The 70,949-nt window shown below is 52.3% G+C and overlaps 1 protein-coding gene across 9 annotated transcripts; it reads right to left on the bottom strand.

The window, feature by feature from the left end:
• Positions 1 to 12,284: 12,284 nt before the first annotated feature.
• On the bottom strand, positions 12,285 to 40,318 carry LOC122152421 (muscleblind-like protein 1). Of its 9 annotated transcripts, XM_042794822.1 has the most exons (9): positions 40,145 to 40,318; positions 34,915 to 35,115; positions 27,996 to 28,253; positions 27,048 to 27,101; positions 26,060 to 26,213; positions 20,649 to 20,684; positions 19,856 to 19,950; positions 16,663 to 16,737; positions 12,285 to 15,005 (listed from the first exon to the last, which is right to left on the bottom strand). In XM_042794822.1, exons 1-8 carry the CDS (start codon positions 40,211 to 40,213, stop codon positions 16,681 to 16,683), a joined length of 924 nt encoding a protein of 307 aa, XP_042650756.1. In that variant the 5' UTR covers positions 40,214 to 40,318; the 3' UTR covers positions 12,285 to 15,005; positions 16,663 to 16,680. The 9 variants fall into 9 exon arrangements, with proteins under 9 accessions (XP_042650756.1, XP_042650790.1, XP_042650762.1 ...); XM_042794856.1 differs by lacking the exon at positions 19,856 to 19,950; XM_042794828.1 differs by lacking the exon at positions 20,649 to 20,684.
• Between the last annotated feature and the right edge of the window lie 30,631 nt (positions 40,319 to 70,949).

The following is a 70,949-nucleotide window of genomic DNA, read 5'->3' as shown; positions in this document are numbered from 1 at the left end:
AAAAGTGGCCCCTAATGGCTCCTCTTTTATCTGAACTTTTAGTTATTCATACCAGAGCCTTTGTTGACATTTTATAACTTTTTTATTTATAAATGTTCTTCCCTCCCCAGTAGGCTGCTCTGCAGAAACAGATGTTCTGCACACAGCTTTGCAGAGTTATATCTCTTAGGCTAATTTATCTCACTGACCCCAGATACATGCCTGCTTAATAATTAATGACTTTTTTTTTTTTTTTTTTTTTTTTTAATTACTGGAATACTGCACAGATTCCTCTGGTGCACTGAAGAAGGAAACCAGACCTGCGCTCAGCATTTTAATAGGAGTCGACGGAGAAGCGAAGCAGCCCGGGCGCGGGGGCAGAGCAGGTCCCCGGGACGCTCCCCTCTCGCTGGGCTAACCCCCATGGGAAGGTCACGCCTTAGGAGTTTCCAAAGTTTGCCACTTCCCACAGCTCTGGGAACAGTTTTCAGCCGTGGAAAACCGGCGGGCTGCTGAGAGAAGTCACCGGTTCTCAGAGCCACCAAACGCCGTGATTTTCCAGCAGCAGCTTTGGTGGTGCCGGCTGGTGTCCGGTACCTCTGAACACCGTCATGCATCTATTGAAAAGTCAAATATTGCAAGCGAGCCACGCCTGAAAGTGCCTCCCCACCCAGAAAAAATGAGGGCGTTTTCCCTCTCGGAAAGGGCTCTGACACGTACACGGGGCATCGACGCGGGGCTCTGCCCTGGAAAACCCCCATGGCCTTTCGCTGGGCTCTGACAGTTCTGCTGCAAAGACCCATCACAAGTCACTGGGACGACCAGAGCTGGTCCCCCCAAAAAATAAAAATCAGTATTTCTGTTCCCTGGGAAGTTTTGCCACATTTTGAAGTGAGCTGCGAATTTTTTAACATTCGTATTTGCTATTCAGTATTTTGAGTCAAAATATTAATTTTTTCACATTGAATAGTGTTAAAACAAAAAAATGCTAGAGCATGGCAGCGTTTCAAGCTGTTAACAACATTTTACTCTGAAATGTTCCCATAAATAGAGAAGACTAGATAAATTACACCATACAACTTCATAAAACTAACATAAACTCATGAACAAAACTAACAGGAAATGAAACTTCTCACCAAAGCATAATTCTACGCTGCGATTCTGATTTCCAAAGTTTTCCTTGTTTAACCCTGTTTTCGAAAGACCTTTGGAAAAAAAATTTTTTTTTTCTTTGTTTTCCTTTTTAGAAAAAAGATCCGTGCAGTTTTGCAGAGCGAGTTATATGGATTGTTCCCCTCTCTCGGCGCGTTTGCTGCCCTGCTAGTCGCAACCCCCGCCAAGCGTGGCCGAAGTGGGGGTTCAGCCCGGCTCGGTGAGGGCAGCCCCTGCCCCGCAGCGAAAATGCCCCCGGCGCAGCGAGCGGGGTGCCAGCCCCCCCAGCCCCACCCCGGGGGTCCCCTGCCCCCCCCTCCCCTCCATCCTCACCCCAGGGGTCCCCCGGCCCCCCCCAGGTGGCCCCGGGGCAAGGGGCTGGGCGACCCTTTGGGTTGGTTTGATGGGTTTTTTAATGTGAACTTCCCCCCTCGTCTGCAGGCGCAGTAAATCAAGCCGCTGTACTCCTCCGCCCCCAAAAATCCAAACTATGGGCAGGGTAAGTCACCCCCGGCAGCTGGGCCTCGCCGCCCGGCCGGGGAAGCTAATTGTTTAATTAAGAGATAAAGTCGGCTCGCACAGCCTCTGTAACCCAGCGTGTGTCTGACAAGGCGACACTTAATTAAAACAAATCCCCACATGATTTGCAAACATTCTTTTTTTTTTTTTTTTTTTTTTAAATTATGGTGCATTACCCGTCAGAATAGTGTTTCTAACGAATTGTATAATACCATGGCCACCCCCCCAGCTGCTGCTGAAACTCAGGAGTATACATTCATTTTCTTATACTATTTTTTTTTCACCCTGCACAAACATGCAATGACCTGAACCCCTCTGGAGACGCCTGCAGCGGGGCTCGGGCGTTACAAGACTGGCGGTGCCCCCGGGACCTGGTCCAGCACCACTTGTCCCCGCTGTGGCTGGGGGGCTGGGGGGGGGCCGGGGGCTCAGCACCACAGGCTGCACGGGAGAGGGAAAAGCCAGCAGCTCCCCTGGGGCCACGGGTTCAATGTTCTGCGTTTCAGCATGCGAGCTTTGCCTGGAGCAGAGCTGGGGGGGCTGTGGGATCGGGTTTGGTAGGAGGATGCGCTCCCCCCACCAAAATCACCTGTTGGAGCAAGTCTGGGAAGGAGAGAGGTGCGTGCAGCCAACACTGCGACAAATATGTAGGGCGAAACACACGCTCCAGTATGGTTTTATCGCTCATCTGCTTTTTTTTTTTTTTTTTTTTTTTTCTAGAGAGAAGGTGTGAACACAGCCATATTTTAGCCCTAATTAAGCCAGTCCCAACATATGCAGCGACAATGAGTGACCTGCGAGCCGGGGCGGCCCGCTGCCGGCACACGCTGTTCTCCAGGAACAATGACATTAAGGATGGAGTGGGAAGCCACCACGCTTGCACGGAGGCTGAAGCCGTGCGGCACAGACGCTGCACGCCCGGCGGGGAGACAGCTGGGCCTCCTCCGGACTATTAAAAACCGAGGGGATGACTCAGCCTCCCCCCCCCCCAGCCCCGAAGCGAGGCAGGAGCAGCGCGGGGAGGCCAGCCGGCGGAGATGTCCCCCCCAGCCACCCCTGGTCCCCCGGCCCGGGGCGAGGGACGCTGGCCCGCGGGGCTCCCAGCCGCATCCCGGGGTGCTGGCGCCCGCGGCGCGGGGATGCGCTTGGCAGGCAGCGCGCCTCGCCGAAAGGCACCACCGGCTTGGCAAGGGATGCTGCTTTTCCACACAAGAAGAGACACGAAGTTGTTGACACATTTCTTCCTGTTCCCATTCAAAACTACATCGCAAGCAGGGCTGCGAGAAAGTCACGTGCCGGATTTAACAGATTTCTTCCCAGAATGAGTCTTCAGCTCAGAAGGGTAAGACATGAGGGATTAAAAAACTAATACAAAATTCTCTTTGCCTGAGAGGACTGTCACAGCATGCTCGAAATAGGGTGCCAAATTCTTCACTGATTTCTGCCCTGTAGTAGCCTGAACTGATGCCACTTGGAAAGCAAAAGACTTAAGTAGCAGTTTAGTTCATATAACTATTAATATCCACTCTACAGGGAAAAGGGTTTACAAATATATTGCAAGAAAATGTTGTCCATCCGTCACAAGTGGGTACCTTCAAACTGCAGCATTGCAAACCATTGCCTGGGACTGGGGGGGGGAGGGGAAAGGATTGAAAAAAAAAAAAAGGGGGAAGGGATTGGAAACATGTCCCTTCACCGGTCACCCACCCGTCTCGCCAGCGGCAGGCTGGAGGGACACCGACCTGCCCGGCAGCGCTGGGAGGTTCTGAAATGTAAAATGCCACAAAAATCAACCGGGAAGCGGCAAGGCCTACATTTTAGCGCTGAATATGAAATGGCGCAGAAGAGGCATGAGAAAAACCCAGTCAGGTTCTGGCAGTTTCTGACACCGGGTGCTGCACGTGGGACGTCGCTCTGCGCCTGCGCGTTGGGGCATCTCAGGACGTGGGGCCAGCCCCGTCCTGTCCCCGGGGAGCAGCTCACGGGGGGGGCGGGGGGGGGCTCATGGTCCCCAGCTGCAGCGTTCACCCCGGGAGCGATTTGGGGTCAGCAGGACCCCGGGCCGAGGCTCGGGCTGCAGGAAGGGACCACAGGGGAACCAGTCCCAGCCCCGTGAGCTTTGGTGAGCACAGCCCCATCATCCTTCTTGTGAAAAATGAGGGCTTTCGCCGGCATCTGTTGAGCAGGGAGAGAGATGCATGTGTGAACTAGCAGCTGGATTAGGTTTTTGCTGTCCTGAAAGCAAAGAGAAGACTGAATTCCTGAGAAAGAAAACAGATTGGGAAACAGAAGATTGCCCAATTTACCTACTGGTGAGTCAGAAAGCAGCAAACCTGGCATGTTTGCTGTGCGGCAGCGAGCGCTGTGTTTGACTGGAGCACCCGAAGGCAGCCAGTAAGGACCGGGGGGGGGGACACGACACACCAAACCCCTCCCTGTGCTGGCAGAGTGTTTGCACCCGCGCTGGGCTGAGCTGTGCCGCTGCCCAGGGTGCGGAGCTCCGAGGGGGCTGGGCTCAGTTTGGCACCCGTGCTGTGGCAGCGCCGGGCGAGTCGCCCTGGGGGCTGGAGAGCCGGGGGGGGGGCTGCCCCAGGCAGCAGCATCCTCCCCCCCCCCCCCCCCCGCCCCAGTCCCTGAGACACAGCCTGCCCTGGTGACCCTCAGGGACAGGGGTGGTGATGGGGAGAACTGAAACACCCCAGCGTTTTCCTGAGCAGTGCCAGCAGTGATGATAAACAACCGCCCCGAGCTGACAGCGGCCGCTTTGCGACTGTCATCAGTAGGTCTGTTAGCCAGAGCGGGTGTGCAGCAGCCTGCCTCCGGCGACCGGCCCGTGCCCGTGTTTGCCAACCCCTGCTTAGACGAGGCTCCTCCAAAGGAAAATAACCTAAGCAAACTGGAACACGTCGCGCATTAAAGCTCAGTTACTGAGGCAGCATCAGGCGCAGAAGCTCGTCGAACCCGAGACACGAGCCGGAGCCCCGGCAGCGGGCACTCAGCTTGCCCTCGGATTTTTGCGACGTTTAAGGCTGCTCACGGAGAGTCCCCTGGCTCGGGGGGCTCTTCGCAGGCACGGGGGGGCTGGGGGAGGGCTGGGCTCACACTCACCACGCTGGTGCAGGTGGGGAGCAAAGGGCACGGCCCAGCTCTTGGCACCTCTGCGCTACGCGAGCAGCCCCTCTCAGCTCCACCACCCCACCCCGCGATGCCGCTTTCCTGCCCAGCACCCCGGCCCGTCCTGCCCAGCACCCCAGCCCGTCCTGCCCAGCACCCCGGCCCGTCCTGCCCAGCACCCCGGCCCGTCCTGCCCAGCACCCCGGCCCGTCCTGCCCAGCACCCCGGCCCGTCCTGCCCAGCACCCCAGCCCGTCCTGCCCAGCACCCCGGCCCGTCCTGCCCAGCACCCCAGCCCATCCTGCCCAGCACCCCAGCCCATCCTGCCCAGCACCCCGGCCCGTCCTGCCCAGCACCCCAGCCCATCCTGCCCAGCACCCCGGCCCGTCCTGCCCAGCACCCCGGCCCGTCCTGCCCAGCACCCCGGTCCCCACAGCCTGGGGACACACAGCCCCCAGCACGGCCAGAGCCCGCTCCCGCATCGCTCCCCTTACCCACCTTGTTTTTTTTTTTCTTTTTCTCTGCCCTAAATTCCCATGCAGAGCAGAGCATCCCACAGCCCCGCGCACCCCAGGTATGAACACCACCCCCCCCGCCCCCATTTTCCCGCTACGCCGCTGGCCATGAAGCCGCAGGCTGTTAGAGTGGAGGGGACGGCAGAGCCCCCCGCCCAGGACCAGTGGCCTCGCACCGCTGCGGCACCATCTCGGCCTCCAGCAGCCCCAGAACTTTCAGATCAGCCATAAAATATTCTGGCCCCAGCCTTCTTTTGAAGCGTTGGCGGAGCAAACCCCCGTGTCGCTGCGCTCTCGCGTCGCATCCCTGTGCACACCGGCGGCAGAGCTCCGAGCGCTCCCAAGCCGCCGGGATGGGGGTGTCCCCGGCTGTGCCCGGGGGGGCTGCGGGGAGCAAATGGCTGCGAAGCCCACAACGGCTTCTGTGACCCGAAACGCCTCGAACCCCACAGCCACCCCCCTCACTGCGGCACCACCGGCCCCCCCACCCCTTCAGCTTGGGGGGGGTGGGGGGGTGGGGAGGTGTGTGTGTGTCTGACCTGCAACCCCAAGCTGAGTCTGTTCAGGGGGGAAGAGCAGGAGGCTGCACGGGGGAGGGAGGGTATAATTGCACTTTTTGCTCTGCCTGCCCACGGGCTCAGGGACTGCAAACGGGGCCAACAACCCCACGGCAGCAGCTGGTGATTCAGAGCGTCTGGCAAGGGGAGGGCTCAGAGGTGTAGCCTGCCAGACCTGCAAAAAATAATAAAAAAAAAAGCACCATGCCAGAGGCCAGCCCACCAGCAGCCCACGGGTCCGCGTGCGGCTGCGGGAGGGCTCGCGCTCCTTGGGCCGGGACACGCAATCCCTGCAGCTGAAACAGTGTGGAGCTGCTTTGTTTTGTCTTTGCAAGTCCCCAGCTCGGTCACCCGAGGACAGAGCTGTAGATACAGTTAAAACCCCTTTCGTTTTAGGCTATCTCTGTTCAAAACCACTAAGAGGTGCCCACCCTTCCCAAGCATGTGGTAGATACCAGACAACAAACATCTTTTCAGCTTGTTTTGGTAAAGTCCCTAATACACTTATTCTCCCTGACCTACTGAAGTGATAAATTACCTCCTAAACTGCTTGGAGAAAGGCCAGGATTAAGTTGGCGTGCTCAAGCCAAGCTCCAGAATTTTCTTTAAAAATAGCAAAGATCAAAGCGATGCCCTACAAAATCCGCCGGGTTTTAGCTGCAGCTCCGGGGCTTTTCCAGGCGGTGGCCGAGTGGGACGGCTGCAGCGCTGTGTGTGGAGCAAGTGGACATGATAAAGCTTTATGTTATGGACAATATGCGACTGAAAAACATTTAAAAACCCCTCAGCCCCACAGTGCTTTATTTCCCTCTGCTCCATATGAAGCTGAAGTAGGGGAAGGGCAGTTCTCAGCTCTGGGGTCATGGGGACGAATCCTGAATCCTGCCTTCTCTCCCCAAAGAGCACAGCTCGGGGGAAGCTTCACGGGGCCGGGCTGGCTGGTGGCTCTGGCACCCCTGCCCGCCGTGGCACCCACCGTGGCACCCACCGTGGCACCTCCATCAGCCGCTGAGCCAGCACCTTTGGCCGCCAGCACCTTTTATTTTGTGCCCCAGCCAAAGGCTCCAGGCGAGCTGAACTCCAGCTGCGCCGAGAGCACCGGGCTCTTGGAACGGGCTGCCCCGAGCTGCATGCAAAGGTGAGCAGAGATCCTCTAATTACAGACTAAATTGAAACTCCGTTATAGCAGCCCGTAAACCCAAGCACTGGCTGAAGAGGTGGGTCATGCTCAGGCGTACGTCACCATCCTGGTTTTCCACGCTGCGCACAGTAATTTCAAGGTAACCAATAAACCCCCCGATTTTCAAAGTTCCTGCCCCCCCGGCAGAGCTGCAGCCGCCCGGGCAGCGAGTGCACTGGCGGGGAAAACGCCTCGGGGGGTGCGTTTGTGTTTGTGTAACCCCCTCTGCAACACCCGGGGAGATCCGGGGCTTCTGCACACACAACACTTTCTGCTTTTGCTCAGCCGTGGCCCTGGTAGAGCCCAGTGAACCAGTTACAAAGGGGTTCCTGAACCAAAGGGGATTTTGCAAACGAACGCAGCGTCATAGTGATGGAGACGGGTCAAGCCCCGTTCTCTGAGCAGCTTCCACTGCCAGGCGGTTTGTGCCCGAGGTGCTGCTGGCTGCAGCGTACGCCGGGATCTCCTGGCCAACTGATTTTGTGTTACAGATAAGATACACAAAAGGGCAGCACAGACCCAGTGCTTGCACCACACGTCAGAGGTGCGTGTCCTCCAAAGAGCGCGGAGCTGTTTTAGGGAAGGGACACAGTTAAAGTGACTTATATGTGCTATTTGGAGAAATTAATATGGCAATGAAGCTGTAAGTGAAGTTAGAAAGGAGTGCTGGTAGATGCTCAGATACCCCCCGAGCAATTATACAGGGCAAATTAGATTCTTGATAATACCCTCAAGCTCTCTTCCCTAAGTCGCTCCTTTTCACTCTGTATCTGTGCATCTATTTTAGGATGAAATTTTCAATTCAGCACAGATGTTCAGAACTGGGTTCCATGCAGTAACGATCTTTCCACATCATTTTCCCTTTTGCACTAGAAATTACGAACAGAGGAAGGAGCTGGAGCCAGCAGCAGCTGTTGGAGCCTGGGTAAAACCAGACGCTGGGTATCGCCACGGGGCGATGGTGCTGCCTGGGGGGGGACAGCGCGGGGGTGCTGAGTGCTCGGGGTGACCTGGGGCAGGGAACAAAACACAAACCCGCAGCCCCAGGCGGGATAGGTGGGATGCCCCCCCCACCCCCACCCCGCACAGGCTGTACCCCCACTTTCTGACTGGCAGCAGAAATACCTCACGCCGGGTTTTATCCACCGCCAACGAGCACACGCTGGCAAGAGAGCTCGGTGCCGAGCCAGGCTCTTCTTCTTGCTTCTCGTTGGGGATTTCAGCACACCCCACGCTCCCACCGCGGCGGGTCCCGGGAGCCCCCAGAGCCGTTGGCCAGCGCCCAGTGCCGAGCCAGCCCCGCAGCTCAGCCGGTGTTAAACGTGCCTCCACCGAAACAGCCGGCGAGCACCGGGGCGGCTCTGCCGCGGGACGGCGGAGCCGAGGGCGAGACGTGGCGGTGGGAAAGGGACGAGCAAAACCCCTCCAAAACCACCTGGGCTCCGCGCCCCGGCACGGCGCAAAGGCGCGACCCCTGGCAGGCCCATCTTGGTTTGCCAAACGCGCAGACGAACACCGAGAGAGACCCCACGCTCGGGCGAGCGCCAGGAGAAGGTTTGCTCCGGTGCGCGCTGCCGGCGGGGCGCGGAGGCTGGTCTCAGCCTCGGCGAGACACGCAGCGGAGCTCGGCCCGTCGCCGCAGGAGTTTCCCCCGTGACACTGCACCCTACTAACGCAAACAGCGAGACGCTCGGTTCGTTTTGTGTAGGTTTAAGGCTCTTTAAAACCAGCCGCACTTGAGAGGAGGGTAGAAAGCAGCAACTTCCACTACTGACCTTTTCCTGGACCAGAGGTATGGATTTAGAAGAGAAAAACAAGATGTGGGTGGAAAAGGCAATCAGCAGCACTGCTTTACAGAAGGGTTTGGTTTGGTTTCCTTAAACTGCATTTTGCAATGCCCCGTTCCCGTCGCCCCAAGGGGGGCTGACCACGCAGTGCTGTGCCGCCTGCTCTTTGCTCTCAGAAGAGCACAACCTGTCTTCCCCCATCCCGTAATTGTCACTCGTCTCTTGCCACTATTTAATTGATTGCTTCCCTGTCGGTGCCGGGTATTTGCCAATATATGGCACAACAAACTTGCTAAATTCCTGGGATGGGTAAAAGACCCCAAACTGGCCATTTGTTGGTACCGAGGATGCAGATGCGATGAACGCTGCTCAGCTGTACCCCTGGTGCATTTTTGGGGTGCTTAGGAGGAACTGCACTTCCAGCGCGTTCCTGAAACCTCTCTGACTCAATTCCTCCTGTGGTTTATCAGCACAAGGATAATGCACCTTCTCATGCCTTCACTAACCCCCACAAAAACACGGCGCATTGACTTCGTACTTGCTTTCAGCTTGTTCCTTGAATCTATACAAACAAGAGAGACTTTTCTGTGCCCCCGGCACCCCCGGCCCCGGGGGCTGCAGGCGGGGGTCACCCAGCTCAGCTCCTTCACCAGACAGAGCTTTTGCAGAAGCACCACAAAGCACCATCAGGTCCCGATACCCCCACCAGCCATCCCCCCCCCCCCAAACCCTCCCCGGGGCTTCCCCGCACCCCCAGCCAGCAACGCGCGATGAGAAATTCCGGTTAAAGCAGCTGCACGTCAGCTGCTGCGGGGCCTTCCAGCCCTGCCTTTCCAACGGCTCTGCACAGCAATAAGCTGAAAAGCGTTCTGAGAGGGGTCGCCCGAGGGGAGAGCCCCCCCACCTCTGCTGCAGGAGGCCCACCCCCCCCTCGATCCCTCAAAAGCAGCACCACAGGCCCGTTGCCACCCCGCGCTTGAATCACTCGCCCCCATGGCCACCACAGAGGCACAAACCCAGGGGGACCCCCCCCCAGGCCCCAGCGCCGCTCTGCACAGAGACCCAGGAACGAGGCGAGCTGGGCTGGGCCTCGGTGAGGAGACCCCAGCCAGGGCTGGACAAGCACCGGGGCAAGGTCCCCCCCCAGGGCTGGGGCCCTCCCGAGGCTCCGGTGAGCTGCTGCTTCCTGGAGCATCTCCCCCAGGGAGCCCAAACCGTGCCCACCCCAGCCACCAGCAGCAACCAGCTCCCACCTGCACGCCCGGAGGTCACCAACTCCTGCCCGGCTGCCTCCAGCCCTCGCCCCCAGCTGAGCCCCAGCATGCCCATCCCCACCCACCCCCCCGGGGGCTGCTCAGCACCATCACAGCCACCTGCCCAATTCTCCAAACCTGCCTTCCCCGGCAGCTCCGGGGCTGACACCCACCATGGGTCCCCCAGGCCCACGGTACAACTTCAAGAAGGAAATAAGCTTATTTTATTATGCAAAAAGACCCTCAGAATTATTCTGTTTCCTTCCTCCCAATGCCATTCCCTGCTCTCATCACAGATCACACAAACGCAGCTCAAACTCCTTTTTGGGTTTCTGCTCCTCCTTCCCCAAAGCCTGGGCATCCTTCCCTTGTTTCATAACACACCTCAGCTGCAGGCACAGCCGGACCCCATTGAACAAAAATGTTGCATTCTGGTTTTAACCACCGTTATGGCTGTGGTTATCGCTCTCCTACCTGTTACCAGCCCGGCCAGCTCTGGGCCTCCCGCGCTGCTTTGGCAGCTCCTTCCCGTGACTCCCCCCCAGCATCCCGAGCCGTTTTATTTCTCCGGGCTGCAGAGCTGCTGCTCGGCCCCTGCCTGGCCCCTCCGGGGGGGGGGGGGTGGTCCTGGGTGACCCCGATGTCCCGTGGGGCTGGTGACCCCGGGGCAGGGCCACCGAGCAGCCCCCGGCCGCGGGAGCACCGACTGGGAGCAGCCCCGTTAACCACGGGAGCCTCCGTGGCTGCCCTCACCTGCTAGAGAGGAAAACAAAGCCAGGTTATTTTTGCAAACATAGAACACTCGTGCTGCTCGACGCGTTTTTTTTTTTTTTTGTTTTGTTTTGTGTTTTTTTTTTTTTTTTTTTTTTTTTTTTTTTTCGCTTAGCAGCCGAATGCAAGGACAGATTACAATGCTGGTGTCACCACGAGCACGGATGCAAGCGCGGCGCGAAGGGGCTGCGTGTTCAGCCTCGTGTCTCAGCGTGTTCAGCTGAGACACGAGGCGACAACCCCCCCGGGAGGCCCGTGGGGGGGCTCCCGGGCGGCGCCGAGAGCACGGGAGACACCCGAAATCCCTCGGGGAAACGAGCGTTCGGACGCGCTCCCCCTTTCCGAACGAAGCCCGTGACTTTTCGGGCTGATGAGCGGAGCGAGCAGCGGGAGGCGAACGAGTGGAAACGGGGCTCCCTCTAACGTCAGCCGCCGCCCCCGCGCCCCCCCGGGACCGTGTCCCCCCCCCCCCCGGGACCGTGTGTCCCCCCCCCGGGGCCGTATCCCCCCCCCCCCCGGGACCGTGTCCCCCCCCCCACCCCCGGCGCTCACCGGCACCTCGGGAGAGCCGGGGGGAGCAGCAGCTCGGCGTCCCGGCGCCGCCGCGGGGACAAAGCCCGGTACCGGCACACAAGGCTTTTCCCCGCAAAGAAATCCTCTCCCTTCCGTCCAACAAGCGCGCGGATGAAATTCAAAATGCGCGCGGATAAAATTCAAAATGCGCACGGAAGCCAGCGGTGCGACTTGCGACCCGAGATAGAAAAAACGTAGTTAAGAAAGGGAACTTTTATTAGGGCAATTTCACTTTATTTTTTTCCATACAGCAAGGTCAACTAGAGCAGTAATAATAAAATAAGCAGAAAAACAAATTGCAGCCCAGGACAGAGTACATAATTTGGAGCAACTACAAGCAAAAAGTAAGTCTGTGATTACATAATAGTAAAACCAAGCACATCTGTCCTTTCAGCAGATGAAAGTTGCGGGGTTGCAAATAAGTGCAACTTCATTAATTATTCAGTGTGAGTACTGGAGAGATCCGATACAGAAATGGCCTAATCGCTTTTTCTTTCCAGCTCTGGCATGTATCCTGACAAGGCTTCTGGAACGCTTTCCATTAAAACGGTAAAACTTCCCAGGGCTTTTTTTTCACCTGCTAAAAGAACAGGACCACTACAGCAATAAAAAATAATCACATAACAACTACGGCTACGGTGTGCTGTTTGGTTTGCCTGTTCATGATTCAACTCTTTTGTGAAAGTCAGTATTTGTTTTGAAGAATCTTTTTTTGTGAACAATAAACCACTGAAATTGTCAGAAACTGGTTTGAATAGCATATATCTTTAATATATTTTTTGATACTTTAAACATGCAGTAGTTTTTGAATAATGTACGGAATATTTGATCCATGATTTCACCTTGATGGTTTGAAGTACCTGCTTTTTTTTCTTTTTTTTTTCCTTTTTTTTTTTTTTTTTTTTTTTTTTTATTATTATTAATGATTTTCAGGCAGATTTGAACCAGTGGAGCTTTTGTCAGTCATGAGATCTTGGAAGGATGGCATATCTTTCCAGCTGAAAAAATCCTGGCAAACTACAAGCTGTCCACATAAAGCAAAGCAACTTTTTTGAAGGGGTATGGAGTGCTAACTCTGTGCCACTTTTGCAAGCAATTTTGTTCAGCCTGTCATTTTATTAGCCTTAACAAAACTCCTTGTAATTATAGACATTTTTATTCAAAATAAGATCTTACTATTATACAGGTTTCTCTCTTTTTTGACTATATACAGAAGTGCAAAAAGTCAACCTTCTCTCTATACGTTCCCACATGCTAAACTGCAGCATAATCAACCCTCAAGAGTTTGCACACACACACTATAATTCTTGTTACGTAAACTTTGAGTATTTGGATTATCAACAAAAAGTCCCTTGATCTATTGATTATGCAGCTTATTTATAACAAGGCCTGATATTCAGGGATTTCAAAAAATATTTAAACAATATTTTAACATTTGAAATGGATACAGTAGAAAATAAATTTTATTCTAATATCTAGGAACTAGATTTTCTCATAATAACTAATTACAAAACAAAATAAATCATCAAAATATTACTCAATTGTCTGCCAGGATTGTTGCGATAGCAACAACTTAACTTCTTACTTAGCAATGATTATATAATTATAAGATATCCATATAAAAGATCTTTGTTCTTTTAATGAAAACTAGACAAGAACTAACAATGACTGACATTCTTACATTGTAATATTAAATCAGTAAAATATAAATCATTTAGTTAACAATAATACGAATACTCATATGACACTACATGTAAATTCAAAACTGAGTATGTTATGAAGAAAACTACTTTTTTTTTTTGTATTTTGAAAATGTCATCAGTAAACTCTAATAAAACAAAATTCTATAAACTGAAATGGTATTCAACTGGTAATAGAAAATGAAAACAATCTAATAAATGTAAGAAACAAAAACTACACTTTTAACAAGAAAAAAAATAAGTAATATTCTCTAATGTTAAGTAACTACAATAACATGTGAAGTCACCTATACTTTCTTAACACGATTGAAATTACATTGGTATGGGTTTTAACCCGTAATGTAATAATCTAAGGCTTTAATAGATGTACAGTACAATCAGTAAAATCAACACATCATTCTTATACTATAAAGCATCTCTCTCAAGCATAAAAACTCGCAGTAAACTTGGAAGTATGGAGAGTTCTACAACCGAACTCGCGCTTCTTCCACTCCACGCTACGCTACCAGTGACCTGGCCCCCACTTCAGCACTTTGCTGAACAGAGCAAAAATATCCTTTACTAGCTGCAACATCCAAACCACAAAAAGGAATTCCTTTGGATGAATCCATTCTTAAAACTTGAATGCACATCTATTTTTTTTTTTTTTGTTTTTATTTTGTAAAGGCTTTCTAAGGCTATAAGCAGTTAATCTGAACAAAAAAATCACATATAAAACTCACCCAAGTATTTAACCCACCCAATTTCTACGCTAATTAAACATGTCCATTTTTCATATTTTGGTTTGTCATGCATCTGATGTCAGTGCTTCTTTCGTCTTTGTTTAGAGTCACCGTGGAAAGCGTGACTTTGATGAAGTGAAACCCATCTCTGCAAAACATTTATAGTCCTTTCGACTTTCGACAGAGGCTATAAATAGAAGCAAAAGAAGTTCCTCAAACTTTTGTTACTGTGTCTCAGAAATGGCTTTTCCCTTTCATATATCATGTTATACAGTAAAATATGCATAAATATTACACTACAATGCCTTAAAATAGTTTATATATATGTCCAGTAAGGGTTAATTTGTACGGCTAGAGTATCTTTCTTGTGCTGTCTACTGTTACTGTAAGGAATGGTTGGCCATTTCTGAGACAGCTTTGGTTTGAAACAGAATGGTGCCCTTTGACTGATTAGTACTAATAAAGTAAGTGAAAACGTGGTTCTGAAAATAACACTGCAGAAATAATACTCTAATCGGATGTACAGTCTATGGCACTTCATGAGAATCCTTAACAACATGGTACTTAAAGCCATTGATGTGCTTTAAAATATACACAGTTGTGGTTTTGCTTGGCACATTCATCTGTCAGATACCTCTCTTACCACTTCTTACAATCTATTACATTAAAAATATTACTCTTAAACAAAAATTACTGTGCATGCACGCTCTCATCTATAATGGCAATTTTAAATACAAGGTGCACCTTTGTTATTTGTAAACCTTGAAAGAAATAAACTTACTTTAAAAAATTATATCTTGGTCTACAGACGTACCAATACATAATAGATTTATGGTTACATCATCGTCTGTCTTTTCAAGGTGACGTACATGGTTATGTAGGAAATAGACTGCGTATGCATATCCAAATCCATATGCATACTTCTGTGCTAGAAAAGATAGACAATGTTGTAGTTTTTAGACAATAAGATCACCTCAGCACAAATATCAATTAAATGTACAAAGTATATAGGCAACAGTGTGCAGTGGATTTCCAAGTTCTTGTTTCATCTCGTTAACATGCAATGTGTGATGTTTTACTGCTGAGGGAGTTTCCGAGTGTTGCTTGACGGTATATACAGTATGGCTAATGAGCTCGTCCTCTTCTCAACCCAAACACACTGTCCTTTTCTCTTTAGTTATGATCTAGAAAGGAAAGAAGGTCAAGCCTTTTCAACACAGTCATAACTTTTTGGTAGCACCACATCAGCCCAAATTTGACATCTGCAACAGAGGAAGAGAAACCTGCCCCCGAGATCTCCCTGGGGTAACGTCCCCGCCGCGCGGTTCACTTCGGGTGCCCGGAGCAGCTGTGGGTGCCCCCTCCCTGGAAGGGTTCCAGGCCAGGTTGGACGGGGCTGGGAGCCCCCTGGGCTGGGGGAAGGGGGCCCTGCCCGGGGCAGGGGGGGGCACTGGGGGGGGGCGGTTTGAGGTCCCTCCCCACCCAAACCGGTCTGTGATTAAGATTCCCTTTGCGCCCCAATTCTGCAGTGACACAAGCGCGCGATACGCCGGCCTCCTGCCCCTCCCGAGGGATCCGAATCTGGGGGGCAGCTCCCCACAAAGCGCTGCGCGAGCGCGGCCCGGCAGCCCCGGCCCCCCTCCCCTCCCAGGCCCGGCTGCCGCGGCCCCAGGCAAACCCGGGAGCCCAACCAGCATTTGAGAGGCACCTCGGCATCCTTGGGGACCTGGGCCCTCTGTTCCCCAGGTCGTTTTTCTTACTTAGCTGCCCACCCAGCGCAGCTGTTCCTCCGGCCTCGGTTGCCCGTCACCCCTAGAGAGCGATTCCAGCCCACGTCGGGACGGCCACCCCGCTCCCGGCTGAGGGCAGGGGAGGCCTGGTACCAAGGTCGGGCTGCAGACGAGGGGCACCCCACCTGGGTCACCCAGGCAGTTTTATGCTCAGCGGAAAGGAATGACCTTTATTATAAACCCGCTGTGGCCAATCAGTTAAGCCTCACCCTAAGTAATAATTCCATGACGGCCGAGCCATTCAATAAAAATCAGAGCAGGAACGGAGCGCAAGGGAGGGAAAGGGCCACAAGCTGTCCTGGGGGAGGTGACGAGGGGCCGTGCGCGGTCTTAACGGCGACGGGCAATTTCGGGGCAGACTGGGAGCTGCAGTTTACTCACGGGAAGGTACAGGGGAAAAAAAAAAAATCTCTCAAGCTTAGGCACACGCGCCCCGGTCTCAAGCCACGCAGGGTGAAAGGCTGCAGCAGGAAAAGCCGAGGGGCACGGTCTGCAACGGGCACCAACGCTCGGCAGCGTGGCCCGTGCCCGTGCGGGGCCTCCCCTGGCCACAGCACCCGGCCGGGGAACACCGGGCACCGCAGCCACAACCCGTGTCCCGGAGGACCCGGGCGTCAGCCAGGCCGACGGCTCAGCCTGGACCTTCAGAGGTGCCGGCTTCCCAAAACTGGAGATGTAGAATTCGCCCTTTCTAAAGACAGTTGAACGTAACCAACTCCCCCCCAGGCCCGGCCCTTGGCTCGCATCACTGCCGGAGCCATCACCCTTTATAAACGAAACGTAAAACTCTGATTTTAGCCTCTCTCATTTTGCTTTCTGGGTATGTACGAACTGATGGTGACATCTGGTCCAACCCGCTAGCCAAGGTGCTCACTGCCAACTACGGGGTCTCCGCTCAGAGAATGGCACGTCAGCGGGGTCCGCGGCCTCCTCCCCCGCACCTTACTAGCTTTCTTGGGGAAAAACATAAAAACATTCTGTCCCTGAAAAATACAAATTACGCACACGCTGGGGTAAGAAAAACGCAAGCAACAACACATTGGGCACTTACTGTTTGATGACAAAATGTCTACATCTGTGTAACATACTTGTGGCTAGTCAGATGTTCGGCAGATATTATGGGTATCTATAGGTAAAAAATTTAAACAATGAATAACACGTGCAATGAGCCAACCCAGAGACACAGCATTTTGCTACAGAACGTAAGTTTGGAAAAGTGAGGATCAGCTGTGAGTTGGTGGATTTTATATTGTAACTATAAGTTAAATTCAACTGAAGTGCTACAATAGCAACTTAAAACTGGAAAACATTGTGTTAAGTACTACTTGGCAAATATAAATAAGTATTATTGGCTGTTTAGGAGATAAGAGAAGTTAAAATCTACCAAAGTCATGCAGTGCAGTAATTGAAAATAGCCCTTTTTGTTGGCCTACACAAAATTCTGTGCTTTCAGCGTATCATTTAATACGATAAATTCTACAGTGGCCGTGTTTCAGTCTGATTTTGTGAAGTGCTCACTGCTTTCCCTGTCTGGGTTTCTGAATGCCAAACCTAAGATGCCCTGAGCCTGATTTTCATGGCTGGTGAGAATCCACTGTCGAAAGAGCTGCCTGCTCCTCCCACGGCCGCTGCGGGCGTGCGGGCAAGCTAAGACTCCCCAGAGCAGCGAAACAATTCTGAAAACGTTCGTCTGCCTGAACAGACCTCAGCACGTGGCTCTCGAAGTGCCCCGTCAACTCGGTGGAAAAAACCCCCAAAGCACGAAGATCCGAGGAGATCAGCAGCAGAACAAGTAACCAACTCCCGTCCCCAGGCCCGGGCGCGCGGGGCAGGGGCTGCAGCCCCCCCGGCGCGAGTCGGGGCCCTGAGGAGAGCCGGCAGCCAGCAGCGGGAGCCACCCTGAGCTCCCCACAGCGCCCCGAGCCCGGCCGGAGGGCGCGCCCGCGCGCTGGGGCATACACAGAACTGCTCTGTGCCATCACAAACGGCTGTTGCACCTGGAAGGGCTCCTTTTCCTGCTGGACGCTAAAGCTGACCTGTTAGTCCGCACGAGAAGGGGCGTGGGGAGGTTCCTCCTTAACTAAACCGTCCGTCTGTCCACCCCTTGCGCCCTCTCCTCCCCTAGCAGCTCCACACAACTCCACAACATTGCCAACTTGTACAGAAATGTGCTTCAAGCGTAATGAAGCTTCTCATACCATTTTTTCCTACTGCTGCAGGACAGGCTGTTGCACCCAACTGTGGAGAAGCGTCAGGGATAGTGCTGTCGGAACAGACCAAGGACCTTCAACACCAGTCAATGAAGATGAAGGGCCAGATCTTAAGACTTTTGGCATGCATGCACATTGCATCGTGTGGCATTAAATATTTTCAGCATTGCTCACATAGTATATACATATATTTGTCATATATGTATATATTGAGGTTCGGCTGCAGTACTGTACTAAGTGTGTTATGAGGCTCCAGGGAGGATATGCATGAAATGATCAGATTCTACAACAGAAAGTTTCCCTGTAATCAATTTGGGAAAGTGCATGGCTACTTAGACAGAGATGATTTCAAAAAACAGTGATGTCTTTCTGTGGCTTGGCTTGTTCTCACAACTCTCTGGCCTTACAGAGGATATAGAGGCACCCTTAAATTGACTGTATGGTGCAGTAAATTACAATATTAAGATACTCTGGGCATACAGGTGGTTGCTTGCTTAGGTGACACATACGCAGAGACCGTCCTACTGATAAACTAGCTTTTCAACAAAGGGATTCTTATGCTAGTTTAAATCCGTGAGTGACACGGTCATTAAGCAAACATCTCTCAAGAGCAGAAAGTGCCACCTGCTAAGCAGAGTAATCCGAGTATTTTTTTTTTTTTTTGGAATTGTAAACTATCCAGGTCCCGAGGCTCGGGACGCACACGCCAGTATGTCACTGCAATAGCACGATTTGGAGAAGAGTATTTCTCTTTGGACGGGGCGCATGGCAGGGCTGCAGAGGCAGAGGGAAGGCTCCAAGGCCGGGGGCTGCGGCGGGGCCAGTGCCACCTCCCCGAGCACTGCACGGCCCGTGCGGCCGGGCACTTTGCGATGGGACACTGACACTGTTTCAGGAGTTAGCTCTAACGGCTCAGGGAGCTGAGTACGTCAGGTGAGCCTGCCTTAAAAACTGACACTTATCTCCAGAATTAATTACACGTACAGAACCACACCTGCAAAAATGCTGAAGAAAACGTTACTTCCCTTTTCTAAAAGGCACGTGTGGGATTCCCCCTGAGCCGAGAGTTATACCTGCGTGTTAGACCACAACTGGTGGTTTCACGGCACAGGCAATTCGAACCTCCCGGTAAATCTCAAAAAATAATTTGTTTTTGGAAGAGGAACGAGAGGGTGTTTAAAGAGTGTTTATCATTGCACTTTCAGCCCGATGTACTACAGAAATGTGCATTTTTGAGCCCCCAGCTAGGTAACGACAAGCCACGTTCTGTTCTGAGGTGCAGGTCCGGCTGGTCCGTGTGGGGACTGCAGCTCCTCTGGCCCCTGGCACGCACCTTCAGAGCATCGCTTCTGCCTTCTCTGGAGGACTTCCAATCACTTCTTAGTAAAGCATTATTCTGTTATTCCTGACATGCACCCCAAACATGGCAACAACCGGGGCAGCTATTTAGAAATAAATCTGGGCTCTAATGGACACTGTCTTAACTGAAGTCTGTCTACTACAACAAGCAATCGGCCGCTTCGAAGCAGAATCCCAAGCCGAAACAAAGGTTAAAAGAAGCTTCTGTGTGGCCCATGCTCAAATGTTTTTGGCTTGCTCTTGGAAGAGGAGAGTCAGAACATGTTCAGACTGCTAAATTCAGGCTTAAGATTGTGACCCTGCAACCTCTCTGCACAAAGGTTTTACTGGCTTTCACTGGAGTTCTGCACTACAAGGAACTGTCAGCTTCACAGAAATAGAAATAAATAATGGGTTCCGTGTATTATCCCTTTCTCTATACATGTCTGAGAGCCGAAGTAAGCAGCATGGCCCGTAAATGTTAAGACTGAGTCAGAAACTCTATTATCGATTATTTTTAGCATCAGAAATGGAACTGCAGCACCTTTTGAGCATGGATAAAAAGCCTTATTAAGCTGTGCTGCAGATCTTAGAGAGAATGTGTAGGCCAACAAGAGGTAGAATCCAAACCCCCATGCTCATTAAAAGCACCAATTTCAAGTTGTCTGTAAGGAACAAAGCTGTAAATTAGCAAACCTGGTTGGCTGTGGCTGTTGCAGCGAAGGGAACACTTGTGGCAGATGTTGTTGCTGCAGACACAGTGGCTGGCGTAGCACCGTGCACCATGGGAACTTTCGGAAGGAAAATCATATAAGCAAACATACAGAAGAGTGTAGCAGTATGGGAACCAGAGCGACATGTGGTAGGATAATTGAGCATGGTATTTATCACAGCAAAAAGCCCGAGACATCATTGCCAGCGCGTGACATGCAATCACAGTGCAAAGCAGGACAACATTCCAGGGAGAAAGAGGGGAGGGAAATGAAAGAGAAAAAAAGGGGAAAATGCTTGTTACCATCAAATCAAGAAAATCGACACAAACAAGCTTAACCATTTCAATACAAAAATCAACAGAAGAGTTTTTAAATGCCTTTATATTTACAAATTGTTGTCTTTTAAAAAGTCAACCCAAATATTTACTGCAAACAAAAATTAATCTCGTTGAAGGACAGTATACGTCTATGTGGCTATAGTAAGATACAGTCTTTATTTAACACAAGATAGTTTCTAAACACTGGAACTCATAGTCCAATCAAAATCCACCAAGGAACAATGTGCAATTCAAAAAATTGCTCTACAAAATTAACAACGTCTACGTGTCCATGTCAATTAAATAAAACAATTGCATTTAATTGACAGGTGTTAGTGCAGGAGGCTAAGGGAGATGGATTGGCACGAGAGCTCTAAGTTAAAATCTAGCAGTGGATTTTGAGGGTCCGTGAGCTGCACCACAGGTTTAAGATAATCAAGAAACAAAGCTGGCACCTACCAACACTTGTAGCGGGTGTCATGCACAATATTGAGCCTGCCCATCATGCATTGCAACAGGAAGGTGGATTTGGAAAGGGAAAAGAATTAAAACAACCCATCACACGTGTAATTAGAAATTTCATTTGAACAAAGAAGAAAAATTGTTATTATGGGAACAGTGGCATGTAACTGTCAGCACAATCAAACCATACAATAGCACAGTGATCCCTCAGAACTAGCGCTCAGGGAAGGGGAGAGAGCTGACCGAGCTGTGCGCCGGTGTACCGCCTCTGCCTTTCTAGCACCGTGGGATATTAGCACGGCTAGGAAAAGTCCCTGGAGCTTTCTTTTGACACTCTTTTAAGCCTTAAATCTTTTTGCCTTTTGACTCCTCTCCTCCCGCCTCGCAGCCTCGTCAGCCAGGGCCCTTGGCAGGGGCGCCGATTCCTCGCAGAGCGATGGATGACCTGACCCAGGCCGCGTCCTCAGCCGCAGCCCGACGGCTCCGATGCTCCGGCAACAGCCCGGCCAGGCCCGGGGGAATCTGGCACGCGGTGCTTGTGCCGTATCGGGGGGATCTGGCACCCGGTGCCTGTGTCACACCGTCTGCACGGCCCCTGGGAGCTGCCGGTGAAGCGGGAGCGCTCCCGGCTGCCCCGCGGTCTGTTTGCTGAGCACGCGGCCCAGCGCCGGGGCTGAGCCGCCAAGGGCTCCCCAGCAGCTCACGGCAGCACCTGCCAACGCTTGTTCAGCACTTTCTGCTACATTATGGGACGTATTTTGATCTGGTGGTGTCTGGGCGCACAACCTGCAACTGCCTTTAGGCTACACAAAAATAGCTGAAGCGACAGCAACCTGGGAATTCTGCCCTGCAACTAGAGAGCCGGCAGCAGGATGGTGTTTTTAGGAACATTATGGTATCATTTTTTAAATATCACTAAGTTTACTTTACATAGCAAAATGCCTTTCATCATATTGAACTCAGAATATTCTGGTTTTGCTTCCAATATGATAGATAAATACGTCCTGGTATTTCAGAATATCCATTTTTAATAAACGATTTACTTTTTCATTTAACAAATAGCTCTTATTAACACCGCTAATTATGCCTGACACAGCAGAAACTGAAATAAACTCTGAAATCTGGGAACAGAGATTGCAGTGGAAATGGAAACGTCTTCTAGAAGCCTGCCGGTGGGAGCCACAGCACTGCTGCTTCCTTGACACTGCGTGACCGTAACGGGGGGACAGGAAAGTGTTTTAGCCGGTGCCAAGCATTGTACTGGCTTGCACAATCTCAAGAGCATTTAACTAAGCAGGCAAAAAGTCAGTCAGTGTATTTACTGCTGGGGTCAAGGTTATTCTCTGTCATCACTGTATCTGTAACGCTACAAAGAAAAGGCCATAATCATGTTTCCTAATTACTCTTCTATTTCTGTGTCAAGGAAGAGACTGAAAATATTCGCAAAGAAAGGTTAAAAGAAGGGTAGTTTTCTGACTTCCCCATGTACAAATCATGGCTGAAGTCAACGGGACCACTTCCAAGATTAAAAAACGGAGCAAAGTTTGGGTATGAAGTACAAACAGCAAGTACAACTGCTTTCTCGGCCCCTCTTATGGCATCTCTGTGGTGCTAATGGTGTTACAGAGAAGAACCTTTGAGTTCTGTCTCTGTGCAGAAGTGCACTATTTGTAAGGGTGCACATACTTCATCAGATTGGGAATAGAGTGTCGTTCCATGCATAATTATGTCTACATGCTAAAGACGAGTTAGATATTCGTAATGACTCTAAAATATCACTGTAAAGCTCTTCAGCTCAAAATTTTAGTCTGAGTTACCATCATTAACATTATAACCGGTGCACAGAGTTTTGAAAGGGAACTGAAGCAAATGAACATAAGGCAGAAATGAAAATACTAGTTAGGGTGCAATAACTTGCAAATAGGAAGACATAATGCTGTATGACCCTCTTACCAGTAATAAAAATCTTTTTTGCTATGACCTTAATATTCATCTTGACTTCAGAAGCTTTGACTGACTAATGAGAATGCATGAATAATAAATGTGCAGTTTCAAATGTTCCCTAGTTTTTCAGCACAAGGCAGAATTTTAATTCAAGGATGTGCTCAGTTAACTGATCATAACTTCACAACCAGATTATTTCTGCAGTGGAATAAAGCTATTTTTGTAATAAACAGTCTAGGTTTACTGGTGTTTTAGGCATTTTTTTTTTTCTCATCTCTCCCTTGTATTATTCCCTCGGTCTATTTATTCTGTCCAACCTACTAAATCCTAATTAAAAATATCACCACAGACAGCACAAGCACCCCTGTCGAGGTGAACAGCTGTGCCTGATCTTTCCCTCCCTAACATTTTGGAGGAGAGCAGTGTTTTCAGGCAGCCCCAGAAGCCCCGGGGAGGAAGGTGCTCACAGAGGCACCGCTTCAGGGAAGCATCTCTGCGCTGCGTCCCCACGATGAGCGAGCAAGTTCTCTGCTGTTGAAGCGCCAGTAACTAAATAAACAGGCGACGTGTTAGCTTAAGGGCAGAGGTGGCTGAAGCCTTTCCGCGGCGGGCTCTGTGGTTCTGCTGCCCTGCTGCAGTTCTGCCCCTCGCAGGTGCTTCGGGACAAGAGCTCCTGGGGGTATCCCGTAAGCCTGCCCCCTTTCCTCGGGAGGATTACGCTCCTCAAAGGCTGGCTGCTCGACAGGCCAGGAGCAGCTGTACCCGCACGACTGAGGCAGCGAGCTGCGGCGCAGGATGGTCTCCAGCACCGGGGCAGGAATCTCACCCAGTTGCACGTAGGAGCTCTCTACCTGCACGTACAGACATAGCCCCAGCCAGCTCACAGGTACCGCGGGACAAGGAGCGTGTGCAGAAGTGGTGAACGCCGAGTCACCGGTGCTCTGCAAGTTCACAGCCCCACAGCACGTCTGCTGCAGCGCCAGGAGTCGGCAGCCAGGACCAAAGTACCAAACCGAGCCGTGAACAGCGATTAAGTCGTGCAGAGTCTCCTCATTCGTCAGACTAAGTCCACTTATTTCAACTAGCCAACACCACAAGGGTTCCCAGTTCTTTCTGGCAACGCCTTTTAGACTCCCCTCTCAGTCTGGGGACAGCTTCCAGCAGCCAAGGTTTTTGGGAGGCCTCAGGGGTGGGGCAGAGAGGGAGCTTTATTTCAGAGCGGTGGGATGAGTATCTCGGAGCGTTTAATCAGTTAAAGTGTGCTGGAGTGCCAGTGTCCATCCCCTGGCATGCACGATCCCTTCGTTGGCTTCCCCGTGCCCTGGCATACAAGCAGCCTGAATTACGCCTTACAATTCAGAAGGGGGATCTGGGTTTGTCTGGAACACGAGCGGAGAACTCCCCAGGGTGGAACATCAAGAGCGGAGTGCCCCGCAGCGAGGAGGGGCCTGCCGAGATCCTCCTCAGGGGGACACACCGACACCGCGTCGGCTCTGCGAGTGCCCTGCCCTCCAGCCCTGCCGCATTCTCACACACTGCAGCTGCAGCAACTGAGAACACATGCGAGTCGTTCCAGTTTGGGTGCCTGAACCTGAAAAATGTCACTTTAATTCAGGTGCCGCTGAATTAACCTGCCTCTGCTCCACGGCAGTGGAGCCGAGGGCACCCACGCTCTGTGCTCTCCCGTCGGCCCTTAGGGACTGACGGAGGAACTCTAGCTCCAGACGAATACGCACAAACGGGACCGATGCTAGGTAATCCTACGTGGGGAAAACTAAACAGGGCAAGGTGGCAAATAAAACTTTTGGAAAAGTACTGGATTACTGGAAAGCTCCAACTGCTGCTATCTGATAAATATAAAAGAGAATCTAGTAGCTCACGCTAAAAAATCCTGTGCTTTTCTTGTTTAACATACACTAAACTTCAGTGGGCAAGAAAGGTCAAATGAAGCATCGAGAGCCACTGTGCAAACTCCTGTGGGTCTCAGTACAGGTTTGCTAGGGGAAGAGCTGAGGTTGGTTGTGTGCAAGTGCCGACGAGAAAGCTCCTGGCCATCGATGCAGTGAAATGAGGTCCGGCGTGCAAGAGCCACGGCCCCCGCTTCTAAGTTCAGAGGGCGTGATTCAAAGCAGCTCGAGTTCTTCCAGAAATCATCCAGCTCCTCTCTGATTTAATGGAAGCTGGAAAATTGCATGGCTTACTAACTATACCAGTTATGCTTTGCCAAAACAGAACTGTGAAACTTTAATATCTACAGGAGTGACTGTGACTGCATAAGCATTTTTATCCCAATTTTCCTATGTGGGCTAGGGATCTGATCTAAAGCTTACTCAGTCAGTCTGTCTATTGACTCCAACAAGCTCTTACTAATATATTTCAGTGGTTGCAATGCATTTTTTAGAACCTAAATAAGTTATTAAAATGTACTACATCAAGCAACTGATTTTTGTGCCATTTAAATTATACATCTTGGTTGCATGCCAGGTCGAGAAAGAATGGTAAAAGGCGTTATACCGAATTCCTGGGAACATACTTGCCAAAAATGCTTAGGACAAAATCCTTACATCTTTTTGGTAAAGACTGAATAGCTGTATTTTCTTTTCTCCCCTCAACTAATCTGCATTACGACGAGCTGTCCTCACAGGCTCCTTCCAATCTTTTGAGTACAGATCTATCAGACGCCCTCTGCATACCCCCTAGAACGACAGCGCTGTTTTAATGCGGGTTCGTATGTGAAAAACTAACTCTGCCGTGTTCATATGGTGTACTAGATGCAGAATTTTTCATGAAGTACTGTTTGCAGAACCTAAACGTATATTCCAACTTTAAGTCCCATCCCTTGTCCTCTGAAGGGATTTCTGCTTATATAAATAGTACAGGCATCCATTCTCCAGCAATTAGACTAGGACGAGCGTAGATGTGATCACTGCTGAAGAGGAACGAGTGCACCTTGGTTCTGCTTAGTCCAAAATCAGCCCCGAGGCTTCAGAGGCAGGGGCTTGAGCCCGGATTTCTTGTGCAGGTTCATGGTTAGCCTATCTGCGAGACTGCCTGCCCGTGCCTTGTACGATCACTGCACCAGAATCAAAACCAAAACCTTCAAGTGCATGAGTCGGAACAACTGCTGCTAAGCACATGAAGGCAAAGGGGTCTTACAGCAAAGAGAAACAAATACAGCAGCGTAAGAGATGTGTAACAAAGAGAAGTTAATCGAGGGGAAGAGAGAGAAGATTTCAAATTCTGATTTGGGAGGACAGAGCATGACGCTGATTTTTATATTAGACTGGAAGACACCCACCCGAGAGCAGCAGAGAGAAGCCAGCCCTCCTGCAGCCGGCTCCTCCGGCCGCCGCGCAAATCCCTCTGCGCCTTTCCCGCCAGGGACAAACCGTTACGTCCTAGTGCGTTTTGTCCAGAATTCCCCCTTCTCCCTCCCCAGGAAAAAGCAAACGAGAAGCACTTACCTGGTGGGAGAAAGGCTGTATGCTGCTGTAACTGCATGTTGGCAAGAGCTTGCTGGTACTGGAAAATACCAGTGTTAAAGACTGCAGTGGCACCATTGGTTTTTTCAAGCGCAGGCCTCTTTGGTAATGGGGGAAGTACAGCTTGAGGAATTCCCTGAATGGTGGATGGGTATAAAAATAAAGTCCAGTAAAAAAAAGAAAAAAAAAAACAAAACGGGGGGTTGGGGTAGGGTGTGGGGTGTGGAGGAGGGTGGGAGGGAGAGGGAAGAAAAGGAAAGAGAGAAAGGAAAAAAGAAAAATCAGTAGAAGGCAAAAAAACCAGGCAGCACCATGTTTATCCATGAGCAAGCAAGCAGCATAGCAGACTTAACTACCAAATAAAAGGCGAGGTAAAAGCTTTACGAGGGAGCACTACTTTAGCCTGCCATTACAGCGGCACAGGTAACGTGTCGGAGCCGTACGTTATAGGAACCGGCGGAACTATTACGCTACTGTAAAGCTTCAGGGTTTCGATCAGGAGCGAGGCTCTCGGGGTAGGGGGAAGCAGCACTGCTAGCTCCATGAGGATCAACACGTAGAAGCAATGTTAATAGTCACCGTCCGGGGCGGATGGCGGGGCCGCTGGCGCCAACCCACTCCCCTGCCCGGGCATGCAGAGCGCGCCGCATGCCGGCACCCCCGGGCCGCCTCCGCACCACGAAGCCATGCCAACGCACCCTGCGCCCGCCGCCGGGCCCTCGGGGAGGGGACGGGGAGGGGGGCACGGGGGGGTACGGGAGGGGAGGGGGCCGGCGGGGCACGGGGGCGGCGGGGTCCTGCTCTCTGGAGCCCAGCCCGGTCCGGCCGCCCCCGCGCCCCGCACCGGGATGGGGGGGTGCGGGGAGAGGGGGGGGGGGGGAACCGGGATGTTCCAATTCTACACATTAACCCCAAACTCGACTCTACGATACAGCTACATGCCAAGCTAAAAGGTGAAAGGTCATAGTACCAGGTCAAAGGTTGCCTCGAGGGGTCGCTTCAGTGATTTGACAGCCGACTGAGTCTTAATTAGCAGGCAGCGAGCACATGATGGCAATGGCCAGTGGGGTCAAGCGCATTAACATAAACAGCAAGCAGAGGTGCATCATGGGGGCAGCAGTGCATTTGGGTAGGTGAGAAAAAACAAATAAAAACAAATCACCGGATGCCGTGTACAACGGTAACAAGACTAGGCATGCACGGGGGGCGGAGGGGGGGGGGACACACGTCGGTGGGCGCGGGGCGCTCCCGGCCAACGCGGGGAGCGGAATCGGGGCTCCCCGTGAGCGGGCACCGGCTCCCCGCCCCGCCCCGGCCGGCCGGGAGCCCGCGGGGCTCGGCGGGGAGGGCGGTGGGCCACCACAGCCCCCTCCTCGCCAGGACACCGGGCCCCCGCTCCAGAGCTTGGCCGCCGCCGCGACGAGGGTTGGTCGGGCGCCCGCCAGAGCTGCCGCCAGCCCTCGGCGGGGGGACGGGGGGGACGGGGGGGGGCTACGAGTGGCGTGAACGCAGGGAGGTCGGCTTCACGCTAAGTCTCTACACACACAGACTTAACGGTAACTGGAGTATGGGTTTATCTATCCGTGCAGCTAGATAGATACACATCTACCCACACACGAACACACAATAAACTATATATACATATATGCACGCACACGTACAGACACGCACAGAGGTATGCACACATATATGTACATATAGATACTCTGTACATCAGCAGGCAGAATTAGTGGAACACCTTAACGGTCTGAAAGTACTTAAGAGCAGATCTGGCACTGCATGCCGAGGAAGCTCCCTGCACCGTGTCGTGACTGGGGTCCCCGAGCACACGCACCCCCCCTCCAGCAAGAACAGCTACCACATCGACTATCGCCTCTCGACAGCTTCTTTCTATTCCAGAGGCGTTTTCCGAACTCACCATGGCAGCTGCAGTCGCTGCTGCCTGGGCAGCTGCAGCTTGGTTAACCTGGTACTGGGCAGCCTTGATCTTGGCTTGCAGGTGTGCAGGAGGGTGAAAATATTTGCACTTTTCCCGTGAGCATCTCCCTTTGATGTAATCCATGCAGACAGTGACCGTGTTGTCGTTGGTGTCGACCATGGCGCTGTCGGCGGGGTGAGCGAACCGGCAGTCGTTCTCTCCCCTGTTGCAGTTGCCACGCTGGTACTCTCGACATACCTGCGACACCGGGAAGAGAAAGTCGCTGAGGTTGGGTGACAGGGGCTGGGGGGCACGGCTCGGAGCGGAGCTGGGATTTCTGGAGGTCTGTGAGAGCGCTGCGAGGACGGGGGCCCGGCCCCAGGCGTGGGGGGACGGCGGGCTCAGCTCCCTGGCACCTGGGACCGGGCTCCTCTTGAGCCACTCCTGATGTCAGACTGCCTCAAAACCCACCGGGATTTAGAGCTGAGCACGCAGCAGGTTTTTTGGCTCCCGCTTAGCCACCCTCAGGGCTTTTCCCGTTCTCTGAAGAAACGTGCTGTGGCTAGCTCCCCCGGATCACCCCAAGCAGCGGGGTGCTGCGACGCGGGTCGCGCTGCGCTGCGCTCTGGCTCTGCCCGAGTTCGCGATGCTCGAGGCACTGACTCGGGTGCCTGGCCACGAGTGCGGGGAGGCCGGAGGGGCTGGCAGGGTGAGGGCCGGCACCTCACCCCACCGGCCGGGCAGCGAGCCGCACCCACGGGGGAGCTGCACCCACGGGGCGTGCGGCACCGCTCCGGCCCCCACGCTCCAGGCGTCTGCCGCGAGAGGGCAATGCAAACCCCTGCCTGCCCCGGGTCACCCCGCCGATCGATCGGCGGCAGCCAGGGCGGTCCCCACTGTCCCGCCACGCCACAGCAGCCAAAGCGAGCTGAGGGAACCAGAAATTGCACAAAGGATGCTGCTGGGCTGGGGGGTCCCCCCCGGCGGCACCCCCGGTGCCGGTGCGTGGGCTGCAGCCCGGCCCCGCGCCGCCGCAGGGGCCTCCAGCCACCCCCCGCCCTGCAGGCACTGGCTTCATCACCGGCTCCCTCCTCACCCCCCCGCGCAAACCCCCCAGTTCAAGAAAGCGACGCGCGTGCTTTTTTCACGGTCGGCTCTTCACAAACCGCAAACAAAAATGGTGTTTGCCATTTTAGCTTCCCAAAGGCTACAGGAAACAGAAAGGGACAAAAGCAACCAAGATTGTATAAAAATAAAACCACTTTAGTAGATGGAATTTCCTTTTAAAGGTGGGTGCCCATGAGCTTGGATCATCAGTATTTCCTCAAGGACCTTGGCTCTGATCCCTGCAGCAAACCAAATTTGGTTGTTATTTGGTCTCCATCCATGCTAGTGCTCTAGCTGCTTTTTAACCCCTGTGCTGCTCCAAGTACCACCTGCCCATCATCTAACTTATGAAATGACATCCCCGAAGGACAAGAGCAATGCCATTCGTGAACCTGCTCACAGGAGGCATCCGTTTGCCCAGGGTCATTCCAGCGTGACCCTGTTTATAGTCTTTTTCCATGGGGTGACAAGACTCGGGGTGGGTATTTGCAGAGGAGCCACGTGAGCCAGTTCAGGCACCTCCGCTGCTCTCGTTCGTCCCCGTGGCCCTACTGCTCGCGGCTCGGTGCCTGCAGAGCTGTTCCTGCACCACACGTGAAACAGGCTGGGCAAACTCCTCAGCTGGAAAATAGCCACTTGCCTTCCAGGTCAATTCTGCAGCCGGATCCCTTCCCTGGTCTAGTCCCCATGCAGCAACATAGAATCACAGTCTGGTTTAGGTGGGAAGGGCCCTCAAACCTCCCCCCCAGTGCCCCCCCTGCCCTGGGCAGGGCCCCCTTCCCCCAGCCCAGGGGGCTCCCAGCCCCGTCCAACCTGGCCTGGAACCCTTCCAGGGAGGGGGCACCCACAGCTGCTCTGGGCACCCGGGCCAGCGCCTCCCCCCCTGCACAGGGAAGGATTTCTGCCTTAGATCTAGTCTAAACCTCCCCTCTTTCCGTTTACCATTACTCCTCATCCTATCCCACCAACCCACTTTACCAGCCAGCAGGACACAGGGAGCGACGGGGGAAGGAGCTGGCGCCTGTTTGAGCCACCAAACCAGCCCAGTCTTCTTCTGGTCCCTGTCGCGTGCCGGCACCGTCCCTGCCCGCCCGAGGCCCCTGCCCCGACCCCCCCGCTCCGGCACACGCCGGGCAGAGCTGGCACGGCACCGCTGCTCCAAGAGCCCCACCGCCCGCTCACCGCTGCTCCCGCCGCCCGCCAACACCCTCGGCGTCACGAACCGGCACCTTCTACCGAACACAAGCCTCCCGGACAGGCAGAAGTTGAACAGTTCCTTCGATTGTTTGTTTGCAGTCTAGAAGTCAACCGAAGTCTTTTCCTCTGAAGGAGGATGCAACTAACATCAGCCGACTGTCCGCCTTGTATTGGTGATCCACAAAACCAAGGTCTCAAAATCACTCTACACGTAAGCAAGAACTACTCCATTAATAACACAGAGATGATATATGAAAATCCATATTTAAGTGTGTGCGTGCGTGTGTATATATATATAAAGGTAACTATAATACAGAGAGAGAGAGAAAGAAAATGCATCCACGGATAAGCTAACTTTATCACAGTGAAAAACCAAAGCAGAATGACCAGAAAACTGAAATAGTTAGGCAGACAGAGATAATCTTTGGCATGTCCAGAGCAAATTTTCACAGAGCTGCCATGCAGTAGCTGAGATAAGGCAATGAATGGCTCTCAGTGCTCCTTAACAGATCGCTGACTGATGGCTTACAGCAGTCAGACACAAACCATAATGCTGCTAGCCCTTTTAATCAGTGTGACCAGCAATGGCTTTTCAACCACTGTGATGGTAACCAAGAATGTTTCCAATTCTTGCTTGTTTAAAAGCAAGCATTGAAAATGGTGTTATTTTTTTGCCAGGGGCACGCAGCACTGTATCATTCCTCTGCTTGAGTAAAGTGAGACACAGAAGCATGATATGTTGTCTGGTCTTCCAGATCTGGAGAGCTGTTATTTAGTTATTTATTAATAGCCCTGTAATTAGTAACATAATTTTCAACTCGGCATGTTAGGAAACATAAACAAGAGAGGCACCTGTACGTCTCTAGCCTGTCTGCAAAAGTGCTGTTAGTGCTGCAGTATTACCGATTCACTGCAGTTCACTTAACTTGTTCTAACTTTGGGCTGAGTTTGTTTGGATGGCCCTGCCGGGATTCCAGCTGCCCACCCTGGGGGGACACAACGGCCGTGCCACCCCGGGAGCGGCAGCGGTCCCACGCCGCTCACCCAAAGCCGGGGCCGAGGTTTGGCCGGAGGGACACGGGCAGCAGAGCCGAGATCCCTGAGCGAGCCACCTGCCGGCCTCCTCCTCTGCGTTGAGGAGAATTTATCAAAACGGGCCAACTGTTCTCCAGTGCGTTCTGAACATTTAAACCAACGGCACCACCAGGCCAGATCTCCTGATTACCCAAGATGTGAAAATCTCCAAGAACTTCTAAGCTGCTTCTTTCTGGCAAAAAACAGTATATATGAAACAAGCAGGAAACAGCCGCTTGGTTGTGGTCATTCCTGGCTCTTGAACACTTCTAACAGAAAACGATGGCCTTCAAACGAAAACACATCCCTTTTACATAAAGCGGTTAGGCAATTCCTTTCTCTCTCACTTCCCTACCCTTCTCACTTCTGGTTCACTGGAAGAGCCATTCAAGATACCTCTGGCAGGAGAGGAGCGTGAGGAAAGCTGTAGGAAAAGCCTCAACCCATGCCATTTTTGACCCCCAGATCCAGATTTCTTATGGGAGCGACTGAGCACACTGGACAGCCAAACATCTGCGTGCTCTCTGTACAGGCGACACAGGCCAAAGGCGTATGAAATCAATCCTACTGCTAGTAACTGTCACTGACCTTATCTTACAAATATTCGTATTAATTCAGGAGACCAGGCACACTGCCTGACAGATCTGTGGCGTTTGCCTGCTTTCCTTAAAATCCCAGGTATAGGTATTGAGAGCTTTCAGCTGTGGAACGGTCTGACTCAGTATCCCAGAACACGTGTGCTAACTTAATTAATGCCAGGGTACATCGTTCTTGAAAGTAAGTATTTAAAATTCTAAGCAGAACAAATCATATTCCAAGATTAGATGCTAACATCACAGTGGTTATTTTTCTCAAGGACACTTCATTCCAAGGGAGCGTGAGCTAAGCCTTATAAAGCTCTTTCATCATGTCATAACAAACGACGATACCGACAGCAATACGCTCACTTAAAAGAGCAGGTTAGACCATACTGCCTTCTCTGAGACGTAACAACCAGACCACGCAAAATCTTTCAAATCAGCTCTGCATTTCTGTAATCTATAAAGTACATTCAAATGTTTTGGTGTTCAGAAAAATTACGTACTTATTTGGTATTTGTATTCTAAATTTGGATACTCCAGATTAAATGACCAATATGCTGGAAAGCACTAGCAAATTATCTTCTCACCTACGTGTTTTACGATTTAAACAGCATTTGCTGAAAGGAAAAAAGGAGGAGGAAAAGACAGCCCTTTCCCCAACAGATACTAATTTTGTAAGACAGCAGCGTGGTGTGAAATTGCAGTCAGTGGGTCAACCCGGATGTGCTCCTGATCCCTGTCAAAATAAAAAGCAAAACATAAACATCTTAAAGGGTAGAAGAAGCTGGATTTCTCTGAAGTGATCTACATGGTACAAGGGCGGGAGCAGAGCGGAGGGAAGGGCCCTGTTAGGAAGGCAGGGCTGGGACAGCCCTCCTCTGAGGCCAAGGACACGGCCTGGGAGCCGAGCCCACTGAGATAAAGGCAATTCCAGCAGAAAGGTGCTGGGTGCTGACGAGCTGGGACGTTTGTCACCTGGAGAATACGGCTGAGGAGGAAGCGCCCTGCTCCGGCCGGGAGCTGAGCCCCGGGGAGGGCTGGGGCTGCCCCCGGGATCCTGCTCCCAGGGGAACCCCCGCGCCGTGCCGCTCCGCTGTGGACGGGGACGGGAGAGGCACCCCTCCAAGGCCCAGCACTTATTTTCAGGGGTTTCCAACTCAGCCAACATCCTCCTTTCCATAAGCTCAAAGCACAACCACTCAGCCTTTTTCCCAAATGTTACCGATTTCAGATGTTTTTGCCGGCTTTTCCTAACTGATAAAAATGGTTTTTACTGCAGACTGTGCCCCTGGGTGTTCTGTGAGAGTAACACTCTCACAACTCCCTCTCGCGCAGAGGAGTTTGGCTCAGCAGTGTATCACTTCTCTAAATAGCCATATAAAGGGAATGCAAGCGCCTGGAGGACCAAATCCTGCACGCTGAAGTCCCAAACCTCATGAGCTCCCCCGCGCACCTCGGTCCCTGTCTGCCGGCCAGCACAAGCTCTGTCCCGAGGCACCACCCGGAGAGGCAGAGCCGGTGCTCGGGGATTTCGGGTACGTCCTGCTCCTGCTTACCAAGAGGAAGCTGCCGAGCCCACGGCCCCAGCCCCACGGCCCAGCGCCAGGGCCTCCACACGGGTGGAAACACAGTCAGACACAGCAGGCGACCTCGGCGCTGCTCCCCGCCATCAGCATCCTCCTCTCCGTACTCGTTTCCGAATCTAGCGTGACTTATTTATGAATTTCTCTGACTGCATTTTGATTTTAATCCGCCTCTGGCAGGCATCACATAAAATAAGAGTCCTCAGAGGAAAAGCATCCCTTGGTGATTCCAAACAGCCACCCCTGCGCCAGCTCTCGGCTCGATGTGGCTGCCTCTCCTGTAACCTGACCGTGCTTTGGGGAACGCTTTCCTCGGAGAAAACATGTCTAAAAAGGGAAGTGATGCGATCCCGCAGAAGGGGAACCTGTGGTGACGTGAGCTCTGAGAATAGTGACAGCGGCAGCGGGAAGCGCTCGCTGACAGATGACCGTCCGCACTCCCACCTCGCAGCCTTCCGAGGGGCAGCTTACCAGTCAGAGATGCAACCGAGAAAAAAGAACTGATTTTCATTCTAAGGAGAATCAATCCTTGTTAATGCAGGTGCAGGGGCGCAAAGAAAAGCATTACAATTCCAGCTGGCTGCGTTTTAAGACAGAGTCCTTCTCGCTCCTCCCATGGTGCTCCCGGAGCCCAAGGGCAGAACAGCCCCTCCACCCCCCAGCTCCCCTCGCTGGGCAGAGCTGGTCCCCGGGGATCCCCGAGACCCCACGGGGACTGCAGAGCCGCGGCTGCCGGGCCGGCTCACGGCTCACGGCTCGGCTCTCCCCCTCGCCCCAGCGCCCACCTCCCGCGTGCCCAGGAGGCGACCGCCCCGCCGGCTCAGCCTCTCCCCTCGCCGCCTTCCGACCCGCAGACCCGAGCCGATAAGGTGCCGAAAACCCTGTCAGGCCTTTCAGATAAGAAAGGTTCAGGGCGAGGGAGCGCACCAGCTCGAGAGCGCCAGCGCTTGTCAGGGTTGCAGCGGGGACGATAAGCCGGGCGCGGGAGTGCGGCACCATCTGGCCGGGGGCCGAGGGCCACCTCCTCCCCAGGCAGCTGAAGCCCGCGGTGCCGGTGCCCCTGCCCACGCCCCCCCAGTTAACACCTTCTGGGCACGCACCGACCCAGTTTTGAGGTGCTGTTGCTGCTGCCGCGGTTGTTCCTGAAAGGGCTCGGTATTTCCATTTCTTCTGCAGCCGAGGGTCAGCAGCAGCACCACAAGCATTAACTTACTGTGTGATCACTCAGCCACACTGTCCTTGCCGATCACCGAGATACGACATCATCAGCTGAACTGAAACCTGCATTAATTTTCTTTCTCAAGAAAAATATTTCTGTCTCGGGGACATGATAAATGATGCAACTCACGAGGCTAAGTCACACGTATCGGCTCCTACCTCCAGCCTGTCTGTCCTCATGAGCTTCTGGGCGGCGGCGGCGGCGGCGGCAGGAACCGGGACACCGGGGTTCCCTGTCACCAGCATCGGGGCGGTGGGCAGGATCTCCGCCGGGACCAGGCCTGGGGAGACGGGCCCCAGGTAGGGGTTGAAGGCGGCTGATGCGTTGGTGGCTAAGCTCGGTGCGACGGAAAACATCGGCTGCAGGCAGAGAAAAGAAGAAAAAAAAGACACTTTAAATATTTATACTCGCCATGCCATCAGCATAATAACTTTTTGGCCATCATCTTGAGCACGACAGCAGTGAGTTTCTGTTACTGATGGGAAGGAAGCATTTGTCGTGTGCGGAACATGAAGAACGCATTGTAACCGAGCGCTCCTCACGGCCACGGCAGAAAGTCCAAGGCTCTCGGAGGGACACGACCAAACGGTGTCCGAACACCCGCGCCCGGGGAAAGAGGCATCTGCACGAGAGCATCAATCCACACTCAACTTCAGACACAGGTGAACACCTTCCTACCCCGATGACTGCTAGCACTGGTTCAGAAACTACAGAGCATTAATACAGGAACAAGACGAGACGACCGTAATCATTTATATTTTTGCAAAATTAAACAGGCTGTCCATGCAGATATCCTGAAAGAAATATCAAGGGTGTGCATTGTTTAGATTAAAACATTAAGCCAGAGAAAGAGAGAGTGAGCATGCAAATACTGGGGTTTTTGTTTGTTTGCTTATTTTAAAAGAAGAAAGAGTCAGATGCCCTTGTAGGCTATCGCATGTTGTGAAGATAATTGGATGTAGCAGACCAAATAATGCTGTAGATAGACCAAATGTGGAGCTGTTACACTGCAGTAAAGAATAACTCTTCTGCCCCACTGAATGCAAAGGCACTGCGCTACCAGTGTAACTGCCAAATAAAATAGTCTGGGTGTTTATCTTTAGTACCTAAATAGTTACTCAAGGCATTTAGATTATTCTTCCAAACTACTTTTTAGAGGGAAAATCAACTACAGAGTTAACGTAACTCTTTTTCTCTCTCTCGTATCTATTTAAGCCAGACAGCATATAACACACGTTTTTGTACTCTGCAGAACCATTTGGAGGTGGGGACCGAGCCCATGTGAAGCACTGGGCAAAAACACATGCAGAGATTATTGAAGAAAAAAGACTGAAAGTTGTGTAAATGGGAATAATTTCTTTAATGTGTCTGATTCTTCATCCACGTGAATGAAAAACAAAGAGGCAAGTTTTACAGGAAATAAGATATTACTCTGAAATGCACTACTAATTAACTTCACTCTTCATTACTGTGTTATCAGCGACGTAATAACGAACGTTAAAAGTAAAACTAAGAACCAGTCTGTTAGCGTGTAATTTAAGAGATATCAGTGTTTGACTTCAGCCCAATATCCTCACTGTACAGTAAATAAAAGGCTACCCCATTTATTTTCTACTGAGATAACTTTATACTAATATAAATATCCTGAGGCCTTTAGACCACTGCACAATAATAGCGTATTTTATCAGAGCCATTTCACGGCGTGCTGGAACTCCCGGGTATTTTGCAGTGTGCTGTACACCTGTGAATTAGGAGATAAAAACCCGTCGTCCCACCGCATCAGCCCGGGCCGGGAGCCGCGCTGCGGTGGGCAGCGCAGCAGCACTTCATCTGCCGGGGCGCAAAGTCACCCCGATGCTCCCGCGCCCAGAAACGGCTCCTGGCGAGGCAGCGGCCTCCGGGGACGGGCAGCACCGGCTGGACCCCCCCGGGGACCGGCCCCAGCACTGCCCCACGGCTCGGGCGGCCGCGGGGTCACCCCCCGCCCAGCCCCACCGCCCGCCAGCGTCGGCCGAGCTCACCCCAGTCCCCCCCTGGAACTGCAAACCGGCTGGCACCGGGACCTCGGTGCCACGCCGGGGAGGAAGGCCAGCTCAGCCCCAGCCGCCGGGCTCAGCTCTGCCCGTCGCTGCTCACTTGTTTTCCAAAGAGCTTTCACTTCCCCAGCTCCAGAAGCAGAGCTAATATTTCTCTCTCACCATCACCAAACCATACGACGACTTACTGGCCTCGCAGTTTGGGCCCTACTAGGCTGCCCATCGTGCAAAACAACAACAACAAAAAAAAAAAAAAAAAAAAAGAAAAAGGCAGCTCCTGTAGATCAGCAGAGAGAACAGAGGTGAAGGAGGACGCAGCTCCGTGCTGCCAGGTGCCCCATCACCCACGTCGCCTCCTCCACCGAGTAACTGCGCTCTAGAAATGCCCGTGCACAGCCAGCACGGCCCAGGGGCACCTGTGGCAACCGGCCCCTGCAGCGCAGCCGAGCCACGGCTCCTCCCAGGGCGGATGGACGGACGGACGGACGGACGGGGCTGCTCTTTAGCATTTTTCATGCTCTTCCACGCCGGAAAAGGCAGATCCGGGCTCTGACGTTGCTGTTGCGAAGCAGCACAGCATCACCCGTTGGTGCCCCAGGACCAACCGGTGTCCTAGGCCCAACCAGTGCCCCCCCCCCGGTTACGAGGGCAGAGCCGGCCCCAGCAGGCTGAGCTCCTCCCGGGGTCCCAGCGCCACGCTCTGCAGGTCACGCAGCCCCCCCTCCCCGCCTGAAACCCCCTCCCCGGGGTGCCAGCCACAGACAGAGCAAAGGGTGAACGAAAAGGGAGAGACGGGAAAAGTCCACAGACCGTACTTGTAATTAAGATAATTAAAATATTTATCAAACAGAAATATGAGCGGAAGGATCCTACCGCTTTGCTTACCAAATTAGAGTCTCTCATTAAGTTAGTTCACTTTTATTAAAGCACGGGGTATTGATTTTTGTGAAACAAAACAAACTGACTGAAGCGTCGTTAGATGGGATGAATAAATCCCTTGCTAGAACACCCTGAAATAAAATCCATTTCAACTGCGCTAAAAAAATAAGGTAATTTTAAGGCCAAATTAGTAGGATGACAACCATTTGGAAACACTATTGCTGGGACAGCCAGTGGGCCTTGCTATGAATCCTCCTCAGATTGGATGAGACTGAATTCTGAAAATACACGGCCTGTAATGTTTGAACTCAAGTGATGTACACAGAAACTGCCCAGGCACGGGCAGAAGGTTTGTGCTGCTCTTTAAAATACACTGACTTAAATATCGCTCGTCAGGGACACTGCGTGTGTAGCATAAAGGAGAATTTAAATTTGATTTAAATGTTACCCTCACACTAGCCTCTCTTCATATTAAAAGGGAATGTTAACCCAAAGGACTGCATTAGTATTTTTTTTTCATGTTTACCCAAAGGTTGGCGTGTGCCTACACACTGCTTTGTATAAACCATGAGCGCTGTATTTGGCTACAGTTCATGAAACAAACAGGTTAACAGCGAAGAATATTTTAAGCAATGGTTCTTGCTGCTGGCTGCATTTTGACTTAAGCTTTTTCATAGTCCCAAATATGAATTTTCTGGCACTAGTGCTGCATCACTGTACTCAAATCAGGAAATAAAAATAAAATCGTGGCCTGTGCACACGTCTGTTGCGAGCTGTTGAAACTGAACAATCATTCTGAGGTTGCTCTGGAGGTAAAGCACGCAGAGTACAGCCGGCTTTTGTGCTGCCCGGCTGCACAGGGACTCCCCTCTGGTTCCGACCCGAAAGCCCCGCGCCTGCCGCGGTGACATGGAGCAGTTTAGTGAAAGAAAAGCCAATCAAAAGGGAGAAAACACAACGTGGGATCTTCTCACGCTGTGCTAACAGGCACTAAAGTCAATTTACTGTGACGATCCTACCACAACATTTGCTGCTTTTCTCCCCCACTTGCACTTTTTCCTGAAACAGCCGAGGCATAAAGCGCTGTGGGAGAATAACAGTTGTATTAATGGAACCAAATAAGCTACAAAATATTTACTGGTATTCTGTAGACCCACAAAACATGGGGCCAAATAACCATTTGGCACAAGCACGAGAGTCCTTTCTGCTGAGATGGTTTTTCCTAATGATTTAACTGTATTTTGAGGAGTTGTAATTGTCGCTGTGTTTTTTGAAATTAACATTGAAGAACCCATCTAACAGAGTGAATATAGGTTTCCTAATGGAAGATATCTAGACGTAAATTAAACTCCCTAAATTCGACCTGTGCCAGAAAGAAAGGAATAAAAGAGCTGTCAGAGAAGTGATAAAGCAGAAATATCTCTCTCTATATTTATATATTTTTCAACGTATGTTTTCCTTTGCTGCCATTTTACCCATTGAAAGAGAGAGCTTCAGCCAGGGGAGCACTGTTTGTCGTTTTATGCAGAATATATCAGCCTTGCTCCCACATTAATCAGCGCCAGTCTCGCTCATGCATTAATCAGTATCCCCTAATGTCTGAGCCAGAAATTTACATCACAAGGCTTCTGGGCCAAATGTATCCCTAGGTGAGCTGGGACGACCTCTCTGCACGGCATTAGAGAGGGGTCTGGCACAGGGTGCTCAGCTCCCCAGCGTGCATGTACGCGGCAGGCTGGGGCCAACCACCTCCACGTTCGCTGAAACGCGGGATTCCTGCAGAGCAAGGAACTCCGCCACGGCGTTCGGCTTTGTGGAACGCTGCACTGCGCGTCCTTGCTGAGGTGTGGGAGAAACAAGATCGGATGGAACTTAGGATCCCTCTGCACTCTGACCAGATGAGAGGTTGCCGACGGCTTCTCCTTCCCCCACCCCTCGGCTTTTTGTCGAGAGTCTGATTATCCGTCGTGCTTCCTGCCAAGCCCGAGCGGTGGCTCGTGCAGGTCTGACTGACGCGCGCCATACATCACCCGGGGCAAGCTTTCTGCTCAGCCTGGCAACGCGCTCTAAAAACCAAAGACTAATTCCAGCAAGTAATTCCCTGAGAAGGCTCCCCCGAGTGAATGGAAAACATCCAGTGTAAATCTTCTCAAACCCAGGAATTTCCTAGAGCCCGTGCAATTGCAAAGGAAACGCCTGTTTACAAAAATCGGACCGTAAAAGAGATCGCTCACTTTCTTAATTTTAAGAAATAAGTTGCAAAAAATGAATTAAATTATCTAAAGATTAACAAAATTAATTAACAGTATTACTGCAGGCAAGGGGGAATTAAGCTGTACAAAGACCTACAGACCAGCGCTTATCGCATCCGATTTCTCCAGCAGTTAGTGGTGTTTGTGGGATTTTACAGCGTGTAAGCACGCCTGCTAACGCCCACTGCAACCCACTGAGCGAAGCCAAGAAGCGCACATACCACAGGCTGTAAGGGGGCACCAGGCATCATGGCATTGGCGAGCTGCATCTGCTGGGCCAGCATGGCCATGTTCTTCTGCTGAATCAGGTTATTGCGCCCATTTATCTCCAGCTGCGTTTTTAAGTGTGGTGGCGGGTGAAGGTATTTGCAGTTCTCTCTTGAGCATCGACCCTGAGGAAGAGAATGGACACAACCGGGTTAGGAGCTGTAGGTGGATCCTCATTCCTTATGTCATCGGCTAAAACAAACACAACACACGCTACAGAGCCAGGAGGAACCCCCCCGCCACTTCTCCAGGCTGTCGCACGCTGGCCACAGCAGCCTGACAATCCTAGTGTCAGCTGTTTGCTTCTCTAAACTATGTTTTTCTGCAGCACAGCTCTAAAAATCACTCTTTTTTTTTTTTTTTGACAAGTTGCTGACGGTGAGCCTACCTCTCAGTTGTTTCCGAAGCCCAGCGTGCCCACCCTCTACATTTTTGCCCAGCGAAGGCCGTGCCCGCGGGGAGTGGGCACGGCTGCCCCTGCCACAGAGCGGCCTTGGGGCAGCTCCGGAGCCACAAACCCAGCGGCAGCGAGGGGCGACCGGCCGCAGCGCTGAGCCGGCAGCCGGGCTGCCCGGGGGCACAAGGAGCACGGCGTGCACAGCAAAGCGCCTGGTCCGAGTAGCGTTATTACCAGGAAAACAGCACCAGCTCTTCTGCGCTTTTGCCAGAGCTGGAATACAGCACCTTTGGAGCAAGCCTCTCACATACGATGCAATTTTTTTTTGGTTGTCGTTGCAATTGTGTCAACCAAACAAGAAAACCAGAATTGTTGCTAAATTTCTCATCAAATTTAGATGCCGTAGAACAACAAATTTCACGCACTAATTTTATTTGGATGAAAGGACTTTCATCAGTTTGACAAGCGTTCACATCAAGAAATAATAAAAGATAATTCTATGCATACCAATTCCATACCCAAACCCCAGCGCACCTCCTTCGCGGGGAAGCCGGCCCGGCTGGGTGGGCGCCCTCCCCAGCTCTGGGTGCCCCCACCCGCGGGGTCCCAGCTGGGCGCGGGGTGCTCGGGCACGGTGGGCACTTCAGAAAACCAGCCCCGAGCCACGGCTCCACTGAAAAACCTCTAAAAGGGAAGGGCCGGCCAGAGCGACGCCCGCGCGGCCGCCAGACCCGGGGCAGGCCGGGGAGGAGAAGCCCCCCTCTCCTGGGGGAGAGAACCCCCTCTTCTCACGGCACGTGGGCTGTGCTCTCGCACGCCGGGAGACTTCAGAAAATTGCAAAGTCATTCGTATGGAAGCTTTACACACTAATTGTTCTTTAAAATTGCAACAGCGGGGCCCATGCTTTCACTAAAGGGATGATAACGATTAAAAAAAAAAAAAAAAATCCACAACAGAGAAGGAGGATTGAATCCTTTTCTGGAGAAAAACAGATTCCTTAAATTACATTTTTTTTTGCTTTACTCATTCATCTTTGAAATAAATCCAAACAGGAACAATGACAAGGCAAAAGAAAGCCTTAATTTACGTAAGAATCCATTTTAATCAGAAAACATTAATTCAATATAGTTCGACCTTATACTGCAATTTTGCTCAGAAAGTTAAAATGTACTCTTCTTCTAAGATCTGCCAGAAGTCTAATTTGTATGATGACTTTTGTCTCCCCTTAGGGCTGGGAGAAATGGTTTGCTGCTGCTGCCCCCCCCAATCTGTCTCTCCTGCTGGCAGTCCAAAGTTCACAAAACTCATTTTCGCCGTTATTCAGCTGACACCGGCGTGATCCCTGCGTAGGAGAGACACCTGGCACAAAGGAAAACACGCAGAGTGCCGCGGGGAACATCAGGCTGCACCCCAAGATTACAGAAAGCCCTCTGTGTATGAAGGCGGCTGCTGTAATTAACGGCAAAGCAAGCTCATCTTTCCGAGCGCCCGTCCTGCAGTGAAATGCCCTTTCCATCCCGCGACCCCCGCGACCTGCAGACTCGCTGCCCCCTTGGTGGCCCCGGGGGGCTCCCCCAGCCCTCCCCTCCCGCAGCCCCGGGAGCGGCTCCGTCCGAAACCGACTGCAAGAAAATCTCCCCAGTGCCACAGCTCCGAGGGTTGGGGAGCGATCGAGACGGCGGCCAGATAACGCGCAGAAGCTGCAAGCACAGCATCGGTGCTACAGGTAAAACGGGGGAAACAAACATCTGCAGACTGAGGGAATATTTTTACAGGGGAACGGGGCTTCCTCCTGCAAATAAGGATTAGGATCCTTCAGTAACAAACATTAATGATTCATAAGTAGGGAAGACAGTTCGATGGTGGCAACAGGAATCGGTGTTTAGGGAGCGTGAATTTCAGTCCCTGCGCTATTAATTGAGAAAATATTTTTGTATGCCTGTGTATACACACACATACAGGCATGCATATATATATATATATGTGTGTGTGTGTGCACGTGCTGGTCGCTGTTCCACCCGCGGGAGCTCCCCGGGCCCCTCCGGGGCGGCACCCACCCGTGTCGTGGGGACCAAAGCCACCCCGAGGCCCGAGGGCGTGGGACGTCGGCCCCCCAGCCCAGCTGCCCGGCTCGCCTTCGCTGGGGCGAAGCACGCTTTGGACTAAACCACCCGCAGTTCCCTCCGTGAATGCCTCGCTGACACCACTGCTCCGTATTTAGGCCATTTTGCCCAAATAAAGCTGCATCATTTCAGCACGCCCCCCTGCAGCATTTCACAGTCACGGGCAATGGTAGGTAAAAGGCCAGCACTTCGGAACAGCTTTGTTTATGTCAATTTTTCTCTGGATACTAAAACCCATGTTAACTGTTGCCACTAAGTAACATGGGGCAAAATTACACATTTACTAGCTGCCTGTAAGATGGTATCTTACATTAGCACAGTGTAAAAATCAGACTTAATTACTGCTAAATGAGTAACACGAAACTGCAACATGTGTTGCTGGAATCAGCGAGGAGCAATTAACAAGCCTGATTGCAAAAGGCAGATTAAACTCCATGTCCTCATTTCTGTGCTGGGGTTCAGGCTGCTCCAGACTGGATCCAAAGTCTGGCAGGACACGTTGCACCTCACGACCGCTTAACGTGCTTCCTGGACACAAACGCTCTAAGGCCAGAAGAAACCACTCCCAAGCCCTAACGCAACGTCCTTGGGCTCCTGGGAAACAAGACCCGTCTGCTGTTTCCCCACCAAGGCCACCATTTCCATTTGCTTAGCAGCTGATCTTTAATTTACTCCGAGTTAAAGACTACCAGAGTATACCGTGTCCCCAGGTAAACTGTTCTTACGCTTAGTTATCATTAGCTACTACCAAGAAGTTCATGCCTTTCTCGGTTTTATGTTGCTTTGGAGTCTAGTGCAGCATTTAACTTTCAATCTTTTTGCATTTTCAGACCCTAGCAGATTTTCCAAAAGAAATGCAGACTTTTCTGCATTGGGAACAGAGTTTCTTGTCTTCTGCTCCACAGAACTTCAGAAATGGTCCACCGAGTGCTCAGGAGTCGGAAACTGCAGGCTGAAAATCACAGTCAAAAATGTCAATCAAGAACACGGACTGGATTAATCTCCTTTATACTGCGACAAGTAGCTTCTTAACTGCCTTTTCGGTAGAATCTGGCAACTTCAGTCAACAAAGTTTAAGGCAGATTTTCATCCCTCCAAACATTTTCTGAACCGTTTGCTGTTTTTGCAGTCATAAAAAAATGACCACTACGAGCAAGTAAATTCAGAGAAGCGGAAATGGAGCACGCTGGCAGCGTCCCGAAATGCTCTACCAGGACACAGGTAGGGCTTTACCAGAATCCTGCTGGACTAAAACTTCGCAAAAATGCTCCCGAGGCTCCTCGGGCGCGCTCTTCAGCTGGGCACGGGCACGCTCCCCGGCGCCGCGGTGAGCCCGGAGCGTGCCCTGCGCGGCTCGCAGCAGGAACGCCGGGGCGGGAGGCCGTGCGGGCCCCGCTCACATCATGTTTTTCTCCCGCTGTCGTATCAACACGATCCAGGCAGAGAGCCCAGGCTGAACGAAGCAGCCAGCCTGACGGTCGTTAAATGAGGGCAGCGTGCTGTCTGCAGTATTTTAAGCTGTCTAGCCTTGGCAAAAGCGGGCGACGGCGGATCGGCGCAGAGGAGCGGGTGGCGCTCACCCACCCGGGGACCGGAGCGGGGTGCCGGGAGGTGCCCCCCCCGCCGTGCGAGGCGTGGGTCTGGGGGGGCCGCTGCTCCCCGTGCCCCTCAAACAGGTCACTGGCCCGAGCTGAGCTGGGGGCAGCCGCCTCCCCAGCACCGTTTGGGGAGGGACGGGGCCGAGGGCCCAGCATCTCCCTGGGAGCTCTGTCCATCCGTCCGTCCTCACTGCCTGCTGGATCAAGCCCACCTCTGAATACCCCCGTCTGAAGACCCTCTGCACCACCGCTCCTCCTCCCCGCAGCGTCTCCACCAGCCCTCCTCACGCCCAGGCGGGTGCTGAGCCGGTGCAGCTCCTGCGCCCCGGTGTCGGCACACGCTGCACCCCTCCGAAAATGCCCAGAGGACCTCGTCTGCCCCTCACCCCCTGCCAGGCCCCCCCATGCTCCCAGGCTGCTGCCAGACTCGCCGCTGGTGTCCCAAGCGCTCGGCACACACCGCTGGCTGTGCCAGCGCTGCCAGCCGGCACCGGCACCCGGCGCTGCTCCGGGAAAGCCGGGTTCGCATCCCAGCCAAAGCCGCGGCAGCCGGGTAAGTGGGGAAAAAAGCCAAACCGGGAGCAGCTGCAAAGTCAGGAACTGCAAGAGCGGGAGCTGCCACGCTGCGTGAGGAGCCGGCGCAGGGGGGGTGACCCCAAATGGCCAGGACACCGGCAGGCAGCATGGAATCATCCAACACGGTGTTTTGAACCTTGCATGGCTTCCTAAGAAATAAAAAACAGACACCAAAACATAACTTAAAAAATTGGTTACTGCTAATCTCAAGCTTTTGCTATGACCTGCACACCAGGTGAGTGCGTGCAGAATTGCGGAAGAGGCAACACGCAGAACTCGGACAAAAAAGAAAGCACAGTCAATCCTGTCTTGGAAGAATCACCCCAAAAATTCCGCATTCTGAAAATACAGTGGAAGTATTTCTACAACACTGGGATCATCTGACAAACACGATGGATTTTGGGGTTACACCTGTCTATTTAAGACTTTCACAGAGATGAGCAAGAAATGAGTTCATCTCCGTGAGGTCGCTACCATCCTCTCTACACCAGTTCTTCTGTGAAGCGTGCCCTGTTTTTCAGGTCCCACACTAATGTCAGACAGACAACGGCAATTCTTGCTCTCTGAAAATAACTGCCTTCCAGAAAACACCCTGATTGCACATTTAATAATGAAGGGGACTCACTTCTTTACCCGCTGCAGTTACAGCTTCGGTAATACAGGTACTAACAATTTTCACTTTACCCTTGAGGGAATACTTAATGGAGATCCCAGCAGACATCAATAACTAATTAACAGGACGATAATTTGAGCTCAGTGTGCTGCGGAGCCCTTGCGTGACCCTGCGGCAGCCCCCACGCTCACCCACTGCCCCGGCGCAGCCGCAGCTCCGGCTGGACCCCCCGGGCTTTGCCAACGCTCTTTCGAGCAGCAGCAGCAGAGATCACGGCCGCAACCTCGCCGCCGACACCGGTGGGGTTTACAAAACCGTGACACCCCAGTTACCTTTGTCTGACCACGCAGTTTTCAGAGAAGATCCCAGGGTGGCATCGGGTCCAGCCCCGGCACCCGCGACCCTGGTGCCTGGGTGCAAACCCCGGCTCTCATGCACGCTCAGGCCAAAGCGCACACGCCTTGGGCAAGTATCTGCACCCAGCTCTGAAAAGCTGGTCCCTGACTTGGAGTAGCTGCTGTTAGGCCTTCAAGCTGTTTTAAGAACTTACAAACATCCACGGCTTTCAGGACCCCCTGCATAAGCTTTAACCAATGCGAATGAGAACCCATCACTTTCCAATACCTGGAAGCACCGTCTAATCTGTGAGGCAAAGGAAGAACAGCAAACTCATCACCCTGGTGGACTCGGCTCCAGCCTAAAACCTTCTTGGAAAGCACAGCCCGGCGGTGCAATAAATAAGTCTAATTAGCAACCTGCTCTGGCAAGGTCGTTACTCTGTCAGGAGCCCACCTGCAGCCCCGTGCCGGGGCACTGCCGGAGCCAGGACGCCCCGTCCTCGGAAACGCGGGAGCAGGCAACAGGAGGGGTTCCACCCCGAGCCCTCGCGGGGTGCGGGAAGGCAGGGAGCACCCAGAGCACCCCGCCGCGCCAGCGCCCCGTGCAACTCCCAACACAAACCCTCCCCTGCCAGGAGGAGCCCCGGGGAGCCCACCACATCCACCTCCAGCCCGCCCTGAGCTCAGGTGGAGGTTCCCAAGCCCCGCTTTCCCTCCATCTGGCGATTTCCACAGGGATGCTGTTTGCAGTAACGTGAGGTGTAACTGTGGTGGTGCTCCCTCGGGCACGCGGAGGGCTCCTGGAGCGTGACGGGGTGTGCGCAGCCGTGGGGGGACACGGCTGGCACAGCCACTGCGCCCGACCCGCCCGCCAACGAGAGGGCAGGGAGGTGACACCGTGGTTGCTTTTCTCTGAGCAATGTTACCAGTGACCAGACTGATAGTGCTGGGGTGCCTGCAGTCTTGGAGAGGGGCATCCTCCGCAGAAGAGCTGACGTGGGAGGATCAGCAAACATCAGACTGGGCACAGCTGAAGTAGAAATACGGAAGAATTTTGAATGGACAGAGACTAAATAAAGATCACAGTACTGCTGTCCTTTGATAAACACCGGAGAGTGCACACTGAGCACAGCAATCTTGCCATGGCTGTTTAAGGTTATCCTTCTGCAGCAGTACAAAACCAGAAAAAACAAACAGACCCAGCAAGCTGGCGTGCACAGTGACTCCGCGCGTCCCCGGCACAGCACTGACCCCTTACTTCAGCTGGGGCAGGCTGCCTGACTCCACACCGAGCTCTTCCCTGTGCTGCTGAATTAGGCAACACTGACCACCCTCCGCGTAGCTGAAGTAAATACATCTGTACGGACAAGTTTCATAAATGCAGTTGGTCTGGGAAAGTCTTAAAACTAAGCTGCGCCAGCCTGCTGGGTCTGTTTATTTATGCTATTTTTATACCACTGCAGTAGCACAACCCCAGTTACCGAGCACTTGCTACACCGCTCTGTGCGTGTTTATACCAGAAGCACTGCTTACAAAAGCAAACGGGAAGGCTTCTTGTTTTTCATCAATCCACAACACTGTACCATTAAAATATCACCATAGAAGTCCAGGGGCAGAGGAGAACCGCGAGCACCAACGCGCCACTCGCTGCGTGCGGAGATGTTACTGGGATAAACCCTGGCTCTTCCCCCAGCGCCCCGGGAGTAAGCCCCTTGCTCCTTCCCCGAGCCCGTTGCTGGCCCGGCAGCGTGGCCACCGAGCCCGGGCAGCCTGCTCGCCCGCTGCCGAGCCGGGACACTCACCCGCACACCCACACGCTGCCCCCCCGGGGGAGCAGCCGCCTCCCCTCGCCCCGCTTCGCTGACAGAATTCAGAAAAAAGGGGACTGCCACCTGTAAACACAACGTTAAGTCCAGGACTGATGCAACCACCTTTCAGTTGAAATTTTTAGCATACGTTGCTGCTCAGGATGTCCTGGAGCCAAATTAATTCTCCAATTTAACACTGTTGCTTAGCAACAGGGTTTGAGATGCAGGAGAGAAAAGCGGGAGGCCCGTGACGGCCGGCTGCGGGCGGGCAGGACGGGCGCGAGGAGCCGCAGGCGGTGCCGGACCCCCGCCTGGATGGAGGGTGTCCCTGGGGCACCTCGTGGGCCACGGGTGAAAACAACCTTCCAAACACAAACTGCAGCCCAAACCCTCCTCTTGTTTATTCCAAGAGAAAACTGAAGTGGAAGAAATACCAGTGGAGTTGCTCTGGGTTTTGAGCAAACAGTTTTTCCTCAGGTGGTTTTGTGAAATTATGGTTAAACATGTGACCCTGCAGGCAGCATCGCTGCCGTTAAATCAAGGAGACACACCGCAGGATGCGACGAACCCGGCTTTTAAACATGAAAGTGTCGACCAGAAGCAGGCTGCAATCTCTGCCGGCGGCTTCAACCACCTGCACCACCACCAGGGACTCACCAAGGCATTTCTGTGCCATCAGAGTTACCAAGCCCTGCTTTTCAAGATCAGACATACAACCTTCCAGTATTTAACAGGCTACCTGCTCAAAACAAAAGGAAAAGCTCCTGGGGGCCAGCAGGCACTCCTACCCGCGCGGCGGGTACCCGACCCGCTCGCATCCGCGCGAGCCTGCGCTAGCAAACCACGCTGAACGGCGCAGCTGGAACAGATTAAATGTTTCTGATCCAAAACAAACATGCAAACACCTCCCTCTTTGAGGGAGTAGAAATTCCTTCCGACAGCAGAGAGCGCGGTGCGTTAAAACCCAAGCAGGAAGATGGCTGTTACATAAAATCTGAATATTGCCTGTAAATGGTAAAACTATTTATACTGATGCCCATGTGTTTTACAGGAAAACATTTAATCACATGTAAGCTATGGTTTGCTTTTTAAAAATAAACCGTTTGCACATGCTTTGTTGTAGTAGCTGGCTGCCAAGCATACACATTCAGATAAACTTTTCAAATATTAAACAAAAGGAGTTACTGGACCCATTTTACTGACTTGAAGCGCACAAACTGCAGCCCTGGCGAGTTCAGGACCACGCTTCCGACCGCGAAGCCGGGCAGCGATGCAGACACGGGCCCACGACTGCTGCGGCACTACGCGCTGCTGCTGCCCAGCTCGCCTGGAGAGCCAGCCCAACAGAGCCCGGAGGAGGAGCCGCTGCTCCCCGAGGGCCGGGGCATCCCCCTCACCCCGATGCGTCGCTGAGGCTCCTCCGGGGGCTGAGCCGGCCAAACCCGCCGCTCGCCGCACGGTCACGGGTGGGCTTCGGCGGCGGCCGCTCACCCGAGCCCCGCGAGCACGCAGGGTCCAGAGCACACCCGCTAGCAGCACGTCAGCCCAGCCAGCACACGGGCTTTTCCACGAGAAGTACACGCTTACCCATCCCGGCATGCAAACACCTGAGTTTTATACTTTGCACAAACACCCCGAGGATCTGTCCTTAAAAACAAATTTCTATTTTTTTTAAATTAGGCCGTTCCAAAACTCCTTAAAATCCCAGCACTGGCACACCGAGGAAAGCCGACCAGCTCTGGAGCACCAGCAGAAGGGCAAACGCTGGGACAGGATAATCGATGCTTTGTGCCCGAGTAAAAAAAGGTGAAAATAAATCTGTGTATTTCTGTTTTTGTAAGCGGTTTCCACCCATAAAAAGAAAATAGAGCACAGCACGGCAAAACCCAGCGGGCTCTTGTTTCTACATACAATAACCACATTCCTGGCACCATCGTGGTCGGGCTACCCTGCGAGCAAGCACGCCGGCGCAGCTGCCTACGACAAACACCTGGAGAATCGGGAGAGACAAACGCTCCCCCCCGGAACACACGTTCCCCCCTCGAGTACTGCGAGCGACCCAGCGACGTGCAGACTGTCAGCGGGTTGCAGGCGCAGAGGCTGCCGTGGCGGATGCTCAAGCTGCCCTTCAGCCCTTATCTGCTTCCCCAGTTATCGCCGCCACGCTTTGACCCGCTCGAGCACACTTCTCTGGTCTGGAAAATCGTCCCTAGCCGTCCCCCTGGGTGACAGCCCAATTCCCCCTCCCCGCCCGTCCCACCTCCAGCTTCCAGCGGCCATGGAGGCGAGCGGGCTGCCACCAGCCCCGGCTTTCCAATATCAGCCTCAAAATAATTAAAGAAGCTTCTACGGAAGGTAGAGTCCAGTCTCTACGGCCACAGCACCCAGCGACGCCAGGAGACGGGCCGCATCCCCGCTGTGCACAGCCACCCGTCATCCCCGGCCCCGGGGGCACCGCCGCTGCAAACTGCCCCCTCCTCGTCCCAGCAGCTCCTCGGCCAAAATAACCGACGCCAGGAAATTACAAATTTTACATGGCTTAAGTTAATCACAAGTGGAAAAAAGAAACAACTACAGGGAACCACCGGAAGGTGCCACTCACACGCCTGCTCCCCTTCCTAATTAACTGCAGAATTTCTGCTGCTTTTATATTCCTGCAAACTTCAGTTTGTCTACACACCTGCATTATGCATCCAGTTAGACTGCATTTCACCATTTAATAATAATGATAATTAAAATAAAACCCCAAACAGGATAATGACTTTCTTAGCATTTACACAAATCAACCTCTTCAGAATACCCGAGCACTGCAGACCACACGTTTCGCCCCGTTGTCGCTGCCCCATACCAGCACCCCAGGAGGTGTCACAGGCACTGCTGGGAACTGGGATGGTGTCACTGCTGGAATTCAGGTGGGCAGGAACAGAAAAATAAGCAATAAAAAAATCCATACGTCGCCTTGCCCTTGCCATTTCATAACACCTACAAGGCAGGGGCGCCCCAAGTTTGGGGAGAGCCCCCTGCCCCGCTGCCGCCACCCCCGCACCCGGCTCGCACCCAGCAGCAATGGCCCCGCGCTGCCGAGCACGGGTTTCTGAAGTTCTCACGGAGAACACAATTTTAATGAATAGCAACAATAAAATAAAAGGATAATAATCACCGGGATAACTTTACAGAGCCTTCAGTTCAGCTGGAATTTGTCTCCCCGTAAGGCGTTCTGCCGGACTGCAATAGCTGCTGGCAAGCATTAGCAAAGAAAAGCAGGAAGTATTTTTAACAGCAACAAAAAAACGCCCTGGGTTTCATTAGGTAGCTGAAATACGCGTTTATTCAGCCCTCAAATACGAGCCCTGGGGAGCGGATTTGTAGCGGGATGCTTGACAATGTCACAAGAGCAGAGGGACCTCGCAGCCGGCGGTGACACCAGCATGGTGACAGCACACACACCGCGCCATTGGCACCAACACTTTTCCTTGCTTGTGTTTCAACCAACCTCCTCTCCACAGCCCCCAACCAGCCAATTCACGGTGTCAACAAGACTCTGCCTAATTTTGCTTTCACTGGTCTTTGCCTTCCCCCATTTACCTGTGGGCTTTAGTGTTAACGGCCCTGCAGAGCAGGAGTTTCCCTGGCAGCGCCGGGCAGGCTCCCCAGCACCCAGGGACCACCCCATCCCCATCCCCATCCCCATCCCCATCCCCATCCCTATCCCCATCCCCATCCCCGTCCGGCTCTGGAGAGTGCCTCAGCAAATTGCGTGCAGCTATCTCATTTCTGACTATAAACCTATGTATTAAACTTATTAAAGGGCCTGTGGCAGAAAGCAAGCGAATAATTCCTGCTTTTAAAGCAGTGTAAACATGTAGCGGATACCCAGTACACTTGGTTAAGCCCTGTTTCCAAGAATACCGACCAAAGCTTGGCCACACTCTGGAGAGTTCAGCTCTGGTTGGGAGCTGTTTCAAGCTTGGTTTAAGCTGTTATTTCTCCGGGACCTTAACCTGGGGCCGTCCTGCCCTCCCCATCCCCACCGTCCTCCCGGGGCTGACCCTCCGGTGCAGGCGCCCGGCTCTGCAGGAGCCTCCGCGGCCGAGGCCCTTCCTCAGGCTGAGGAGGAGGAGGGGGCCGGGGCGGCGAGCAGCCCACTTCACTCCATCTCGGGGAAGCCCAGCTGTAGAACAGATGCGTGCCGCAGCTATCGCAACGCTTTATTTTGATTTATTCAGCTAAATCAAGTCACCAGTGGCTGAGCAGAATTATTTCCAAATACCTTTTACTGATCTACTTCTTCACCATGCATTTCCTTCTATGATTTTTACAGGTCTTATTGCACAAAGGAGGAAAAAAATAAAATGATAAGAGGCCTTTTTTCAGTTGTTCCTGGTCACTTTGGGAGTTCTCTGCTAAAATCTGCACTACCAGAATAGGTACAAACCAAGAATTTCCCAGCTCAGCCCCACTGACAGCGCCAGGGCCTAACAGGCTGGCAGCACCAGTGCTGCTGGTGGCCCGGGGACGCACTGGGGTGCCCCAGCAGCAGCAGCCCCCCGACAGTGCCGGCGAGCCCTGCCTCCAGCCCCCCCCCCCGCCCTGGCCCAAGGAGGTGTCTGACTGCTTGGAATTTGCTAAGATGCTTTGTCTCACTTTTTTGGCATGATGTGATCTTGGTTATAATAATTAAATTGATCTGGCTACATGTTTTATACTTTTTAATTATCTTTGTGAATCTTTTCATATCCAGTGTAGCCATAAAACACAGCAAAGCGACCACTTAATGACGTCTTTGTGTGTGTATCTTGTAGAGAAAAGTCTCAAACCCCCTCATTTATCATTCTGGCTTACACTGCTAGTGGCGCTTGTATGGGAAGAAATGCAGAGCAGCCATCGTATTGCCGTGAGGTTCAACAGGCTTAATAAAAAAAGAAAGGAAAAAGAAAAAAATAGTAATCAGGCTCCCAGCATGAAACCAGAAGGAAAGAAAACAGCACAGCGGTGAAACCCGCCCTGATGTTTCTGAAGCCGGTGGGGAGCTGCCCCGGCAGCTTCCTAACAGCCACCGGCAAGTGCATCCACAGCTTATGGGAATACAAATGTTTCCAATCCTGTAACACAATTTGGGATTGATAGTCATGTTATTACAAATATTTGTATATCCACATGTGTCTGTATGTACACATTATAGGTATCAATTTCTCAACGTTTGCATTTACACCACCACCCCCGGGTCACACAAACTCTGCAGGCTGACACAGAGGAACACTGGATTTCTTCCCCTCACAGCCCCCCAGCCAGGGCGGTACTGCAGCACAAGAGGGAATCACATTTTTCCAGGCCTATACAGGTAAGCCAAACGCCCACCCCCGCGGCTGTTATCCCTGGGGGTTGCACGTGGGTAACAACACTATTAGAAACTACACAACATTTCCAGCAAGGACTTCAGAAATTGCTCTCTCTAAACTCCTAAAGCCATAAAATCCTGTTAGAGCAATCTCTAGTAATCCATATGATCCTTACTCAAGCATGTAGCAACTAACATTTTAAGAGGAAAATGAATGACTTTATGCCAAGATCAAGTAAAACACACGCAAGATTTAATCTATTTATCGTTACAGCTTCATGCAGTGCCACCCAGCAAGCGGCTGTGAACAAAGCAGTGCTGCACAAAGCCTCGCCAGCTGCAGGTACCGAGGATTACTTTTATCAACATTTCTGTTCGCAGCGTATAATCGCCCTGTAAATGACTCGATCTGAAAAACAGGCCCTTTGCTGTCCAGCCTCTGTGCTTAGGATCTCAGTAATTCCAATTAAATTACTAAAATGAGCAGTAAACTGAAGACCCATCAGGTCCCACTGCAACTGTTTAATGCATGTACTGCAGCATAATTAATATTTAATGATATCTTCAGGCTTCCAATTTGTTTTGGTGCGGTATGACAGAGAACAGGCAAGTTGTCAAACGCTGCATCCAAACTGGGGGAACAAACAAAAAGGACACGGTCCTTGCTCAGCAGAGCTGCTGAAAGAGGTCCATGGTATTTATGGCAAATTTAAGAAGGGAATACCACAAGGCGGATGACACCACGTATGTTACTGTATACTTTTTACGCAGTCAATATATTTCACAATTATTCAGAATCCCACACCAGCCATCTGCAGGGGTGTTTCCCACCGTCCCAGCCCCAGCTCTGCGCCGCTGCCAGCGCCTGCCCGCTCGCTCTTCTGCTGACTCCAGCACAGTCTTCTTATTAGACATCAAACATAACTTTTAAGGTAGACACAAGCGCATGTAAAATACAAAAAAAGCCCCAGATGTAACTATTTTCATTTGTTTTTGCAGCACACTGGCATTAAGTCTCTTCTACCTGGTGAAAAAGGGGAGGTGGTTGGCATGGTGATCTAAATTGGATAATTAGTGTCCTCACCCAAGTATAAATATGCAGAATTCTCCATTATAGTTGCTATATTTAAAACCGAATTGCTGATTGCTGTAGTTGAAAATAAAATCTTGCTTCTGTGATTTCAAGAGAGAGAAATTGCCATTACGTGTTGCCGGGATCTGCAAACAGAGAGTAAGCTGAGCCCAAACAGCGAGCTCGAGCTCGCAGCAAGCGGGACACGGTGCTGGCGTGGCCCTGGCCGTGCCGCTGCTCCAGAACAAGGACCAGGAGGGGAGGCAGGGTAAAGTCTCTCTTCTTCATACCAAATCATTTACTTCCGAAAGGGGAAGTGCACTTTTCCCTCCTTTAAGCTCTGATGAGGTTTTATGGCAACAACAGGCCGTTGCCTTGCAATTACGGTGTCTGAGATGCGTGCAACGTTAACATTACAGCTGCAAACAGCCATGCTTCTTTCTAAACGGGAGTGATTTGATAACCAGTTCACAATATACTCACTGCAAAACCCAAAATATCCTTTAAAAAAGATATAAAATATTTTCAGAACATTTCACTTTAATTATATATGCGATTAATTTCCCTCTTTAAGCTCTGCATCTCATTGCCAGCATGTTGCTCCAACAGCTTTCCACAATGTGGAAGCTGCACTCACAGCTGTGCCTGCCTGCGCTTGCACTGCTTCTGCAAAGTGCCCTGTTTTTTTTTTTTCTTAAATACTAGTAATTTGAAGGCAGTCCTTTACATAATGGGGGAAGCAGCAGAAGCGGGTGAACCTCAGCGATACAGCAGCACCTGGAGCTGCCCACATCACATCCCCCCCGTGGAAACGCGTCCCCGTTTTTCACGGCACGAAACCAGCAGAGCACTGTAGGCCTGGGGGACTAATCTAAAAACAAAACCAAAACCAAGACCTGGTAAGAGGCTGCCACAACACCCGAACACGACACAACGTGGAGGAGCATCTGGAAGAGGAAAGCTGAACGCGGGTGTTGAGGGTGCAACCACGAAGAGCTGCAAAGGGGAGCTGGGCCGAGACAGCCCAACGGTGGCAGAGGACGGACGCTGCCCAGCCTCGCTCCCCTGTACTGAACCAACCTCACCAGGTTTGCCTGGATGCCCGAAATCCTCACTGCCATAAATCTCTTCTCTAACATCCTACAACCATCAATCAGACTTCCTCGGAAAGCTCGCTCTGTATTTACTGCATTAAGAGAAGCAATTCCTACAAACTTCCACACAGTATTACCCGCTCCGGTGCACATTACTTTTGCTAGTGTGTTTTTGCAGTGGTGGTGTTTAATCCCTCCTGAAATCTATTCATGCTGGCTCCCCCCGGAGGGCTGGGCTTGAAGCAAATCAGCATATGCATTACAGAGGCAGTGAAACCTGGGGGGGGGGGTGTCTCTCATCTGCCCCCATCCTCACTGCCAGGCACGGGTGAAGCGAGGACACAGCCTGCAACGCTCTGCCGCGCCGGGCGAGACGTCAGCGGCCGCGCAGCCTGCCAACGCCGGGCAGCCTCTGCTCGCATTTATCGTTAAGGTCATTGCTGAATAACAAAAAAAATTAACGTCATATCAATAAATTGTTCTCTACTTTCCAACCGTACACCGCCAGCCCTCCTTTAGCAATCTGAAGGTCAATTGCTGTCATTATTTTTTTGTCTGGATTTTTATTGAGGAGAGGTTGATTTAAAAGCATTGGTGAAAAGCGAACACTGGAAATCACTGCTGGAATTATAACCTGAAAATGCCAACACATTGACGTGTTTTGGGTTTCTTACTGACGTCATTTATATAACAATTACACATTTCTCTATCTTCCTGCCTTGCAAATGGAGTTTTTAGACCTTGCTATCCCTTTTGTAGTGTTCTTCCTTGTGCTTAGTGAGTATCTCAACACCTTAAGTACAATTGGAATGAATTTGTCAGGTAAATAGTTAATTGATTGAAGAATGATGACTTTGGATTGACTGAAACTATTTCTGGAATTTACGAAAAATAACCTAACATCTGTGGGAAAAATAATTGGTAGAATACTGTTTATTCAAGTAAAGTTAAATTAAAAATTCCGATTGAAATATGAAAAATTATTAAACTTAATTTCAAAACAGAATTTGCCTTTGCAATTTAACTGAGCACAAATGAAACAAAGCTTTCCCAGTTTGCATTTTGGACGGCCCCAAGCATCCGAACAGAGAACCCCACTATTGCCTTCTGAGGGCGAAAGCTCCTGCAGCCCTTCCAGCGTGACAGACGGTGCTGCTGCTCTCCCAGCCCAGCCCAGTTGAGCCCAGTTGAGCCCAGCCCAGCCCAGTTGAGCCCAGCCCAGCCCAGTTGAGCCCAGCCCAGCCCAGTTGAGCCCAGCCCAGCGTGCTGCTGCTCCGCCGCGGGTCCCAGCCCTGCGCTGGCATCTCCATGCTCCCCACACCCTGGCCATGCCGTGCCGCCCTCTGTGCTTTTGATTTCTTCTCCTGCCAAAATCCATCTCTCAACCCGATTCTGTCCCCAGGTAAATCCAAACGTGGGATGTGCCTGTTCAGGCCCACTTCTGCAGCAGAACTACCCCAAGGCAGCCCAAGCTGCCTCGCCGCTGCGCACCCTCCGCTCCAGGCTTGCAGAGTCAGAGGTGAACGGATCGCCAAAGGGTTAATTAGAGGCTGGAAATACCAGAATTGGATTCCTACCCAAAACAGCGCCCAACCCCCTTTCTGGCAGGACAGACCCACTGCCTGGGGATTAACCGAGGGAGCCTGGGCAAGGCCAGCTCCCCCCGGGGCTGCCACCAGCCCCGGAGGCAAATGGAAACCACGGGAAGGCGCAGGAGCCGGGCGGCACCTGGCAAGAGTCCCCGGCATCGCGCCCGCCAGCCCCCATCCCTTGGAAGGGGCTCCTCTGGGCACGGGCTAATTGCAGCTGATTTTGCTATCTCAGAGCTGTGCTGAGAAATTATCTTATGTGACAGTCAAATGCTGAAAACTGGTAGTCCGAATTTTAAACATCTAAATGCCACCGCCAAAAGGCGGACGTGGTTCCAGCCGGAGGAGCAGGCAGAGTCGTGCAGGAACGAAGGAGTCGCCTGAGCACACACCACCAGCAAAGGGCTAAATGACACCTTCACCCTGCCGATACTATTGGTTTAGGGGAAGAGAAGCAGTTTCTGGGGAAAGAGGAAAAGACAGAATGTCAAATTTGGCAGGTATTGAGGTACTCATTAAAAAATGAAAATTATTTTCTGATAAATAAAACGCTTCCCTGAAACCAAGGTCAATCAGTCACATGGGAACTGTTCTGCGGATCAGTACCAAAGCCTGGGGAAACGATTTCAAACACATCCACTGAGCTCTGCTCCGTTTGAACGTGAGAAGACGGCAGTGAGTCTTCACCCAGCCAACACCAAGCACGGGCTCCAGCAAAGCTTTACACAAGTAACAAAGAGCGGGATAGCGGCACGATGGGAAGCAACGGCTATTCCTGGAAAAGTGAACAGTTATTTTCTTAGTGCTAAAGTCATCTTTTTTCTAAAAGTTTGCAAAAGATAACGATTTTGAATCACCAGCGTGAGAATTTTCATTTTCAGTAATGCCACACTGAAATCTCTGCCGAGCAACACGTTCTGCTTCTCTGTGCAGTCCTGTAGGAGCTGGCTGGTGTTTTTAGTCAAACCAGAGAAAATAAACCCAGCACGTTTCACTTCCTAGGAAAACCCACTAACTGCACGGCACGGCCATCCATGGCAAGTCGCTGACAGGAGGCACGGAAAAGTGACCTGAGTTCCAGGAATGCAAACAGCTCTCCGGTCCCCAACCTCCACATGCACGTGACATTTTACAGCCCAGTAAACTTTCTTAGATGGAAACATGTTTCTTCAATAACATCCAAACCTCTCTACTTAATTACTGCACCCACCCAGCACTGCCAAAATAAACCCAGAGCAGTAGCCGTGGAGGGGAGGGGGAGAGGTCAGGAGACTGTGACGGGGACTCGGGCATTCCAGCAAACAGCAGCATTTTTACAGCTGCCGGGACACCTGCATGGGTGCTGCTGGGGCAGAGAGGTGCAGCAGCAGAGGACAGGCTCCCTTTGGCAGCTGACACAGAGTTCTGCCTTTGGCAAGTGAGAACTTAACACTTCAGGCCCTTTTTGTACGGATTGCTTATATTGTAATCAACTGAAGGCCATTCAGTTTACTCAGTAATAAGAGACTGAGATAACACACAGCCACAGAAGAAAGGCCTGTGCAGGAGGGTTGGTACACATTTACCCCTATTTACACTGGATCTCAACACCAGTCTAGTCTAACATCACTACGCCACAAAACACGAAGCCTGGAGATGTCATTTCCATGGGGGCTTCAGCTCTGAGGCACGAGTGGATGCTGGGGCTGAGGGACCACGAACGTCCAGCACAGCGGGCAAAAACTGGACATTGTGACCCTTCACGTAACGCCGTGAGGTCCCACGTGCCAAGCTGAGCCAGCCCGCAGCACCGGAGAGGGGTGACCCACGTCTGGCAGTGACGGTTTGCTTTTGGTTCACAGTCACTGCTACCATGGTCCCACGCAGAGGAAGTGCGGGGAGAACCGAGCGAGAGCTGCCCAGCCTTGTGAAGCCCAGCGGTGCCAGCCTGGCTCGCTGCTCCCCGGGGCCGGGCAACGCCGTGCCACGCTGCTCCCTGGGGCCGGGCAATGCCGTGCCACGCTGCTCCCCGGCTGGGCAATGCCATGCCACGCTTCCCCGGAGCTGGGCAATGTCATGCCACGCTGTGGCAGCAGTGCTGAGGCAATGCCGTGCCACGCTGCTCCCCGGGGCCGGGCAATGCCGTGCCACGCTGCTCCCCGGAGCTGGGCAATGTCATGCCACGCTGCTCCCCGGGGCCAGGCAATGCCGTGCCACGCTGCTCCCCGGGGCCAGGCAATGCCGTGCCACGCTGCTCCCCGGGGCCAGGCAATGCCGTGCCACGCTGCTCCCCGGCTGGGCAATGCCGTGCCACGCTGCTCCCCGGAGCTGGGCAATGTCATGCCACGCTGTGGCAGCAGTGCTGAGGCAATGCCGTGCCACACTGCTCCCGGGGCATCCACTGCGGTGGGATGGAGGATGCGCCTTTCGCCTGTGCCTGGCTGCCAAAGGTCCAGCTAATCCCAGCGCCAGGCATGAGTGCAACAAGTCAGCGCAGGACAATGAAATGGCACATGTGAGTCTGACCCTGTGGGGTTGTTTAAAAAGAGACACTGAAAAGAAAAAGTTCGCAATACACAGAAAAGGAAGGAAAAATGCTTAGCGCTTCCAGTAAGGGGACACAGCAGGCCAGTGGACGTCCCCCTTCCAGCCAGCATCACTGCTGTGACCAAGAGGACAAACCCACAAATGTACTTGAGTAAAGCAAAAAATACTTTACCTGTACAACAAGAATTTTAGAAACTAATAAAAGCTGAATAATTTCTGTTCTGAAAAAGAAACCAGAAAAACAATCAGAAAATCTTTAAGAAAAGAATGCCACCTGTTTTCCACAACAGGGAACTCGACGAAGCCAACGGCTTCAGCTCTTAACGAGACAGTGACTTCCCACAAAATGCACCTTCCAAAGGCAATGAGCAGCTGGGGGGGCCCCGAGGGCCGCGGCTGGCAGCGGGCTGCCCCACGGCCTGGCAGGGCCACAGAAACACACCCGGCGGCAGGTACACGCACAAAACAGGTATTTGCTAATTTAACTGCATCCCTGGGTGGGCGCGAGAAGAATCCAGAGCGAACAGTTGGTCTGTATAGCCAACCAAGCCAAGACCTGTCAGCATCTGATTATTATTTATTGCAGCGATGGAGCTGGAGCTGACAGACGCTGCTGTAAGCAGAAGTACACTAAACAAAGCGGTAATTAATGTGCAGTCATGCACCAGCACAGGACAAGGCCAGCTGTCCAAGGGTCAGCGTGAAGCACAGCTCCTCACCACACCTCGCCATGCTGCCTGGGCTGCAATTAGACAACTATGAAGTTTCCTGTAGCTTGACATCACTACGCTTAACGAGTTATCAATGGCAATGAAATTTTGCAAGACCGAATCGGTTGTTTCGGGGGAATTAATGAAAGGACAACACACCCACCCCAGGCCCAGAAGCACCCACGGATCAGGCAGGGCCCCTATAGCCTGGGGTGCCACCCACCCCCCGGCACTGCCGCCTCCCACACCCCTCCTCTTCATTAAATACCTCCAACCCTTTGAAATTTGTCTTTTAAAGCTTAATCTCTCTTTTTTTTTTTGAAGTGAAAATCAAAGACCAATCGTTAAAAGATAAAGGTTAGGCTGACAGAAAATTAGACTTGCATTTTTCCTTAAATGTGCAAGACAGAACAAACGCTGCTTTTTCCTCCCTACTGCATCACAATTATTGCATAAGTAAAATTGCTAGCTTTGGCCCTTTTTTTTTGCAAATAGAGATGCAAGTAAACACACTACCTGAACTTTCTATTCCACCAAATAGTGAAATCTTTCTCCAGAGTTAGACTGATTACCAGAAATCATAGTTAAGAATGAGTTTTATGTAAAGCAACAGTAAATACACTTCAGAAGGGAACAGGAAGGGCTGGCTATCTGGCACATAACTCTTGTGGACGCTTCACAAATCAAAAAAAACCCCAAACAAACAAACAGAATTACCCACCTGCCACAGGGTAAGGCAGGGGATACTTTCTGTTGTTTTTCACAATTCCTTCTCGCTCTCCTTGCTGGCTACTGGGTGCGGAAGGAAAGGAGGTGTTTGGAGAGCAGAGGATTTGTGGAAAGAGACATCACACAAGAAATTTGTCAGACAGCAGGTACTGAAACGTGAGGGAGATGCAGGAAGTCAAGTTTTTAAAAGACCTGGAGGTCAGCTCTATGAAATGCGCCGGTATAGCTGCTGACAGAAAGAGATGCCTCGGGACAGGTAAGCAAAGCTCTGGAGAACGGTCCAAATCAGTGTCATTAGAAGCAAAAGGGCTGCAAATAAAAAAGGAAATAGAACCAATCGATCTTGAGAAGTAAGACAAAAGAGGATGAGGAAAAAGCCCTGCAGAGCACACTACACGGCAAGTGAGTGGAAAGGAGAGGGGTGGAGGAGGAGGACTGAAGAGGAGGAGAAGGAAAGGAGAAGGAAAAGCTTTGCAAGACGAGGAGGAGGCCGGGAAAGCCCAGAGGCTGAGGCTCTGCCCATCCCAGGGGAGCAGCACCCGCGGGCCGGCGGGCAGAAGCCTCAGTAACAGCACGGGGTGTATTTATATGGCTGCAAATAAACCAGGAGGGCTTGCACAGGTGCCCTGCAGAGTCAAAACGGGGTGTTTCCTTCCCCACGCACCTCCCGGGTGCTCAGGTGGGCCTGTGGCCAAAGCAGCCGGGGCCAATGCCCACACCCCCCGGGGCACAGCGGCTTGGCAACCCGCACGGCACCCAGCAGGGCTCTTCCCCCGCCCCGGAGACGCAGGTCCAGGGCAGGGGGGTCTCTGCGAGGAAAACAGGGATAACATCAGGTCCGAAACAAGCACCGGCAGCTCGCTCAAAGCCTTGCCCACTCTTGTAGCAGATCTCTCGAAGTGATAGGGAGAAAGCCTACAGAAATGAGGAGTGCTTTGGTACACCTCGCCATAAACCCCATGGAGCCTAACCGGGAGTGGGTGCTGAGCCAGGTAATTTAGTAATTGACAGAATTCAGCACATGCAAATTAAAACAATTAATACTTTTTTACAGTGGTACAGTGCTGTCAAAAGTTTTTTTTTTTAAAAAAAAAAAAAAAAAAAAAGAGGGAGATGATCTTCCCCCGCACAGCCAGGCCTGCTGTAGTCCGGGGGTGACAAGTGTTTTAATTCTACATAAGAGAAATTATTTTCCATTCTGTGTTATTCTTCATGCTCAATTTCTGCTGGGCACTATTCACTGTCTATCAGCTTTATCCCTATTAACTTTCTGAAAATGTTTCTCTGACGGAAAGCAAAATTTTAAACTTGCCTGAAGAGCACATACCACCGCCGTGTCCTGCGGCACAGCCAGAGGAGGGCAGCGGAGGTCGCAGTCAGCGGCATCAACTTTGCAAAACAAGTTCTCTTCCTTCCACTTAACTGTGCTAGCAGCATTTCAAGCATTATCAGTTAAAGAACTTAGGTGTAAATTTCAGGGTTTTTTTTAGAAATGGGCTGATTTTCGGAAAGGCTGAGTGCTCCGTATCCCTCACAGTTTGCTGCAGTGCCTGTGTAATTAACGGTACCCCGGGCACTAGCCCTGGCAGTGGCCGGCACTCGGACGCCCGCTGCTCCCTGACCTGGCAGCCAGCAGCCCCTCCTGGGACCCCGACACCCCCCCCGCCCCGCAGGCCCCCATCCCGCCTTCCCCAAACCAGGGGAAACGCCTCAACTTGTTTCTTAATGCTCAGGATGTCTGAGTAAGCCCTCGGTGGCAGAGCAAGGCGAGGCCCTGAGTCAGTTACGCATGGCCACCCCTAATACACAAAAATAACTTGTTTATTCCTCCTGGTGTGTTATTTTTACACTGGCAGCTCCGGGTATCCGTGGCAGGTTGCTGCCGCTGGTCCCAGCGAAGGCACACGGCGGGGGCCGGGCAGTGAGCCCCGCAGGGCCCCGCATCAGGGATGTCCCTGTCTGCCCCACCTTGGCACAGAGGGCTGCCCTGCGGGGCTGGGAGAGGTGCTGGTCCCCAAGGGGTCTACGAGGAACACCTCCAGCCCCTGCCCACCCTGCCAGCCGTGCCGGGTACCTGGGCAGAGCCGTCCTCCCCCTCCACCAGCCAGCGCCTCCGCGCTGCCCTCCGAGCTCCAGAAGGAAAGCCTTTGCCTGAGCTGTGGCTGCCAGAGAAAAAACCCTTTGATTTCCAACCACCTGGAGGAGAGCCCTTCTAAATCAAAGTGTGCCCGTGGTTTCCAGTGAGGCAGAAACAATCCTTTCATACACACGAGCTGCATCTATCAGCTCAGGATAGCCGAGGGCAACTTAACGATGCCCACCCTGGCTGCACCCACACTGTTGCTTAAAGGAGAAACTGAAGCGCAGCTTTCCCTTCCACAAACTGAATGTTGGCTCACTGCACATTCCTGGAGCACCTAGTTAAAGCTCTTCTGGGGGTCACTTCACTTTATAAATCCTGGTTTTGGTGGCTACAAGCCCGACTGAGCGAATGCAAGCATCCATAAGGGCTGCTAATACCACCGCAAGGCTGGTGAGAGGTACGTGGGAACACAACAGAGCTGGAGCGGGACAGCGGCAGAGGAAGCTGCTGGCAAGTAAATATTGCTCAACACGACACCAGTATTGGGGAAAAACTGACAGGGTGGAATAACAGGAAGCTTAGTCACTTCTGGACAAAAAAAGCAAAGCGTATGAGAGCGGGGCGGGAGGGAGCTGGGCGGCAGCTGGAGCGGCGGGGCTGGCAGGGCCTGGCGAGCAGCGCTCAGCTGCGGGACGGGCAGGGACAGGATGGGTGTCCTGCCCGGGGGCCCCCGCGGGGTGCCAGGCCGGGGCGACGGGCAGCCCCGCCACGGCAAACCCTGCGCCAGTGCAGCGGGGTCGGCTGCAGAAGCTCCTCCGGTCCCCAGGCGGCCCCAGCTAACCGCCTGTGCTAACGACGGAAGTTAAACCGTGACCTAGTTAAACCACGGGCCCAGCTTCGCCTCCACTTTCCTACATGTGGAGAGCACCACCACTCCTCAGCGCGGGGGCAGATAAAAAAAACACGAGGGGCGGGCACGGAGGGCTGAAATACTGCAGTTAGGACTGCAGGATACGTTTCATTTCGAGCAGTTACCATTACCATTCAAACCTACCGCAGAACGGCTTCAGGAGGTGAGTGAAGCTCGAGCGACGCAGCGCAGGGCTCCTGCCACCTTCCGTGGTGGCCGCTTGCTCCCCGGAGGACCCGGCCCAGAACCAGCGCTGGAGGTGGCCAGTGCTGGCACGGGAGGGTGCGAGCCAGCGCCGAGGAGGGGGCCCCGGCGGGCACAGCACCGAGCGGCACGCCGAAGCGTGGCCCTGGACGACGTTGGCTGGTGTACAGAATCGGCACGTTTCTGGCGGCTCTCGAGCAACACCGTATTCAGAGCGTAAGGGTGCTCTGCAGAAGCCTCCGAAGTGGGCAGAAAAGTCGAAAAGATGATTAGGTTTCTCTGATCGCAAGCTTCCGCAGTGAAAAGTACTCGTTACCCTTCAAATGCAGTCTGCACTGCTTGCCGACAAAGAGATAACAGCACTGCATATTAGTAAAGGGACTATGCTAGAAAAACACAAATCCAAAATTTTACTACATTATCTGGAGGGGCATGCATAGCAAGAGAGAAAGACAGATTTAAAATAATTAGAGGCTAGATAAAGAAAGCAACCAAGCCATGCCAAAATGAAGACAAACTTGATTCATAAAGTTCTTTACTGCTTAGGCAAATGAGGGAAGAAAATGATGTAATAACCAAATGGTTCAGTGGCAGAGAAATTTAAAAAAACAAGCTTATGGTTTAAAAATTACTGCAATGAAGATCTGTCTATAGGAAATTCAGATTTCTGTGGCAAAAAAAAAGAGAACCAGTTGATGTATTTGCTCTCGGGAGGAAAAGGGAGAGTTAAAAGCCTTTAACAAAGAACAAGTTGAAGCAAGCAAGGGCAGCAAAGGAAAAGTGGTGGGCAAACAAAGGCTGATACATTGGGTTTGTTTTACCTAGCAAGTGTGTGCTAAGGCACAATAAAAGCTTCCTAACCAAATAAACAGCCTTCCGGTCCCCGCAGGCTAACCGCAGCCGTGGCAAAATCAAGCAGCCAGGTGTTCGGCTGGAGGCCGGGGCCAGCCAAGCCCAGCAACGCACGAGACTGCGCAGAAAGCACTGCTTCACCACCCTGCTTATTTAAAAAAATAACCGAACCCAAACACAACCCTGGAGTGGGCTGACAGCTAGGTGGAAGAACAAAAAGCACGAGAGGAGGACAGCAGTCTTAGCTGGCGGGCAGGGGAGCTTGCACTGCCTCCTTCGATGTGTGCAGGCTGGGGACAGGCCAGGCGTGCGGCACGGCACGGCACGGCACGGGAGGGAGGGAGGGCACGCAGGAGCAGGCGTGGAGGGCAGCCAGCACACGTGCCAGGCTGGCACTGCCTTTGCAAACCTCAGCCGGCGGGCACCGCGCTCGCGGCACCACCGAGCAAAGGGCCGGGCAGCGCCGGACACCCCTCGGGTCCCTGCTGCCGGTACCGTCCCAGCAGGACAGCCGGGGCTGGTCCACCAGCCCAGCCCGCTTCTGCCCGGCTCCGGAGGGGCTCACCCAATGCCACCAGGAAAAGTTTTATTTCATTTTTCACTTGCGGTGGCCAGCCACGGCTTGCCTTCACCACGCAATAAAAAACAACACCCAAGGCTCAGGCTCAGTCCAGTGTCCAGCCACCGTGCCCTCAGGTCAGCGTCCGGCTCCACCACTGACCCGCCATGACGTGATCCAATAATCATTAACACTGGGGCACGGAAACCCTAACGAAAATTGAAAGTTTCAACTCCTACCAATGAAGAATTTCCTGCTCAGAGCTCAGTTCTGCACGGCCTGAAGCGGAGGGGAACGGCAGGACGCTGCTGACCCAGCAGCAAAGCTGGACTCAACAGGCCCTGTATTGGTCACGGATGTTCTTTTTTCATCCAGCTTGGGAATAATTTCCTGCACTAAGTGCTTTCCAGGCCTCATAACACTGATATAGTAGATCAATATTTTACCAAGACAAAGCTCCATGACGGATGTATGCACTAATTAAACCATCTCTAACAAGCAGCGCTGCTGTAATCACACACGCTGTATCCCTTTTAGCTTTTACACCAGAGGTTTGGCCTTGCTCACTGTCTGTATAAACCAAAATGACAGAGCAAAAGATCCACTGCAAGTCACAGTGTGCAAACAAAGATGGTATCTACGTTGTCCGTACCAGTGCAGTGCAAATAAATTAAGGCTACGAGAAAACATCATCTGCTCTCAGGAGCGCTCATTCTTCTCTCTGTTAAAGCCCTTGCATAGGTTTTACTTTTAAAAATGCAACTCTTGGGTAGAGCAAATACATACCCAGCAGAGATCCACGCTGCTAGGACAGGCCCGGCAGCCCGCCCGGCCCCAGACGCAGCCGGTAACACGGGACCACACACGGCAGCACCGCGGCGGAGCGGGGGGGGACCTCGGCGCAGTCTGTCTGTCCCCCGCGGCTGCAGGCACGTCCCCCCATCTCCCGCTGTCCCCTCCGCACCAGCCCGCAGCCCCGCCGTGGCTTTGAGATACAGGCGTTGCTCTCGCTGGAAAGGACCCAGCTAAAAGCCCGTGTGCGCTCAGAAACGTGGCTGCAGGGTGGCATCAAAGCCTTGAAAAGCTGAACTCCATGAAGTCATGTACTAGGGGAAAAACAGGCTATGATAGCTCAGAAAAGCTTGCGAAATAAGTGACAATGACATCAGAGGAGCAGAAAGTACATATAAACAGCAGAAACTGGTTTTCAGCCTGGGCAAGGTCTTACAGAGCATCTGGGTGCTGAAGGAATAAAGAGGTGAAGATTAATCTGTCTTTGCTATTTCACTTGAGTTGTCAAATAGAGGCGGTCAATGGACACGAATTAGTGGGAAACACAGATGGCAGGATTTATTTTTCTAAAGTTAAGTAATCACGAAATATGCCAAAATACTGCTTTGTGGTCAGAATTCCCTTTTAATTGTTTATTTGAACACGGGCACTGACAATTGAAATGTCCTGTTGCAAAAACAAACTGCAGAGAGAAGCTGCAGCTTCCCCCTGGATGGCAGCTCAGTTCCCAGGTCCTGGGGCTCCCACCACCGGGAGCAAGGTACAAACACCCAAATGCACTGGTGAAAAGGAGGGGAGAGCATTTGTTTTACAGTAGCAATCTTTCTGTAGGAAGCAGCATTTGTACCAATGGCACTTTAAGACATTTCAACAGTTCCACTACCTTTCCCATATACAGTGAGAAAATTAACATAAAATATCTGTAGATGTTATCTGTAGTGCGTATGAGCTCAAAAACATCCCTATGACCTGAAGATTTGAATGCTCTCACTTGAAGCCACAGCCACATAGCTGGTGGGAAATAAAAATGTTCCATGTGTGGGAGCCAACTGAACTGATGAAACAAAAAGTAACATTCAGAAGGAAGACCAGTGTATCATGATCTCACTTGAGAAGCCCTTTTTCCCCAAGTTCAGCATGTGTGAGGCAGAACCAAAGCCACAAAGCATCGGCCTCGGGGCTGGGCTGGAGGGCTGTGTTACAGGTGTCTGCTCTTAAAGAACCTAAATTCTCCTTTAATATATTTCACACAGATCTACTAGAGAGGAAACAACTAGTTTCTGAGTATTAAAAGGAAATAAAATCACTATTAAATTCCCTTCTTTTCCCCAACTTTTTTTTTTTTTTTTTAAGCAAGAACAGATTGACTGTAAAAATAGTAAGACAAGAAAGAAGCGAAACAGCGAAAGAGAACTTTCTACGCTGTAACCTCCCTACAATTCATCAAGTCCAAGCTGACAGCTTTGCCCACCACTACTGCCAAGCCCTGGAGCCCCAGTGGGGTATTTCCCGGCCCCCGCGATGCGCTGCTCCCAACAGCCGGTGCCGTTCCCAGCACTGCCCCAGCGCCCAGCTCCGAGGGCGATGGAGAAGGACAAGACGCGGCTTCACGGGCACGCACCTCCCTCCTCTTCCTCTGTGTGGATGAAGACACTTAACATCAGGCTCCTCAGCAGCGCTGGCAAAATTAATTCTCCAAGAATGAGGGCTGGAGCCTGTCTGCTCCTGTCACAGGAACAGGATGGAGGAGAGTGGGGAGAAGTGGGACCAGAAGCCAAGAGGACAAGAAAGGAGCAAGGTGGCTGGAGGGAGACCTGGCACTGCTGCCCACGGACGCTCCCAGCGCTGCTCCAGACAGTGCCACACCATGCACCCACCCTCCTCCTCCTCCTCCTCTCCTCCTCTTCGGGCTTCGCAGGAATGAGAGCAAGCTCCGAGAGCGAGGAGGTGCCTAGCTGCTGGCGCCTTCCCGCGCTCCCGGACTCGGCCCCGTCACGGTCCCTGGCGTGCTATTAGAGAGGCCCGTGGGACGGGCTCCCGGCCTCCCGCCGTCCTGCCCGGGAACGCAGGGCCCAGCTTCCAGGAGCACCAGGAGCGACACGGCAGTGCCGGCGCCCGCCGCAGCTCCCCGCGGCCAAGGCGCTTTTTAAACAAAGCCAAGGAGCAGAAACAGAACCGAGTGATTTGTCAGAGGTGATCAAAACAGGACTTAAGCAGTCACTTCGTAACATTTAAATTGCCATTTAAGTAGAACAGGCAGAAAAGAACGAAGCAGCTATGGATGGTGCTGGTCAACTGACTTTTTGCTGTACTCCAGACAACAATAAAATCCAGCAGTGCTTTCCAAATTTTAAAAATTAAATACGGGTATATTTTTAGCCACTGCTATTTTCAATTTGTTTAAGCACAAAGCGGAGTTTCTTAATTCACAGAAGGCCTTTCCAGCTGCTGAAGGCTCCTTTTTACATACAAAACCGAAGTCAAGGCAGAAACAGCAGCCTGAAAAAAAAAAAGCCTTAGAGCATCCACTTGGCGCCAGCTGCTGCAATTGCTGGAATAATCCATAGCAAGGCCAAGAATTCAAGAGACGTGGGACAAAATTGCTGGTGTCTTGGGCTGCCGCCCCGGTGACGGCTGGCCCCTTTATCTCCTTGCTGCAGGCAGGGTCGCAGGGTGTATCACGGCGATCGCAACTCTCTGCCGTCCCAAAGCCCCCACCTCCCGCCCCCGGGGGGAAATCCCCACTCGGGTCCGTGGCACGAGTGCCGGCCTGCCCACGCTGCCCACACCGCGCCGTGCTGCACTTCGGGGGAACCCACGGCACCCCCACGGCACCGCTCTGCCAGCTCCCAGCGCCGGGAAGGTCCCACCGGCACCCCTTCCAGCAGACGGCAGTTCTCTGCTCTCGAGCGATGTATACAGGGAACAGAATTAGGAAAGCATTATTTTTCACGAAGTATTAAAAACAAGCCATCAATGTACTGCAGAAATGCACGCAGCAGTAATACCTGTCCATGTGTGCAAACCAAGGAAACCCGCCGCAACCAACTGTAAGTTTGTCAGAACACATACACAGAGAGACAGAAAAAAGTCAGACAGGAAAGGGATGGTTCAGCTCCAGAGCCCTTCTGGAATCAGTGGTGGAGAAAGCGTAAAACCGAGAAAGGAATTTTGACAGTGTCATTTACATCACAAAGTTTGATTTTTAAAAACTGTCATATGAAATAATGCCAAGCTCAGCTGTTTTTCAAACCAGTGCAATTAACAAGGGAGAAGGATATAAAAGAAATCAAAATCAAATTACTTTCAGGGTCTTCCCCCCCCCCCCCCTTGAAGAACAGTCGGGGTGAGCCTGGAAGGTGAGACTGGCCTCGCAGCAGGGAGATCTGAGAGCTGGGCCCCCGGCTCAGCGAGCTGGCTGTGCCAGCGTTCCACACCGTAACGCCGCGGCCGGTGCTGAGCTGCTGCAGCAGAACTGCCTGTCGATGCAGCAGACCCCCAGCACCCACCCGCCAGGCACCGGGGGTGAGCCCCGCGCCCACCCGCCAGGCACCGGGGGGACCCCCGCACCCACCCGCCAGGCACCGGGGGTGACCCCCGCACCCACCCGCCAGGCACCGGGGGTGACCCCCGCACCCACCCGCCAGGCACCAGGGGTGGCCCCCGCGCCCACCGGCCTCACCCCCGCAAGGCCAGACAGGGCCAGAGCGCTGCAAACTGCAGCAAGGGGATGTCCTGCAGTGGGGCGTGAAAGGAAAACACTGATCAAGCCTTAGCTTTAATGAATGTTTGCCTTTTTCCTAAATTTTTTTTTTTTTTTAACGTTTCAAATACTTCACTGTAAAAGTTTTATTTACAGATTTTGCCAATCTAAAGACGGGTATTTAAAAAAAACAATTAAATAGTTCATCTACTGCATTTCCTCTACTATACAAAGTCTTTAAGCTTTACCACTGGGAAAAAAAAAAAAACAACAAGTAAATCAGCAGGTGTCTAATCCTACTCAGGTTGCTTGGTGTTTCCCTCATGTCTTTGGGGGGAACAAAACTCTATCCTCACCCCAAAGCCCTGCTTCTGTTAAGCGTAACAAGAAAACCTCCCCTGCCTTTCACCCACGTGTTCAGGGGCAGCTGTCTTTTGGTTTCCTGCGCAGTAGTCAACCAATGGCAAAAAGAAAGCAAGTACAAAAGGATTCTGAAAAACAGCCTGACCTAAAAAAATGTATCTAATATAGATAGAAGGCCGGGAGAAAGCAACACACTACAATTAGGAAATCATGTAACGGCCGGAATACCTCTTGCTATCTACATGATGCCAGCGCACAGCACAGGTATTACCAATCACTACTGCTGGCACGCGTGGGCACACACACGCCTGCTCCCACGTCCCACAAGCCCGTCTGCTCGCAGCTCCCTGACGAACCCCAGCACCTCTCCCGAGAGCAGTTCTGATAACCGACCCACTTCAACTCCCTGATCCTCCCAAGTACCCCGGCAGCAGCCCGGGCCCGAAGCCTGCGGCTCGCACCCGACGCCGGAGCTGCTGTGTCAGCGGGGCTGGGGGCTCCTCGCTCTGCCCTGCCCTGTCACGGGCGGTGCTGGAAGCACCGGGGCCCGGGCACCCCCCCCCACCCCGGGAAAGGAAAACCCAGCGGCTCCCAAAAGCGGCTCCCGGCCGGCCCCGCCAGGGCCCCCAAAACCACGCACCTCCAAAAGCTTCCACCCCCCATCCCTCAGCTGAGCTCCGGGAACCCCCCCGCGTTGTGTTACCTCCTGTCAGGAATCTGCGATGTTCGTATACAGACGTGTATCTAATACACAGAATATACTGAACGTACGCATACACAA

This window comes from Tyto alba, unplaced genomic scaffold (genome assembly GCF_018691265.1).
Source record: "Tyto alba isolate M040663 unplaced genomic scaffold, T.alba_DEE_v4.0 Super-Scaffold_10, whole genome shotgun sequence".
Lineage (NCBI taxonomy): Eukaryota > Metazoa > Chordata > Aves > Strigiformes > Tytonidae > Tyto > Tyto alba.
The sequence above is the reverse complement of the archived record's forward strand: the minus strand, read 5'-3'. Positions and strand labels throughout refer to the sequence as shown.

Coding starts and splice junctions, on each gene's coding strand:
- LOC122152421 (XM_042794822.1), bottom strand. CDS start 40,213: ATGGCCATGCTGGCCCAGCAGATGCAGCTCGCCAATGCCATGATGCCT. Junction 26,214..27,047: donor TCGAGGCAACCTTTGACCTG/GTACTATGACCT, acceptor TCCACCATTCAG/GGAATTCCTCAAGCTGTACT. Junction 20,685..26,059: donor TACAGCCTTTCTCCCACCAG/GTAAGTGCTTCT, acceptor CATGATGGGCAG/GCTCAATATTGTGCATGACA.